A 72,089-nucleotide genomic window follows, 5' to 3' on the forward strand; every position below is an offset into this window, starting at 1 on the left:
CTTACCGAATTCCAGCTCATTAATGCAAACAATAGACAGGTCAATATTAACAGTAAAGTACAGGAACTGATAAATAACATTACTAGCACAGTCAATCAAATTCTGAGGTCGACTAAAGAATCCCAAATTGATTCGGGACACCTATACGAGATGTTACTATCTCGGAATAGGATGATTACAATGGAGCTGCAAAATTTATTGCTTGCAATAGCGCTCGCCAAAATCAATATAGTTAGCCCTCGCATACTAGATCATGCAGACCTGGAAAGTATATGGATAGAGGAGCCCACAGATACCCCCATCAAAGATATATTGTCCGTTGCGTCCGTTAAAGTTTTACAATCCGCTAACATTATTCATTTCATTATTAAGTTTCCTAAAATTAAGTCAGCTTGCGTCAAAATTACAATTTTTCCCGTGTCACATCACGACACAATGCTCAGACTGGAGGACAAGGTCATAGCGGACTGCGATGGAGAGATCCACACGGTAAAAAACGGCTCCATGTCATCGGGAGTCACATTTTGCCAACTGGCGCTGAGAAGATCTTGCGCCCAGGAACTCCACGCGGGTGGGATTGCGCACTACGACATCCAGCATAGCGATCTGCATCCCATCACATATGTGGACGAGGGAATCCTCATCATAAACGAACGCCCGGCGCGCGTGAGTGTGGACAATGGCACTTAGATCTACTTGCAAGGAACACACCTTATCACCTTCATCGAGAGTGCCACAGTTAATGAAACCCGATATATCAATCATGATATTTCCCAGAAGAGGGCACCAGGAGTAGCCAGCTCGCCTTCCCGGAACATTTCTCTGGAGCACAATATTCTCAGCCTCCCATACCTTCACCGCTTGAGTGAACGTAACCTGGAGCATATCAAGAGATTTGGGGAAGATGTCAACAACTACCGCTCGCACCAGATAGCGCTAGTCGCGGGAGCAGTTTGCTGCGCATTGATTTGTATCGGCCTCACTTATTGGCGAGTCACCCAGGCCAAGAGATCCGCGGCCCAACTAAAGGAAGTGATTGTCAAAATAGGGTCGGCCGAGGGCGGCCTTAATCTGAAGGGGGCAGTAGTTAACTAAGTCAACCGGGCGACTGCAATGACCGATCGTCCGAAAGCTCGCTCCGGCCAAATTGCTGTCCCAGCGTCTGGCCGGAAGCTCGTGCATAGCCGGCAAGCACTGCCCATTAGAGTGGCCGCTATGAGTCTCACTTTTGTTAGTTCTTAAGTTCAGTTCTGTTTTTGCATTTATGAAATAAAGAGCCATCGCTCCAACATTGAAACTCCGACGATCCGTCGTAAAACACTTATTATTACAAATCTGACTGAGTCTCTAGTCCAGCAGATAAAGAGGGATAGTCATCCCTCCAACATAATCTTCCTAATTGATATTCTACGGCCAGCCGGCTAGAAGTCATCAAAGGGTTGTCCCAATCATCACCTTTCCATATCTTGTTAATTGGAGTGGAAATTGTATACGGCGGTTTATGTTGACCCTTCAAAGTCTAGGTTGCTCAAGCCATCTCAAGCGCCGGCCTACCAAAATAGGAAGCCGGCCGGATCCGATCGATCCGGCCCGCCCAAAAGGCAGAAGGTAAACCACATTACTCAGGGTCCGAACGAAACCGAAGATTACACCGCCGCAGCTTCAAGCGCGGCACAAGAAGTCAGTGACGATGCTATCCATGAATATGATTCGGACACAATTAATTTTTTAGGGGAAAATCCCTGCTACCTGTCATCAGACGAAGAGTAGCGGGGGTAGATATGAGACTTTTAATAGATACGGGCGCGGCAAAAAATTGCATCCGTCCATACGAGGGATTGAAAGGTGTCCGCCCAGTAGAATCGCCATTCACAATACATTCGATCCATGGTGTCACCACTATCACTAAAACGTGTTATGTTTCCCTATTTAACTTGAAGGCCACGTTCTTCATATTTCCAGATTTGTCCTCCTTTGATGCCATAATTGGTCTTGACCTGTTAAAACAGGCCGGGGCATCGCTTTGTCTAGCTTCCGGCCACCTCAAATGGGGCTCCGAAGAAGAAAAGTTAGAGTTCCAATCGTGCCCCGACGTCAATTTTACCAAAATTGGTTGCTCGGACGCGCCGCCTCTAGTTAAATAGGCCTTTATTAAAATGCTTGGCAAACGAAAGAAAGCCTTCGCAAACCCCAACGAGGCCCTGCCTTACAACACGTCGGTGGTAGCATCAGGACGGTAAGCGAGGAGCCCATTTATGCCAAGCTTTACCCATACCCAATGGGTGCAGCAGATTTTGTCAACAGCGAAATCCAAGAGTTGCTAAAAAAATGGCATAATACAAAAGTCAAAGTCCTCCTACAATAACCCAATATGGGTAGTAGACAAAAAGGGCACTGACGAAGCGGGCAACCGCAAAATGCGACTCGTGTTGGACTTTCGCAAATTGAACGAGAGGACGATACCCGATCGCTATCCCATGCCAAATATCTCTATGATACTAGGGAATTTAGGCAAAGCCAAATACTTCCCGACACTTGATCTGAAGTCAGGCTACCACCAGATCACTCTGACAGAGCGTGACCGCGAAAAGACTTCCTTTTCCGTTAGGAAAGGACTTTATTTTCCGGAGGAAAATACGAGTTTCGCCGGCTTCCGTTTGGTTTGAAGAATGCTGCCAGCATCTTCCAAAGAACCATCGACGACATACTGCTAGAGCAGATTGGCAAATTTTGCTATGTCTATGTTGATGATGTCATCGTTTTTTCAGAGGACGAAAACGCCCACATACGGCATGTGGATTGGGTTCTTAAGAGCCTGCTCGACGCCAACATGAGGGTGTCAGCAGAAAAATCGCGATTCTTTAAAATGAACGTTAGTTTCTTGGGCTTTATTGTCACTAATAAAGGTACCACAACAGACCCAGAAAAAACCAAGGCCATACAGGAATTCCCCGAACCCAAAAATGTATTCGAGGTGAGATCGTTCCTTGGCCTGGCCAGTTATTACCGATGCTTCATCAAAGATTTCGCATCATTAGCTAGGCCCATATCTGAAATACTTAAAGGGGAGCATGGAAGTGTCAGTAGGCACAGATCCAAGAATATCCAGGTGCAATTTAGCGAGCAGCAACGACATGCTTTCCATAAGTTGCGTAACATTCTGGCTTCAGAGGATGTCATCCTCAGCTATCCCGATTATAAAATGACATTTGATCTAACGACAGATGCCTCGGCATATGGCATTGCCGCAGTGCTTTCCCAAAAGGGACGACCCATCACTATGATCTCCAGAACCTTAAAGGACAGAGAGGTTAACTACGCTACCAACGAAAGGGAGCTGTTAGCCATAGTTTGGGGACTAGGAAAGCTGCGTCACTACCTGTATGGGGTCAAAGACATAAATGTCTACACTGACCACCAACCGCTGACCTACGCGGTGTCGGATTCTAATCCGAATTCGAAAATTGAAAGGTGGAAAGAACGCATCGACGAGTATGGTGCCAAGGTTCATTAAATGCCTGGCAAAGACAACCTCGTTGCAGATGCCCTCTCGAGGCAACAACTCAACGTTGTAGAAGAGGAAGAGGCATTTTCAAGCGCGGCCACAATTCACAGTGAGCTGTCGCTAACCCACACTATCCCATTAACGGAAAAGCCTCTAAATTGCTTCCAAAACCAGATAACTCTGGAGGAAGCCCGCTGTTCGTCGAAACGCAGCTTCGTTCTCTTTGGAAACAAGAGACGGCATAACATTGAGTCATTGCTGGAGAAGCTCGCGGACGTAATAGTTCCTAAAGGCGTAAACGCCATCCATTGCGATTTGCACACGATAGGACAAATTGGTTCGACAATTTCCTGCCACCAAATTTTGGCACTGCAAAAACCGACTAACGGATATTTTTGCGATTGACGAGAGGCGGGAGATTCTCACTGTCGAGCATAACAGAGCTCACAGGTCTGCCCAAGAAAACGTGAAGCAGGTACTCTCCGAGTACTACTTCCCGAAAATGGCTAAACTAGCAAGCGAAATAGTCGCTAATTGTAGGACATGCGCTAAAGCAAAGTATGACAGACACCCCAAAAACAGAGACACCACTCCCATCTCATGTAGGAGAAATGCTACACATAGACATTTTCTCCTCGGTCAAAAAACATTTCCTTACGTGCATTGACAAATTCTCGAAATTTGCCATGGTCCAATCAATTCCCTCTAGAACCATAGAGGACCTTAAACCGGCATTACTGCTGCTGATGAATGTTTTCCCTAAAACCAAGGTCATATATTGCGACAACGAACCATCGTTAAAATCGCACACCATTTTGACCATGCTGGAAAACCATTTCGGCGTTAACGTTTCAAACGCACAGCCCCTCCACAGTACCTCAAACGGACAAGTGGAGCGCTTCCACAGCACTCTGGTGGAGCTCGCCAGATGCCTTAAAATTGATAAAGGCACCAGTGACACTGTCGAGCTAATCTTACTGGCCACAGCCAGGTACAATAAATCTATCCATTCGGTCATCGACAAGAGGCCGGCCGACGTGATACAAACACAATCGGAAGAACCACTGTATGAGATTCAGGATAAGATTAGGATCGCCCAAGATAAGCTCAGGAACAGGGAAAATGCTTCCCGACAAAACAGGGTGTTCGAAGTTGGCGAAAAAGTCCTAGTAAAATCCATCAGGCGACTAGGCAACAAACTCTCTTCATTGTGTGAAGAGAAAGTTGTAGAAGCGGCCATGGGGACCACAGTCCGCATTAAGGGGAGGGTGGTTCACAAGGACAACCTTAGGTAGACGAGGCATGGTCATGTTGACTTGATTCGTCTGATAATTTTTTACCACCTTTTTCACATTTTTATTCCTAGCCACTTGGTAACATAAGTTTTCTTATTTTTTATTTGTCGTTATGTGTTGTGTTTACTTAGGCTATTCTACGCTTTGATTTATATGCTTGGTGGTGGGCTTCTTAAATTTTGCAAAACACTACAATGAATTCAAAAATTCCAGGTTCACTCCTGTACCTCTGTTATTCCTTTTGACCCTAACATCGGCACACGTCACGGACTACTCGCAGGCCAAATATATTGATGGTCGAATATTAGTATGGGAAGAATTTGCATTCGTAGGACACACGGCAATCTCTCAGGATACAGGCGCGTGGTGGAAGAGACTAATAACATGATTCACATGTTTCCCCAGTCACACATGCAGAAACTTTTGAGCGTAGATGTTGCTCACCTGCGTAACCTACTCGAGTCACTGAGATTCCACCATAGAGTAGCTATGAGTTTAGACTTTTTGGGAGCGGCGTTAAAGGTAGTGGAGGGAACGCCAGGCGCGGAGGATTTTGAAAAAATCCGACTTACCGAATTCCAGCTCATTAATGCAAACAATAGACAGGTCAATATTAACAGTAAAGTACAGGAACTGATAAATAACATTACTAGCACAGTCAATCAAATTCTGAGGTCGACTAAAGAATCACAAATTGATTCGGGACACCTATACGAGATGTTATTATCTCGGAATAGGATGATTACAATGGAGCTGCAAAATTTATTGCTTGCAATAGCGCTCGCCAAAATCAATATAGTTAGCCCTCGCATACTAGATCATGCAGACCTGGAAAGTATGTGGATAGAGGAGCCCACAGATACCCCCATCAAAGATATATTGTCCGTTGCGTCCGTTAAAGTTTTACAATCCGCTAACATTATTCATTTCATTATTAAGTTTCCTAAAATTAAGTCAGCTTGCGTCAAAATTACAATTTTTCCCGTGTCACATCACGACACAATGCTCAGACTGGAGGACAAGGTCATAGCGGACTGCGATGGAGAGATCCACACGGTAAAAAATTTTGCCAACTGGCGCTGAGAAGATCTTGCGCCCAGGAACTCCACCCGGGTGAGATTGCGCACTACGACATCCAGCATAGCGATCTGCATCCCATCACATATGTGGACGAGGGAATCCTCATCATAAACGATCGCCCGGCTCGCGTGAGTGTGGACAATGGCACTTAGATCTACTTGCAAGGAACACACCTTATCACCTTCATCGAGAGTGCCACAGTTAATGAAACCCGATATATCAATCATGATATTTCCCAGAAGAGGGCACCAGGAGTAGCCAGCTCGCCTTCCCGGAACATTTCTCTGGAGCACAATATTCTCAGCCTCCCATACCTTCACCGCTTGAGTGAACGTAACCTGGAGCACATTGCTGTCCCAGCGTCTGGCCGGAAGCTCGTGCATAGCCGGCAAGCACTGCCCATTAGAGTGGCCGCTATGAGTCTCACTTTTGTTAGTTCTTAAGTTCAGTTCTGTTTTTGCATTTATGAAATAAAGAGCCATCGCTCCAACATTGAAACTCCGACGATCCGTCGTAAAACACTTATTATTACAAATCTGACTGAGTCTCTAGTCCAGCAGATAAAGAGGGATAGTCATCCCTCCAACATAATCTTCCTAATTGATATTCTACGGCCAGCCGGCTAGAAGTCATCAAAGGGTTGTCCCAATCATCACCTTTCCATATCTTGTTAATTGGAGTGGAAATTGTCGACGGCGGTTTATCACTTGACCGCATCATATTAATTGGCGCCTAACATCTAAAAGTACCCACTGTAACAAATTGGGGAAACAGGTAAGTGAGCACCTCCAACTATATGCTTTCCTATATCTGCATTAGCTTAGCTTCAAACTAAATGAAATAAATCGCTGCCGGAATAATTTCTGCAGCTCCACTTTAATATTTTTGTGTTAACTTTATATTAAATAAAAATCAATTAACTCATTATTGACAATTTAATGGTGAATCATATGTGCGATAATAGTATTTGATTTATGCTGTTTGTGTATTGTTTGCATTTTACTGCCAAAAATAAGTACGGATATTAAATACATCTAAAGCACTAGGCCGCCGCTAACGAATTAGTCGTGAATATATTTAAAATTATTTTTCACCTAATATCGGCGATTAATTTTGCCGTTTGGAAATTCATAAATTGTGAATTTATTTATATAATTTTCTTTGCTTAGATCCTAATTTTTAGTATTTGCCTCGCAATACCTTTTTTTTTTATTACCCCCACTCGGCCACTGCTGGAAACCCGATCCGGCTGCATATGAATTTGTGTGGCAAATTCTTGCTATTCATTTCTTTGTTTCTCATAGCGGAGGCTCAGTCCCCGCATACCCTTGACCCTGTCGCTGCTTGGCAGGGCACCGGCTCGATTTGACGAGCTCATTTACTTTGTTGCTAGAGCGGCGGCTCCGGCCCCGCACACCCCTTGCCATGCCAACTGCCTTCATGGGCAGAATAGCTTGAGCAAACATTAATCTACTAGTGCGATTTAACTTGGCCACATATGAGCTCTCCATTCCAGAGGTACAGGGAGAATAAACCATACGCCAGTGACTCAGAATCTGATAGCGAAGGGCCCCCGCGTACTAACCCCACAGAGCAGCTTAAAGTTGTAATTCAGGCCGCGGTTAACCATGCCTTAGCGGAAAGGGTCAACAAAGAGCAGGAATTGCGCCAAGCCTTAGAGCAGTTGGCCGCCCAGGTGGCAGCGGTGCAAATCGCACCCTCACAAGCAAAGGCTCCAAAAATCAAGGTTTATGAGCCCATTGATATCAAAGACAATGTTCAATGCAATGATCCTTTAGATGCCGTCTCGAGGCAACAACTCAACGTTGTAGAAGAGGAAGAGGCATTTTCAAGCGCGGCCACAATTCACAGTGAGCTGTCGCTAACCCACACTATCCCATTAACGGAAAAGCCTCTAAATTGCTTCCAAAACCAGATAACTCTGGAGGAAGCCCGCTGTCCGTCGAAACGCAGCTTCGTTCTCTTTGGAAACAAGAGACGGCATAACATTGAGTCATTGCTGGAGAAGCTCGCGGACGTAATAGTTCCTAAAGGCGTAAACGCCATCCATTGCGATTTGCACACGATAGGACAAATTGGTTCGACAATTTCCTGCCACCAAATTTTGGCACTGCAAAAACCGACTAACGGATATTTTTGCGATTGACGAGAGGCGGGAGATTCTCACTGTCGAGCATAACAGAGCTCACAGGTCTGCCCAAGAAAACGTGAAGCAGGTACTCTCCGAGTACTACTTCCCGAAAATGGCTAAACTAGCAAGCGAAATAGTCGCTAATTGTAGGACATGCGCTAAGGCAAAGTATGACAGACACCCCAAAAACAGAGACACCACTCCCATCTCATGTAGGAGAAATGCTACACATAGACATTTTCTCCGCGGTCAAAAAACATTTCCTTACGTGCATTGACAAATTCTCGAAATTTGCCATGGTCCAATCAATTCCCTCTAGAACCATAGAGGACCTTAAACCGGCATTACTGCTGCTGATGAATGTTTTCCCTAAAACCAAGGTCATATATTGCGACAACGAACCATCGTTAAAATCGCACACCATTTTGACCATGCTGGAAAACCATTTCGGCGTTAACGTTTCAAACGCACAGCCCCTCCACAGTACCTCAAACGGACAAGTGGAGCGCTTCCACAGCACTCTGGTGGAGCTCGCCAGATGCCTTAAAATTGATAAAGGCACCAGTGACACTGTCGAGCTAATCTTACTGGCCACAGCCAGGTACAATAAATCTATCCATTCGGTCATCGACAAGAGGCCGGCCGACGTGATACAAACACAATCGGAAGAACCACTGTATGAGATTCAGGATAAGATTAGGATCGCCCAAGATAAGCTCAGGAACAGGGAAAATGCTTCCCGACAAAACAGGGTGTTCGAAGTTGGCGAAAAAGTCCTAGTAAAATCCATCAGGCGACTAGGCAACAAACTCTCTTCATTGTGTGAAGAGAAAGTTGTAGAAGCGGCCATGGGGACCACAGTCCGCATTAAGGGGAGGGTGGTTCACAAGGACAACCTTAGGTAGACGAGGCATGGTCATGTTGACTTGATTCGTCTGATAATTTTTTACCACCTTTTTCACATTTTTATTCCTAGCCACTTGGTAACATAAGTTTTCTTATTTTTTATTTGTCGTTATGTGTTGTGTTTACTTAGGCTATTCTACGCTTTGATTTATATGCTTGGTGGTGGGCTTCTTAAATTTTGCAAAACACTACAATGAATTCAAAAATTCCAGGTTCACTCCTGTACCTCTGTTATTCCTTTTGACCCTAACATCGGCACACGTCACGGACTACTCGCAGGCCAAATATATTGATGGTCGAATATTAGTATGGGAAGAATTTGCATTCGTAGGACACACGGCAATCTCTCAGGATACAGGCGCGTGGTGGAAGAGACTAATAACATGATTCACATGTTTCCCCAGTCACACATGCAGAAACTTTTGAGCGTAGATGTTGCTCACCTGCGTAACCTACTCGAGTCACTGAGATTCCACCATAGAGTAGCTATGAGTTTAGACTTTTTGGGAGCGGCGTTAAAGGTAGTGGAGGGAACGCCAGGCGCGGAGGATTTTGAAAAAATCCGACTTACCGAATTCCAGCTCATTAATGCAAACAATAGACAGGTCAATATTAACAGTAAAGTACAGGAACTGATAAATAACATTACTAGCACAGTCAATCAAATTCTGAGGTCGACTAAAGAATCACAAATTGATTCGGGACACCTATACGAGATGTTATTATCTCGGAATAGGATGATTACAATGGAGCTGCAAAATTTATTGCTTGCAATAGCGCTCGCCAAAATCAATATAGTTAGCCCTCGCATACTAGATCATGCAGACCTGGAAAGTATGTGGATAGAGGAGCCCACAGATACCCCCATCAAAGATATATTGTCCGTTGCGTCCGTTAAAGTTTTACAATCCGCTAACATTATTCATTTCATTATTAAGTTTCCTAAAATTAAGTCAGCTTGCGTCAAAATTACAATTTTTCCCGTGTCACATCACGACACAATGCTCAGACTGGAGGACAAGGTCATAGCGGACTGCGATGGAGAGATCCACACGGTAAAAAACTGCTCCATGTCATCGGGAGTCACATTTTGCCAACTGGCGCTGAGAAGATCTTGCGCCCAGGAACTCCACCCGGGTGAGATTGCGCACTACGACATCCAGCATAGCGATCTGCATCCCATCACATATGTGGACGAGGGAATCCTCATCATAAACGATCGCCCGGCTCGCGTGAGTGTGGACAATGGCACTTACATCTACTTGCAAGGAACACACCTTATCACCTTCATCGAGAGTGCCACAGTTAATGAAACCCGATATATCAATCATGATATTTCCCAGAAGAGGGCACCAGGAGTAGCCAGCTCGCCTTCCCGGAACATTTCTCTGGAGCACAATATTCTCAGCCTCCCATACCTTCACCGCTTGAGTGAAAGTAACCTGGAGCATATCAAGAGATTTGGGGAAGATGTCAACAACTACCGCTCGCACCAGATAGCGCTAGTCGCGGGAGCAGTTTGCTGCGCATTGATTTGTATCGGCCTCACTTATTGGCGAGTCACCCAGGCCAAGAGATCCGCGGCCCAACTAAAGGAAGTGATTGTCCAAATAGGGTCGGCCGAGGGCGGCCTTAATCTGAAGGGGGCAGTAGTTAACTAAGTCAACCGGGCGACTGCAATGACCGATCGTCCGAAAGCTCGCTCCGGCCAAATTGCTGTCCCAGCGTCTGGCCGGAAGCTCGTGCATAGCCGGCAAGCACTGCCCATTAGAGTGGCCGCTATGAGTCTCACTTTTGTTAGTTCTTAAGTTCAGTTCTGTTTTTGCATTTATGAAATAAAGAGCCATCGCTCCAACATTGAAACTCCGACGATCCGTCGTAAAACACTTATTATTACAAATCTGACTGAGTCTCTAGTCCAGCAGATAAAGAGGGATTGTCATCCCTCCAACATAATCTTCCTAATTGATATTCTACGGCCAGCCGGCTAGAAGTCATCAAAGGGTTGTCCCAATCATCACCTTTCCATATCTTGTTAATTGGAGTGGAAATTGTCGACGGCGGTTTATCACTTGACCGCATCATATTAATTGGCGCCTAACATCTAAAAGTACCCACTGTAACAAATTGGGGAAACAGGTAAGTGAGCACCTCCAACTATATGCTTTCCTATATCTGCATTAGCTTAGCTTCAAACTAAATGAAATAAATCGCTGCCGGAATAATTTCTGCAGCTCCACTTTAATATTTTTGTGTTAACTTTATATTAAACGCTTATATTAAACGCTCACGCTTCTGCAATACTATGACGAGGTCGATAAAAAACTCACCTTCCTTACTAATAAGGCAACTATGTCGTACGAAGCATAAGCGGCAAGAATTTTATGCGAAAAGTTCCGGGATGATGCGCTCCGCATTTTTATTTCGGGCCTCAAGCGCAGCCTCACCGATGTCCTTTTCTCGGCAAAGCCGAACGACATGCCAACTGCGCTGGCATTGGCTCAAGAAGTGGAATCAAACCACGAGAGGTACACCTTCGCAGCATCGTTCGCGATGAGCCTGGAAGATAGAAAAAGGAAGCAAGTTCCAAAGGCGCAAGATCCGATCGATCCGGCCCGCCCAAAAGGCAGAGGGTAAATCACATTACTCAGGGCCCAAACTAAACCGAAGATTACACCGCCGCAGCTTTAAGCGCGGCACAAGAAGTCAGTGACGATGCTATCCATGAATATGTTTCGGACGCAATTAATTTTTTAGGGGAAAATCCCTGCTACCTGTCATCAGAGGAAGAGTAGCGGGGGTAGATATGAGACTTTTAATAGATACGGGCGCGGCAAAAAATTTCATCCGTCCATACGAGGGGTTGAAATGTGTCCGCCCAGTAGAATCGCCATTCACGATACATTCGATCTGTCATATATGTATACTTACAATAAAACCTACACTCTCTCCTCTTATACTAACGTTACCAGACATTGTAATCACCAACATTATGGGCATCTCTGTAAATTCGAAAATAGATATACACACTTTAATAAAGGCAGTTCGCAGCCACACTTCAGAATGAAAGCACAGACCTCTACCTTATGGACATATTATCTTAACGACGAGGATAAAAGAAAAGCGTATCACGCAATTGTTGATTTTCATCAAGATGCCGACAGATACTAACTTATTACAAGCAATCCTGGCTCAACAGCAGGAATTTACGACAACTATATTAGAGCAGCAACGGAACTGGATGCAAGATATACTAAGCAAAAATGCCGCAGCAAGCGTGAGTGATTCGGTACGCGCGGGTGAATCTATATGCCCTCCGTTTCACATATTTGACAAAGATGTACAAAGCTGGGAGTCATATCTGGAACAATTATCACAACATTTCAATATATATTCGGTCAGTGCAGATCTGAAACAAAAAGCTTACTTCCTTTCGTGGTGTGGTGTATCAATATTTGAACTTCTAAAAAATCTTTTGGGAAGTAGCAATTTGAACACATTTACATACAAGCAACTCACAGACAAGCTCACGGAGCATTTCACAACCAAACGTCATATTGTTGCAGCTCGTTACGAGTTCTTCAAAAGAGAGATGAAACATTCACAAACACATAGAAAGTGGGTAGCCGACATGCGCGGGTTCGCTCGTGAATGCTCGTGAATTTGTGTGCAACGCAGAAGGTTGTTTGTCAAACTATGTAGATGAAATGATTCGCGATCAAATCATAGTACATACGCCATATAATGCAGTTCGCGCATCTGCTTTTCAAAAGACGCAACCAACTCTTGAAGATGTGCTCATAATAGCAGAAACTTACGAGACAACAACAAAAAACGTAGCAATGCTAAAAGAAAATATAGAAAAAAATGTACCCCTCAATGCAATAAATAGTTATCAAAAAGAAACGCCAGTAAGGAAATCAAACAAAAACGCATTAAAATCGTGCTCTGGCTGTGGTCATTCTCATCCAAGAGAAATGTGCAAGTTTCGCGATACCGTATGGTAGAAAGGGACATATTACCGTCGTATGTATGTCAAATCAAGACAAAAGTAATTGGCGAAATCAAGACCAAGTTAAAAAGCAAGATAAAAACGAAGCAAACGATATAGAAATGATTGAAGCAGTGTACAGTGTAACAGGCTTAATCAAAAATTAAAGGAACAAAAAAGTCATTGATCTGGAAATCTTAAACAAAGGGGTTTCATTTTAAATGGACTCAGGAGCAACCGCATCCGTAATAAACTCAAACACATACGCTCACGAGTGTTGCACTCATTTGGGCGCACACCAATACCATTGCTTGGGGAGCTGCATACGGTTGCGAAATGTGGTGAAATAGAAAGAGAAATTATATTAATAGTGGTAAACGTGGAAAATTCGAACAATCTTTTTGGTTTGGATTTATTCAAAACATTCGGTTTTGATATAATGCCAGTATCGAACATTAACGAGGTGCACAGTGTCAATGTGACTGACATACACAACAAATATAAAAACGTTTTTTAGCCCGCAATGGGAGAGATAAAAGACTTCAAAGCCAGTGTAGTTTTAAAATCGACAGCAACACCGAAGTTTTATAAAAGCCGCCGAATTCCTTTTGCACAAATAGAAAAATTTAAGGCAGAGGCAGACAGATTAGTCCAAGCAGGGATTTGGAAACCGGTGAAGTTTAGCAACTGGGCATCCCCAATTGTTCTCGTACCTAAGCCAGGTGGAGCGATTCGAATTTGTGGTGACTTTAAACAAGCAGTCAACGCACAAATTGACATCGAGCAGTACCCGTTGCCCACAAAAGAGGCTCTATTTCGCATCATCCGTCATGGCAAGCAGTTCATCAAAATAGACCTTAAAGAGGCCTATCTACAAATGGAATTGGATGAAGCGTCCAAACAGAATATGGTCGTGAACACACCGCTGGGCCTTTTTCAATATCAACGTCTTCCATATGGAATACCCTGCGCTCCGGCAATCTTTCAAAGATACCTAGAACAACTCCAAAAAGGAATAGAAGGTTGCGGGAACTATCTTGATGACATCATCATTTCAGCACCGACTAGGGCAGAAAATTTGAAAAGACTCGATCAAGTTCTTAGTATTCTTCAGGACAACGGTATTAGATGCAAAATGAAGAAATGCTTTTTCCTCAAGGATGAAATTGAACATTTGGGAAGAAGAATATTCGCAAACGGTGTTCTTCCAGATACTTCAGGACTAGAAGCTGTAAAACAACTAAAGCCTCCTGAGAATTTGCAACAATTGGAAGCGTTTATGGGTAAAGTAAACTATTATTGCAATTTTATTCCAAATTATTCGCAGTTGGCAGCACCCTTGAACCAACTTCGCAGAAAAAATGTATCATACATATTTGGGCAAAACAGCTGTTCGTCCGTAGAGCGTTATGCGGCAACTACGTCAAACTTGAACTCGCGGGAGTAGCGGTAGGTCCCGGAGTCGTAGTCAAGGAACGTAAATAGTCTGACTAAATTTAGCTGGTTTCTGCAAGGGACTGCTCGGGTTGGCCAGACGCTTGCTGTGATCAGGCTGGAATTGCGGTTGCGTGCTTGAAGTCCTTTGTAGGGTTTTCCTCAAGCACCGTTGGGATGGTGATTCGGCTGATCCCTTATCGGCCGATCCTACTGGCGGTCCGTTTCACGGGAGCAACACTCGAAGTAGGTTAGATAGTGCGGGGTCGGCTGGTGGTCCGGTTTTACGGTAGCAACACTCGAGCTAGACTGGTATGTTGCGAGATCTCCTCGTGGTCCGTTTCACGGGAGCAACACTCGGAGTAGTTAGAGAACGCGGGGTCTACTGGCGGTCCGTTTCACGGGAGCAACACTCGGAGTAGACTGGTATGCCGCGGGTCCTACTTGTGAATCGTTTTACACAGGATCACGTGATGTAGGCTGAGTTACGCACTGAGTAACGAGACTATTGACTCTGATTTCGGAACTGTCTTTATTTCAGAAGAATACCTCTTATATAAGATGCTAAATTATACATCATTAAATCTAAGAAAGGTCAAGGTTCTGGACGTGCTAATACTAAGGTTAATGCCAGGGTCACCAACCTCTGAGTCTGCTGACTCAGGGGTTGTTTGTTCACGTACTGTTTTCCACACGCATTTCGGCTTCGCTGGCTAGTTTCGGCTTGTCTCGGTCAGTCGGTCATTCTTCCCGCTGATCACGCTGACTCTGCTTCCGGAGCCATCGACTAGTGCCGAGTTGGGTATTGGCTTATGCTTAGAGTTACAATATTAATAGGCTAGTAGGTCTGATGCTTGTATATGCTGATCTGCTGATGCATCTTGATGACACTAGGTGCCAACATACATTCTGACCTGCTGATGCATCTTGATGACACTAGGTGCCATGTATTGTGACCTGCTGATGCATCTTGATTGATTAGTAGGTCTTGGCACTAGGTGCCAACATTCTCCCCCCCCCATTGAAGTATTCAATAATAGGGGCTGCTGGTTCGTTTTTTGCACCACTCTTCGTATCTTCGTTGATCATGTCGTTGCTCTTCTTTCGAGTTATTGGTCCTTATTATGGCCGTATGAAATGGACCTGCCATGAGCGGGACTCCAACATCCAGGAGTTCATGGATGAATATTGTCGCAGCCTCCGCTTACGCTGCTCTGATCTTCACTTCTGGTACTATGGCCGCATTCTTCCTCGCCGCGGTACCCCCGCCTCTCTGGGAATGGAGGATCGCGATCTCATTATTGTCCAGTTTCGACCGTTTGGCCGTATTTCCCGACGGCGCCTCTCTCGTCGTTCCGCTTGGAGCAGTGATGACAACCTTTCTACTGATAGTGGTGCTTCCTCGATGGGTACCAGTGATGGAGAAGCTTCTTAAGATTACCTTAATTTAATAAACCCTTCTTATAACTATGTATGTCTTGCTTGCCTTTTACTGTGGAGTCTCTGGATCGTACACTTCAAATCTCTTGTGGTGTCCATCTCTTGCCAACATGGCCAGCCCGGGTCGTTGTTCGACCAGCTGGAATTCTTCTCCTTGGGTTATTGTCGTCCTCCGGTGATGGGTTGCTGAGGTGTTCTTCCGGGCACACCGCGTGTACCCTGCCCATGCGGCTATGAGGATTGCTACTCCTGACATTATTACTCCGGAATATTGATGAACCAGATTCCAGTCTGCCTCGTTGTCCACCTCTTCCTGTGCTTGCTTTGTCCATGTTTTTAACCCCTGCACCTCTGCATGTAGTTGGTCTAGCTGATCTAATGTTGCTTCCAACTGTCCTTCTGTTGTCCTTATTTTTTCATGTGATGGCCACTCGTGAACGTAACTACCTGACATCCTTATTGTTCCTGATGAGTTAAACTGTGCCCGCCCCAACAATGTAATGGTCGGGCTTGGGATCACACAATCTTGCCTGATTGTCAGCTTGCCTACTTCGTCGATGATGATTTGATCTTTTTCGTCCGAGCATACATAGGTCATTGTTATTGGCTTCATTGTCCCAAAGATCCATGCATTCTGCTCTGTTAATTGAACCCAATAACTGGTCCCCTTGATTGGTTCTGGCTTACATTCCCTTGCCCGATGTCTTGATAGTGCCGCCATCGTACAAGGGAGTTGATGGGCGTCCGGGCCCAATAGTGTTTGCTTATATTCGCATACCTTATTTCCGTTCGTCCCGCTGATACACTGACTGAGGTGTTCTTGATTGATCGCAAAGTTTCCGATGATCATCGACTGCTAGATATTTTGTTTCCGTCTTGGTTATCACCAGGCCTTCTCTCGTTATTTGTGGAATTGACTCCATCCGATATACTGTGAATTCGTCTTCTTCGACTAATGGAACACTCGTATGGAACATTAGTAAGTCCTCGGTTTCTTGTACCCTTGTGGTCGCCAGTCGATATATGTAAGTCTCGTGCTGTCTCACTTGTGATGGGTAATCGTCTTCCCGGTGGAAGGTGTGTTTGTATTTTTGTGATCACCTGTTTCACTTGTTCTACCGACACCAATGCAGGGACAGCATCCTGAACTCGACGAATGTGACTTGCCACGACGACGAACTCTGAAACTGCATGTGGCAGATACCGATCAGCCGCATGGCTTCTCACCTTGATTCTGGCCAGGATGGCTTCTAGGTCCTGCATCCTCTTCTGCGTTTCGATCGTCGTACTCCGCATAATGTTGATGGTGGTATCCAGAACTGACGTCTGGTTCTCTACTATTTTATGCGTGATGCTTTCTTGGGTTCTTAGTTTACCAATAATTTCTTCCATCCGTTTGGCGTACTGATCATCGAGTACTCCGAACAGCCCATTCGCGATATTTCCAACGATGTTCAGTGCTCCGCGTTTTTGCCGTTGATGATGCATTAACTGATCAGCATCTTGGATTTCTGCCACTTCCTGTTGCAATGTTTGTATGATCGTGGGACAGACCTCGTAAGCCGTTGGGCACCATTGTTTTATAGATTGGATGCCTCGTTTGACCGTCTTGATCTCTCGGGCCAGCTGACTGAGATCAAAAAATGTGATGAGTGTCCATTCGGCAGATTTGATTGATATCCTATCAGTGGCTTCTATGATGGTCCTGGTTACATTGTTGATTGGTGTGATGACAACCGGGTTATTAGCCTTCCTTTCAGGTGGAGGGGGTGTGGGCAGAGTCAGTCCGGGTATCACCCAGATGAGTACCATTGTTAAGTCAAGCATTTTTTTTTTTTTTTTTTTTTTTATTTTAGAGGTCGGGTTCTTCCTTCTTATCGTTGATTGGTAGCACCGCCAGTCGATGTATGGCACGAGTTATATTGCCGAATGTTGTCCGTATTTCTGCCACTCGGATCTCGCCGTCTTTACCAGGATGGACTGCTACGATGCGTCCCAGGGGCCAGTTCAACGGAGCGATGTTGTCTTCCTTTATTATAACCAGATCACCAATCTTTACTGTTTTGCAACTTCTTGGCCACTTCGATCGATTCTGTAGCTCATGTAAGTACTCGTGGCTCCAACGTGTCCAGAATTCCTTTCGTAGTTGTTCGATCCGCTTCCACCGAGTGAGTAACCCTGTGCGTCGCCTTGATTGGTGAATATCAGGTGATGCCGTTAGAGGTTCTCCAATCAGGAAGTGCCCTGGCGTTAATGCCGTAAGATCCCTCGGGCTGGAAGAGACGGATGTCAACGGACGAGAATTTAAAATAGCTTCAATATCGATGACTATGGTTTCAAGTTCTTCATGAGTTAGTGTAGCGGTATATAGTGTTCGTTTCAGTAAGTGCTTGGCTGATTTCACCGCGGCTTCCCATAGGCCTCCGAAATGGGGTGCCCGAGGTGGTATAAACTTGAATTCTATGCTCAGATTTGCGCAGGTCTTGTGTATCAGTGCTTGTGCCTCTTCGGCGAAAATTGCTTCTTTTACTTCTGATAGTTCATTGCAGGCTCCAACAAAATTAGTCGCGTTGTCGCTATAGATTTTCGCTGGTAATCCTCGTCGTCCGCAAAATCTCTTTAACGCCGCCAGGAAGGCTTGGATAGTCAAGTCTGTGACCACCTCTAGGTGTACTGCCTTGGTTGAAAAACAGCAGAAGACTGCTAGATACACCTTATGTGGTCGTTTTCCTCGAATTTTTATGAATGACCCATACTAATCGAATCTAGATATCTTCATTTGAAAAAACCCGCTTTCAAAACATTTTTGGTGGCAACCCTGTAGTGTTGCCACTCAAACAAAGTTAGCTGCTTGAGAGACCCTGCAATGTGTGCTTGCTGCTTTGTTTGAAAAAAAAGTTTTAAAAATCTAAAAATGGAAATTCCTGCGAAGGTAATTATTAATGCAAATTAGCTTAAACATTTGTTATTATATGTCTTGTTGTCCAACTGTGAACTGTTTTATATGTGTATCTTTATAGATTTGAACTAACAATTGTGTTTGTGTTTTGTGGAGAATAACTTATTAGTGGCACAGCCTTGCAAAAGAGTAAGAACGAGAAATTAACTACAAAAGTGTCCTTGTTGTCATACAATTAACCATTTTTGATCCTTTTTGCTCCTTTTTGGTAAACTTGCGTTTATCCAGGCACATATGTGTTTGGTCACGGGGCTCTTCTTGCAATTTGGGAAAGCAACAAACGCTCGCGAGAAGCCTTGGAGACTTACATATTCGACAAATTGAATGACGATCATCAAATCGAAACAATAAACCAAAAAATATCAAATAAAATTACTAACTTTATTAATTACATTAATAAACATTTGCCACGATGCTGCCGAAACATAAAGCGATTTAAACAAAAACACGCCATGTGGCTAGCCGGCAATATGACTATACGACTTTCTGATATAAATGAATCCCCACAGAATAAAGGTGGTCGTCCGAAATTGACATATGAAGCTGCTGGTAAACGACTCAAAATAAAGCTGGCATCTGAACTTGCGATAGCAAATCAAAATTCAACCCCTTTGTTACTACACGCTGCTAACATTTCTGCCAGAAAATCAACTGAAAATGAAGTTATAAAAAAATCTGATAGAACTGGATTGCTGGCTCCGAGTCCAATTACTTCTGAAAAGGCATTCGCTTTTTTTTATGGAAAATGGGTTTACTAAGCAGCAATACATAAATGTAAAACAACTTAGTAAACAACATGGCTGCGACATTTACCCCTCTTATTCGAAAATAGCCGAGGTGAAATTAAAATGTAGACCTGCTGGAATAGAATGCACCGAAAATGAAGCAAAAGTTTCCATGCAAAACTTATTGAACCATACCGCTTCAAGAATATTACTGATGCAAAAGGAAGTTTGTGAAATACTTTCAGATGTTAGGTTAGGTTAGGTTAGGGCGGTGATGCAAGGGGGTCATAGAACACCCCCTCACTTCCACTTGAGCCGCAAGGGCTCCTTGTGCTGCCGCTGGAGCAAGGGTTTCACCGAGATGCTACCCCCCCCTTCCTGTCTACCAGGGTGCGTATAAATGCCTAGACTTCCTATGGCGGCCCATGGTCCCAGCCTGCTTTTTTTATGAAGGCGACCAGTCCGCGTGGAGAGATCTCTGAGAGATCGCTAAGGTCCGAGAGTTCTTGGGACCCGAAGTGTTTGAGCCTGCTGCGTCCAAGTGCCGGGCAGTGGCATAAGAGGTGCGATACCGATTCTACCTCCTCTTCATCCCTGCAGCTCCTGCAGAAATCATTGTGAGGGACTGCAAGCCTGGCCGCGTGCTCACCTATTAGCCAGTGCCCAGTGATTGCCCCAATCGCTAGGCTGCATTCCGGTCTAGTCAGAGCAATGAGTCTCGCCGATCTTTTCTGAGAGCGTGTCGGCCAGATCAAACGTGATGTTTTACAGGTCTGGAGATTATTCCATTTCCTATTGGCTGCCAGGTCGAAAAACTCCCTGCACTTTAGCCTGCAAGTAGCCAAGGGTATGCCTACAAGTTCTTTCTCCGGTAGGAGAGGGTTGGTAGTCCCTGCCCTAGCTAGTTCATCTGCAGCACAGTTTCCCTCGTGGTCCCTGTGACCGGGAACCCAGATGAGGTTGATGTCAAGCTGTTCAGCCATCTCGTTGAGAGATCTGCGACAGTCATTGACTGTCCTGGAGTTGGATGCGAATCCGTCAAGTGCCTTGAGCGCTGCTTGACTATCTGAGAAGATACATATTGTACCCCGATTTCCCCTTAGAGCTGGGGATTCAAGTGCTTCCTTAATGGCTACTACTTCAGCCTGGAACACACTGCAGTGGTCAGGGAGTCTGAAGGACTCCTTTAGGCTCAGATGCTCGCAAAAATAACCGCCTCCCACCTGGCCGTTAAGTTTTGATCCATCTGTATAGATATGAATGGAGCCCTCCGGTCCCGGTATCCGGGCTTCCCATTCCTCCCTCGAGGGGATTAAGACTTTGTAGTTAGTAGTGGGTTGGTCGACGGGCACACAGTAATCCGTACCCCCCTCAGGCATGAAATGTTGTAGGTCCAGTCTGGTATGACCGAAACTATTTTTGCTCCATAGGTTTGCCTCCCGCAGTCTTATTGCTGCCAGAGTAGCTGTCTTTAACCCCATCAGTTCAACTGGTAGTAGGTCAAGTATAGTGTCTAGGGCATCACTAGGCGTAGTGCGTAGACTGCCTGTCATACAGACTTCCGACATGCGCTGCATCTTCCTGAACTTTTCCCTGCATGAGGAGTTGTCTAGGGCGGGCCACCAGACAACAACACCATAGAATAGAATTGGTCTGATGATCGCTGTGTATAACCATCTGACCATCTTCGGTGACATTCCCCATTTCAGGCCTACCGCCTTGCGGCAGGTATAGAGTGCTATTGCCGCTTTCTTAGTCCTTTCAGCGGTGTTCAACTTCCAGTCCAGTTTCCTGTCTAGTGTGATACCTAGGTACTTCGCACTATCACTAAGAGTTAGTGTTTCTCCTAGGAGCTTCGGAAGTCTTAAGTTAGGTATTTTGTATTTCCTGGTGAACAGCACGAGCTCTGTCTTGGATGGGTTGACTCCCAGCCCGTTCTTTTGCGCCCAGGCCGACAGAACTTCGAGCTTCCCTGTCATTAGGTCGCATAGCGTCTGTGGGAATTTCCCCACGAAGGCAATAGCAACATCGTCCGCGTACGCAATGATCTTACATCCGCCACCCTCTAAGGAACGTAGTAGGCTGTTAACCGCCACGTTCCAGAGTAGTGGTGAGAGTACACCTCCTTGTGGGGTGCCCCTCTTGACGTATCTTTGAATAGTCGAACCTCCAAGTGTAGCCTCGACACTCCTGTTAACCAGGATCTGCCGTATTAGGTGAGTTGATCGATTGTCTATTCCAAGTCCCGTCAGTGCGTCGATTATTGAGCACGGCAGGATGTTATTGAAGGCCCCTTCTATGTCTAGAAAAGCCACAAGTGCGTATTCCTTAAAATTAATCGCTCGTTCGGCGATCATAGTGATATCGTGCAGGGCTGTTTCTGTTGATCTGCCCCTTTTGTAGGCATGCTGAGAGCATGAGATGTCGTTTGGGTTAATGCTAAGTTGTAGATGGAGACTTAAGAGTCTTTCCATCGTCTTAAGGAGAAAGGAAGACAGACTTATAGGTCTGAAGTCCTTGGGGGTGCAGTGGGATGGTTTCCCCGCCTTGGGTATGAATACAACCTTCGTGCACAGCCATGCCTTTGGTATCATACCAGTAGTGAAGACTGTGCTGAAGATTTTCTTAATCCATTTCCTTAGGTTAATACCGGCTCTGGATAACTGAGCTGGTAGAATACCGTCCGGTCCCGGAGATTTGAAGGGTTTAAAACTGTCCATTGCCCATTTCAGGTTTCTGTCACTAAGTAGGTAGTTGAGCGCGCCCTGATGACCCTGGCTACGCATCACCTGGGTTGTTCCTTCCGAAGAGCAACCCGGGAAATGTGCGTTGATAAGGGTCTCCAGGGTTTCCAGGCTTGAGGTTGTCCAGCACCCCTCCGTGTTCTTAATGTAACCTGCGATGGGGGCTGTAGTAGAGAGAATCTTTCTTAGGCGGGCGGCCTCTGAAGTCTCCTGAATGTTGGTGCAGAAATTGGCCCAGGCAACCCTCTTTGCCTTGCGCAATTCTTTGTTATATTGCCTAAGTTCAGCTTTATAGGTTTCCCACGCCTCGTCTGTGTTGGTACGGTGCGCGTGCTTGAAGGCCCTACGTGCATTTTTTTTGTAAGGGGCTAAAGACGAGGTCCACCACGGAGGCTTCTTCGATCTGTTGCTACCTATCCTTTTTTTGGGGCAGGCCTTGTGGTAAGCTTTTGCACTAGTAGCAGTAAGCTTGTCTACCATGGCGTTAAGCCCCTCATAGGACTCGATGGTCTCCGAAGGCGGTTCGCCTAAGGATCTATCTAGTATATTTTTATAGAGCTCCCAGTTTGCCTTCCTAGGATTACGTACTGCTTGCTTGGTGAAGTTTTCAAAGTTTACTACTATCTCAATATAGCGATGGTCTGAAAATGAGTGTTTGTCAAGGACTCTCCAGCTGGTGATTGCGTCAGCCAGGGAGTGCGAGAAAAGTGTGACATCAAGAACCTCCCTTCTGTTCTTGACTACGAAAGTGGGTTCTGAACCTCTGTTACCCACTAGAAGCTTAGAGCTGAGGATAAAATCGAAGATTGACTCACCCCTCTCGTTTGTGTCAGTGCTTCCCCACTGACTGTGATGAGCGTTGGCATCGCATCCTATTATTAGGTCGATGTCCTTCCTTTCGCTGTCTTCCACAAGCCGCCTGAGTAGCGAATGGGGTGGAGGTCCTAGGTGGTCGTGACCCATATATGCCGAGCATATTCTTAGATGGCCGTCTGGGCCCTCTATCGATGCGGCTACGTGATCTTCATTGCTGAAATTTGGTAGCAAGAAGGTATTAAGGCTTTTCTTTGCGAGTATGCATGCTCGCTTTTTACCTGTTACATCGGCTGTGTACAGCCTGAAGTCCGACGCCCCCAGACCGAGAATCCTGTCTCCGTGGATCCAGGGTTCTTGGATGAGGGCCACGTCAGCTCCATCCTCTGCAAGATGGAGCAGGAGGGCGGCGGATGCCACCGTACTGTGATGGAGGTTTATCTGCAGGAATGTCAGGGACATCCTTTAGATTCTCCACCACAGTAACCTCCGCCTCGGTGTCGGAGCCCAGCAAAGAGTCCTCCTCCATGCCGACGCCTCCAAGAGCCCTCGCCAGGTCACTCTCCTCTGAGGTGTACCCTTCTAGAATGTCCTCCTCCACATCCGACATTCCTTCTGGGCGGACCTCTTCGGTCGGTTCCCCCGAGTCTAGCTCCTGTGCGTCCATCTCCAAGTCGATGCCTCCAGGTTTACTCTTCGCATCCGACTTGTAGATCCTCACCGCAACGTGCTCGAACCCGTATTTGATACGGCTACCGGCACCCTCCAGGATCTTCGCAGTCTCCTCATTAAGAGTGAGGACAACCTGCCTTCTCAGTCCCACTGCTTCCTCCACCTTGGCGACCCTCCAGTCCGCCGTTGGGAGTGTGGGATTGCAGATTTTAAGCATGGCCAGAATGGTGTCAGGGTCCGCCGGCTTCTCTGTCAGCCATACGCGGGCCCTCGGTTTGCTGGGGATCTTGTCCCAGTCCACCGCCTCCAATCTGGCTCCTGGGTAAACCTCCCCAAGCGACGCTATCATTCGCTTGTAGAGGCTTACAGACCTCGCATCTTGGCACGCTATCACCTTGATGCTACCCTGGTACCACCCTGCATCTTCGCAGTCCGGTGGGGGTCCTCCGCTCTTGAGCATCTCCTCCATGAAGCGCCCATGCAGCTCATTCACTACCTTACGCCAAAGTTCCTTGGGGATCAGGCCATCTTTGGAGCCATTATCAATGACCCCAATGATGGTCCTGCCCTTGGTAACTTCGGCGAAGGATCTGCTACTCTGTGTCTGCACCTTCTTCTTCTTAGCTAGGGGCGCTCCACCGTCGGTCGACCTCTGCCTTTTCGCACTCTGTGCACTCTCCTTGGCAGAGTCGCCTACTCCTGTCGGCTTTTTTGGGTCCAATCTGGCTCCCGCTCTTGCTGGCTGAAAGTCAGGCAGGATTTCCCTCGCCCACTTTATAATTTCGGCCTGATCGGGATTGGACTCCGCCGATGGGTCTGCCCTCATTAGGATGAAGGCCGCTCTCCTCCTATCTTTATAGGAGCCCTTCCGCTGCAGGGGGCCAGCAGTCGTCGGACCGGGGCCTTCCTTAGGGTTGCCGCCGGTGCGGAAGGAGCTCGATTCAGGGATCTTGCCCCCCACACCGTTCGGAGGTCCCATAGTGAGCCCCGTTTTGGGGGTCGGTGCCTTGGCATCTCCCCCTACACCGGCGCCGCTCGCCTCCGGATGTTGTCCCTCAGTGGGGAGCTTCGCCATCCCAGCATCTCTTTGGCCTCTATCTGCCTTGGAGATTGACGGATCCGAGATCCCATTTCCGGACTTTCTTAGGGAGTTCCGTTCTCCACTGTTTGTTTTTTTTGTTATATTGTTGTTGTTCATTTTTGGACCCACGAGTAGGCGGGAAGGGGTTCGTCCATCATGACATAGCCCGCTTGTCATGATAAGCCTGGCTAAAACTGAGGGGTCGGCCGGTCCCCCAGAGTCCGCATATTAACGTCCGTGCATCCCTCGGACATGCATCCCTCGGCATATGCTGTTCCACCTTGGATTGGGGTGATTTGAGGAAGGGAGTTTTCTTCTCTTTCTTCACTTTCAGATGTTACTCAGTGTACTCTTATTTTTAGTTATGGGTTTGATGGGTCTACTGGTCACAGTTTATACAAACAAAAATTAAGCATCGCAGAGTCTCAATCTTTAGATGATTCTCTATTTGTTACATCAATTATTCCCATAAAAATGATAGATCAAAAACAAAGAGTCATTGGGTTAAATAAATCGCCTCAGTCCATACGATTTTGCCGTCCTCTAAAAATAGCATACTTAAAGGAAACAACGTCTCTTATATTAGAAGAAAAAGAAAACTTGGACAATCAGATTAAAAACCTTGATTTATACGTGCATGCTTTTCAATCGAATGCAATTTTTGTAAAATTCGATGGGCACCTAACACTTATAGACGGCAAGGTCTTAAATATATTAACAGGAACAAATTCCTGCCAGTCGTGTCCAATGTGTGGGGCAAAGCCCACCCAGCTTCTTACTACAAGTGATTTTTATTCCAAAATATTTGTCATGAAGCCACATACGGATCAGTATGGATTAAGTTCCCTTCATGCATGGATTCGTTTTTTGAATTCTTGCTTAAAATATCATACAGAATTGAGCTTAGAAAGTGGCATGTTAAGGGAAATGACAAAATCGAATTGGAGGCACGAAAATATAAAGTTCAAGCAGCGTTTTGGAAAGATATGAGGCTTCATGTGGACAAGCCGAGACAAAATGGCAGTGGCAATACAAATGACGGAAATACGGCGAGGCGGGCATTCTCCAACCCAAAATTATTATTAATCCCAATCTCCAATCTGCCAGCAGAGGTTGTCGATCTTTTGGATTCGACAATCATATCCCCAGGTGTTGGCCACAAAAACGGAAGTACATCCCAAAACTCGTGCGCAGAAGACACAGATGAAGAAAATGGCAACGATGATGTAAGTGACACTTTTGAAATCGAATTAGAGGAAGAGGTACCAGACGATATTGAAAACTAAAACACAAGGAAAAGAAAAAGTTAAAATTTTAAAGTTATTAAAAAAATGTTATCCAATTTTTTTTCAGTGTTCGTAAAATCTAAAAATTTTCTATAATGTAATACCAAATGTGATTCAAATTATAATTTGTAATAATTTCTTATATAAAAGTGCATTTTTAACCACTGAGCGGTACGCAAATTAAAAAAAAAAACAAAACCAAAATTTTGTTTTAGTTAAAATAATACAACAAAAAAAGTTTTAAGTCAATATCTTATAAACTAGAGTTTATGCACCAAAAACGGGATTTTTGCCCACAGTGCAATGTATAAAAGCACCCTCACCAAACTATGTACCAAATTTACAGATATATTCGGATTAGAAACCGAACCAATTTCAGCAAATAATTTCTATAAACAGAAGCTGAGATTAAAATATTTTACACCAGTCTACATTAAAAACTATCGAACACCACATAGCTAAAAAGATGAAATAAACAAACAATTAGAAAAGCTAATAAAAGATGATATAGTAGAACCATCAGTATCAGAATACAACAGCCCATTGCTGTTAGTACCCAAAAAGTCACTTCCTGGCTCAGAACAAAAACGTTGGAGACTAGCTGATAAATTCCCACTACCAAGAATCGAAGATATCTTAGATCAACTTGGTAGAGCAACATTTTTTTCCTGTCTAGATTTAATGTCTGGAATTCACCGAATTACCCTAGAAAAGGAATCAAGAGATATTACCTCTTTCTCTACAAGCACTAGGTCATTCAGATTTAAAAGACTACCTTATGGAGTAAAAATAGCACCAAATTCATTCCAAAGAATGATGATATTAGCATTTTCGGGATTAGAACCATCCCAAGCTTTCCTTTATATGGACGACTTAGTAGTTATAGGTTGTTCAGAAAATCATATGATAAAAAATCTAACTAATGTATTCAATCTATGTAGAAAACACAACCTTAAGTTACACCCTGAAAAATGCTCTTTGTTTATGCACGAAGTAACATTTTTGGGACACAAATGCACAAACAAAGGAATTTTACCCGATGATAAAAAATTTAACGTAATAAAAAATTATCCTGTTCCGTCCGATGCAGATGAATCTAGAAGATTCGTAGCCTTTTGCAATTACTACAGACGTTTCATACCAAATTTCTCGTATTATTCAAGACACCTTACCCATTTGTGCAAGAAAAACATAAAATTCAACTGGACTACTGAGTGTCAAGAAGCTTTTGAATATCTTAAAAACGCATTAGTCCAACCAACACTATTAAAATACCCAGATTTTAATAAAGAATTTTGTATAACAACAGATGCTAGTAAGCATGCATGTATACATTGGGCACTTAACTATTTTAGACCATATATATATGGAAAATATTTCACTATCAAAACAGACCACAAACCATTAACATATCTATTTTCAATGAGAAACCCAACTTCCAAGTTAACAAGAATGAGGTTAGACTTGGAAGAATATCAATTTACCGCAGAATACCTTAAGGGAAAAAACAATTATGTGGCAGATGCCTTATCAAGAATAAGCATCGATGAACTAAAAGAAATGAATAGACAAATACTAAAAGTCACTACTAGATCCCAAAGTAAACAGAAAAATAACTGCGCAGTTTCAACATCTAGTTCGGATTTGCAAAAGCAACCGACAGCTTCTAAGCCCAATCTTTGAAAAAATCTTTGAACTCGTTTCAACAGATAAATTTAAAGATAAGGGCAATGAAATATAATTAAATTTAAGAGAAGCGCTACACCAGCCGGTGACCATAATAGAAAATAAAATAGAAAAGGAAGCTATTCTGTTTACATTACATGACGATCCTTTATAAGGCGGACATACAGGCATAAGAAAAACGCTAGCAAAAGTAAAAAGACATTACTATTGGAAAAACATGACGTGACGTTGCAAACCACGTAAAGAAATGTCTGAAATGCCAAAAATCAAAAACCACAATCCATACAAAAACGCCTTTGACAATAACAGAAACCCCATTAAAAGCGTTTGATATAGTATTAGTGGACACGATCGGTCCATTACCTAAATCAGACGAAAGTAACGAATATGCAGTCACTCTAATATGAGATAATACTTAACAAAATATCTCGTTACAATCCCTATACAAGACAAAAGTGCAAAAACAGTAGCAAAAGCCATATTCGAATCTTTTATTCTAAAGTACGGTCCAATGAAGACGTTCATTACGGACATGGGAACTGAATATAAGAATTCAATTATTAATGATTTATGCAAATATCTCAAAATTAATAATATAACATCATATGCAAATCATCAACAAACATTGGCGACAATAGAAAGAAACCATAGAATATTTAACGAATACGTTAGATCATACGTTTTGTCAGATAAAACAGACTGGGATGTTTGGCTTATATACTTTACATATTGTTTCAATACAACACCCTCTGTTGTACATGGATACTGTCCATATGAACTAGTGTTTAGTAAAACCCCAACCTTAAACATTAAATTCAATAGCAGTGAATATATTACGCCACTGTATGACGTAGAAAACTTTGCAAAAGAATCAAAATTCAGACTCGAAAACGCTTATAAAAGAGCGAGAATGATGATTGAACAAAATAAGCAAAAACAAAAAGAAACCTATGATAAAAGATCAAATGATTTATAATTAGAAATAGGAGATAAAGTTTTATTAAAAAACGAAGTAGGGCTTTAAGTAGTAATTAGACTTTAAGTTTACAGGACCCTATAAGGTAGAAAGTATAGGAGAACTAGATAACATAACAATCTCAAACGTAAAGAATAAAAATCAAACAGTTCATAAAGATAGATTAAAGAAATTCTATTCATAATTCTATGGTGGCTACCAATCCACTGTGGGCAAAAATCCCGTTTTTGGTGCATAAACTCTAGTTTATAAGATATTGACTTAAAACATTTTTGTTGTATTATTTTAACTAAAACAAAATTTTGGTTTTTGTTTTTTTTTTAATTTGCGTACCGCTCAGTGGTTAAAAATGCACTTTTATATAAGAAATTATTACAAATTATAATTTGAATCACATTTGGTATTACATTATAGAAAAATAAAATTAAAATCTGTTACGTATTTAGAATCTATTGTTAAATTTTACGAACACTGAAAAAAAATTGGATAACATTTTTTTAATAACTTTAAAATTTTAACTTACTCTTTTTCTTGTGTTTTAGTTTTCAATATCGTCTGGTACCTCTTCCTCTAATTCGATTTCAAAAGTGTCACTTACATCATAGTTGCCATTTTCTTCATCTGTGTCTTCTGCGCACGAGTTTTGGGATGTACTTCCGTTTTTGTGGCCAACACCTGGGGATATGATTGGCGAATCCAAAAGATCGACAACCTCTGCTGGCAGAGGCATCCTGTTGGTTTTTGTGAACCAAGAACTAGACAGTAAAGGATCAGACGAATCCATAGCTCTGTGAAAGACATCTGACATATTGTCAATCCGGCAACATTTTCTGGCATGATTTTTCCGGTCAGCCTTGAAAAGCTTGTGTCTTGCTTCTGATGCATTTTCTGCTAAGGAGCCAACAGGAACAATTGATTTTTCAATGATAATGTATCCATGTGCTAAAATTTTGTGTACTGTTGGCGACATGGGGTACCAAAAATAATTACTCCTATATATAGTAAAAGTTTCAAAACAGAATAATTTGAACTTTTCTGAATTTATAGGGTAATGACAATTTATGGCTATCAAAATTACATGTAGGCGCTGAATCAAATTGTGATCTATTCCTAATATAGAGGACAATAATTTTGGGTTGGAGAATGCCCGCCTCGCCGTATTTCCGTCACTTGTATTGCCACTGCCATTTTGTCTCGGCTTGTCCACATGAAGCCCCATATCTTTCCAAAACGCTGCTTGAACTTTATATTTTCGTGCCTCCAATTCGATTTTGTCATTTCCCTTAACATGCCACTTTCTAAGCTCAATTCTGTATGATATTTTAAGCAAGAATTCAAAAAACGAATCCATGCATGAAGGGAACTTAATCCATACTGATCCGTATGTGGCTTCATAACAAATATTTTGGAGTAAAAATCACTTGTAGTAAGAAGCTGGGTGGTCACGACTGGCAGGAATTTGTTCCTGTTAATATATTTAAGACTTTGCCGTCTATAAGTGTTAGGTGCCCATCGAATTTTACAAAAATTGCATTCGATTGAAAAGCATGCACGTATAAATCCAGGTTTTTAATCTGATTGTCCAAGTTTTCTTTTTCTTCTAATATAAGAGACGTTGTTTCCTTTAAGTATGCTATTTTTAGAGGACGGCAAAATCGTATGGACTGAGGCGATTTATTTAACCAAATGACTCTTTGTTTTTGATCTATCATTTTTATGGGAATAATTGATGTAACAAATAGAGAATCATCTAAAGATTGAGACTCTGCGATGCTTAATTTTTGTTTGTATAAACTGTGACCAGTAGACCCTTCAAACCCATAACTAAAAATAAGAGTACACTGAGTAACATCTGAAAGTATTTCACAAACTTCCTTTTGCATCAGTAATATTCTTGAAGCGGTATGGTTCAATAAGTTTTGCATGGAAACTTTTGCTTCATTTTCGGTGCATTCTATTCCAGCAGGTCTACATTTTAATTTCACCTCGGCTATTTTCGAATAAGAGGGGTAAATGTCGCAGCCATGTTGTTTACTAAGTTGTTTTACATTTATGTATTGCTGCTTAGTAAACCCATTTTCCATAAAAAAAAGCGAATGCCTTTTCAGAAGTAATTGGACTCGGAGCCAGCAATCCAGTTCTATCAGATTTTTTTATAACTTCATTTTCAGTTGATTTTCTGGCAGAAATGTTAGCAGCGTGTAGTAACAAAGGGGTTGAATTTTGATTTGCTATCGCAAGTTCAGATGCCAGCTTTATTTTGAGTCGTTTACCAGCAGCTTCATATGTCAATTTCGGACGACCACCTTTATTCTGTGGGGATTCATTTATATCAGAAAGTCGTATAGTCATATTGCCGGCTAGCCACATGGCGTGTTTTTGTTTAAATCGCTTTATGTTTCGGCAGCATCGTGGCAAATGTTTATTAATGTAATTAATAAAGTTAGTAATTTTATTTGATATTTTTTGGTTTATTGTTTCGATTTGATGATCGTCATTCAATTTGTCGAATATGTAAGTCTCCAAGGCTTCTCGCGAGCGTTTGTTGCTTTCCCAAATTGCAAGAAGAGCCCCGTGACCAAACACATATGTGCCTGGATAAACGCAAGTTTACCAAAAAGGAGCAAAAAGGATCAAAAATGGTTAATTGTATGACAACAAGGACACTTTTGTAGTTAATTTCTCGTTCTTACTCTTTTGCAAGGCTGTGCCACTAATAAGTTATTCTCCACAAAACACAAACACAATTGTTAGTTCAAATCTATAAAGATACACATATAAAACAGTTCACAGTTGGACAACAAGACATATAATAACAAATGTTTAAGCTAATTTGCATTAATAATTACCTTCGCAGGAATTTCCATTTTTAGATTTTTAAAACTTTTTTTTCAAACAAAGCAGCAAGCACGCAAAGTTTACCAGTTTTTCGCGCCAATTTAACAACATTGCAGGGTCTCTCAAGCAGCTAACTTTGTTTGAGTGGCAACACTACAGGGTTACCACAAAAAATGTTTTGAAAGCGGGTTTTTTCAAATGAAGATATCTAGATTCGATTAGTATGGGTCATTCATAAAAATTAGTTAGGAAAAAAAATAGGTTTATGCACCAAAATCGGATTTTTTATTCATTGTGCTGTGGGCCATTTTGGACTCACTATAAAATTCGAGGAAAACGACCACATAAGGTGTATCTAGCAGTCTTCTGCTGTTGTTCAACTAAGGCAGTAAACCTAGAGGTGGTCACAGACTTGACTACCCAAGCCTTCCTGGCGGCGTTAAAGAGATTTTGCGGACGACGAGGATTACCAGCGAAAATCTATAGCGACAACGCGACTAATTTTGTTGGAGCCTACAACGAACTATCAGAAGTAAAAGAAGCAATTTTCGCCGAAGAGGCACAAGCACTGATACACAAGACCTGCGCAAATCTGAGCATAGAATTCAAGTTTATACCACCTCGGGCACCCCATTTCGGAGGCCTATGGGAAGCCGCGGTGAAATCAGCCAAGCACTTACTGAAACGAACACTATATACCGCTAAACTAACTCATGAAGAACTTGAAACCATAGTCATCGATATTGAAGCTATTTTAAATTCTCGTCCGTTGACATCCGTCTCTTCCAGCCCGAGGGATCTTACGGCATTAACGCCAGGGCACTTCCTGATTGGAGAACCTCTAACGGCATCACCTGATATTCAAGGTCAAGAACAATAAGTTTATGGCTGGGAGTGGCCGAAAGTGGGCGATTTAAGCCATGCTGACGATGCGGCCGAAGCTAACTGAATACATTAAGGCCTGAACGCGTTTAATGGCCTTCGTGGTCTTCTTATTAAAAACACGATTAAATCTAAAAACCAAAGCCACCTTGACTATCTTAGCCAAGAGAAGGTTTACCAAATATATCCTTATAATATGTATTATAAACTATGTGTTATTACAAAGTAAAGACTCACCTTTTCTGCTGATTGCTTTCCAAATTACTGGCAATGACGTGGTCATGGGCGTTGTTTCTGGCTCGAGGCAGCAGGGGCGGTGGCGGTGGCGCCACATTCGAGTTGCTGGCCACGTTTTCGAGGATGGGCTGCGTCGATGGCGTATAATGTGGTCGCTTGCGATTGTTGGTAGGCTGGTGGCTGCCCCCAGTGCCTGCCACTCCGTTGGCGAGGTGCTTGTGCTGCAAACACATGGAAATAAAATCAGCAATCAAAATGCAATTCATAGACGGTAGCTGGCAAAACCCACCTGCAAGCTGGTGGGCTTCTTGGGCACTAGAGGTGGCACCTTGGCTGCCACGGGAACTATATTGGATGGTGGGGCTGCGTAGGCGGTGCGACGTGTGGAGCCGGCTCCGGCGAAGCTATTCCGCCGATTGGGCGAGGGCGGCGGACGTTGCTGCAGCACTTCCGGCGGCGGTGGCGGCGGCAGTGGCTCGTCGAAGGTATAGCTGGTGTCCAGTTCCCCGCTCTGTGGCGGCGGCGGCAGCTCCGGTGACGGGACCCGCAAGTGAGGATGCTTGGGCGGGCGCTCGGGCGGCATATGGCTGTTGCTGCGATGCTGTTGCGGATGATGCTGCTGGTGGGCCAGAGCGGCGGCCTGCTGCAGCAGCAACATGTCCCGCATAGGGGCGTACTCCGTGGCCGAAGAAGTCCTCCGCGTGGGCAGGGCCACACGGCCTCGTGGTGGAGGACTTGCGTGGTGGAGTCCTTGCAAGGACTGATAGGATTGCGAATGCGGACGCAGCAACTGTTGCTCCTCCTGCCGCTGATGTTGCTGCTGCTGCTGCCGTTCCACGTAGGATTGCACGGCGTTCTTCTGGAGCGCCTTCAGAGCCGGGTTTGGGAGGGCGCGGGTCTTACTCGGATCCGCTCGGCCACCGAATGCCAGGTGGGCTGGACAGTGGCTCCCGCTGGCGTTATCACAGGTAGTCTGTTGAAAAGAATAATAAAATTATAGTATATTCATTAGAGGATCGCATAAACCTACTTGTTGGACTTATGCAGGCCCGAGCTGAACTGCGGCTTGGGGTGTTGCACGTACTGCGAGGTGTTGCTGTGCACCGGCTCCGTGTAGGTGCTCACCGGGAAGAGACGGTGGTTGCTGCGATAGGAATCACTCGGCGTCGGAGGACTCTGCTCCCCCACATTGGGTGCACTGCAGCTGAGGGCGTCAGTCTGCAGTTTGCTTGGCTTACCTGCCGGGGGCTGAGGAGCTATGCTGACCACCGCCTCGCTACTGGAAATGGTCACAGAGATGCTCGACTTGTGCTGCCTGCCTAGCTGGTGATGCGGTTGCTGCTGCTGCTGGAGATCGCCCATGGAGTGGAATGGTCCAAGGTGGGAGCGAGGCATCTCCGTTGGGGACTCCAACTCTTGCAAGGAACTTTTTGTGCTCAGCTTGGACTGGTAGTGGTGGCTCTGGTGATCCTGCTGCTGCTGCTGCTGGAAGTGGTGGAGAGCCATTGAGGTGTGCACGGGCGGATAGCTGGGACTGTGGCGATGCTGCACCCGCAGAGGTTGCGCCACACTGCCACGCCCCTCCTCAGATATCGCCTTGGTCCCCGAGGAGACGACTTTGGAGGAACTGCCTTCTGGGGGGGAGCCGCTCTGGGCTGCCGTGTCGCTGTCGTGCAGGTATAGCACACTCTCGCTGTGGTGTCGCTTGGGGGTCAGCACCCGGGAGCTGTGCACAATCAGCTGCGATGAGGAAACTGCAAGACGGAGAATGGCTGGGTTAGGGCGTGTCCTCCAACTCGTTGGGAGCATTCTAAAAAGGAGCAGTCGGTAGCCAGCGGTAAAAGTGGGCCAACGGCAAGCCAAGGTCGTGGGTGAGTGGGTTGCCACACAAATTTTTTGGCAGCCTTCTCTTATTACAGCTGGCCACCCATTCACCCCGAAAAACTGCTGTGACCTGACTCGCTCTAAGCCATGATTACATTTTACATCTGCAACAGGAAGTGGCAGAAATCCAAGATGCTGATCAGTTAATGCATCATCAACGGCAAAAACGCGGAGCACTGAACATCGTTGGAAATATCGCGAATGGGCTGTTCGGAGTACTCGATGATCAGTACGCCAAACGGATGGAAGAAATTATTGGTAAACTAAGAACCCAAGAAAGCATCACGCATAAAATAGTAGAGAACCAGACGTCAGTTCTGGATACCACCATCAACATTATGCGGACAAGTGAAACAGGTGATCACAAAAATACAAACACACCTTCCACCGGGAAGACGATTACCCATCACAAGTGAGACAGCACGAGACTTATATCGACTGGCGACCACAAGGGTACAAGAAACCGAGGACTTACTAATGTTCCATACGAGTGTTCCATTAGTCGAAGAAGACGAATTCACAGTATATCGGATGGAGTCAATTCCACAAATAACGAGAGAAGGCCTGGTGATAACCAAGACGGAAACAAAATATATAGCAGTCGATGATCATCGGAAACACCACTTTGCGATCAATCAAGAACACCTCAGTCAGTGTATCAGCGGGACGAACGGAAATAAGGTATGCGAGTTTAAGCAAACACTATTGGGCCCGGACGCCCATCAACTCCCTTGTACGATGGCGGCACTATCAAGACATCGGGCAAGGGAATGTAAGCTAGAACCAATCAAGGGGACCAGTTATTGGGTTCAATTAACAGAGCAGAATGCATGGATCTTTGGGACAACGAAGCCAATAACAATGACCTATGTATGCTCGGACGAAAAAGATCAAATCATCATCGACGGCGTTGGCAAGCTGACAATCAGGCAAGATTGTGTGATCCAAAGCCCGACCATTACATTGTTGGGGCGGGCGCAGTTTAACTCATCAGGAACAATAAGTATGTCAGGAAGTTACGTTCACGAGTGGCCATCACATGAAAAAATAAGGGCAACAGAAGGACAGTTGGAAGCAACATTAGATCAGCTAGACCAACTACATGCAGAGGTACAGGGGTTGAAAACATGGACAAAGCAAGCACAGGAAGAGGTGGACAACGAGGCAGACTGGAATCTGGTTCATCAATACTCCGGAGTAATAATGTCAGGAGTAGCAATCCTCATAGCCGCATGGGCAGGGTACACGCGGTATGCCCGGAAGGACACCTCAGCAACCCATCACCGGAGGACGACAATAACCCAAGGAGAAGAATTCCAGCTGGTCGAACAACGACCCGGGCTGGCCATGTTGGCAAGAGATGGACACCACAAGAGATTTGAAGTGTACGATCCAGAGACTCCACAGTAAAAGGCAAGCAAGACATACATAGTTATAAGAAGGGTTTATTAAATTAAGGTAATCTTAAGAAGCTTCTCCATCACTGGTACCCATCGAGGAAGCACCACTATCAGTAGAAAGGTTGTCATCACTGCTCCAAGCGGAACGACGAGAGAGGCGCCGTCGGGAAATACGGCCAAACGGTCGAAACTGGACAATAATGAGATCGCGATCCTCCATTCCCAGAGAGGCGGGGGTACCGCGGCGAGGAAGAATGCGGCCATAGTACCAGAAGTGAAGATCAGAGCAGCGTAAGCGGAGGCTGCGACAATATTCATCCATGAACTCCTGGATGTTGGAGTCCCGCTCATGGCAGGTCCATTTCATACGGCCATAATAAGGACCAATAACTCGAAAGAAGAGCAACGACATGATCAACGAAGATACGAAGAGTGGTGCAAAAAACGAACCAGCAGCCCCTATTATTGAATACTTCAATGGGGGGGGGGAGAATGTTGGCACCTAGTGCCAAGACCTACTAATCAATCAAGATGCATCAGCAGGTCACAATACATGGCACCTAGTGTCATCAAGATGCATCAGCAGGTCAGAATGTATGTTGGCACCTAGTGTCATCAAGATGCATCAGCAGATCAGCATATACAAGCATCAGACCTACTAGCCTATTAATATTGTAACTCTAAGCAAAGGCCAATACCCAACTCGGCACTAGTCGATGGCTCCGGAAGCAGAGTCAGCGTGATCAGCGGGAAGAATGACCGACTGACCGAGACAAGCCGAAACTAGCCAGCCAAGCCGAAATGCGTGTAGAAAACAGTACGTGAACAAACAACCCCTGAGTCAGCAGACTCAGAGGTGGGTGACCCTGGCATTAACCTTAGTATTAGCACGTCCAGAACCTTGACCTTTCTTAGATTTAATGATGTATAATTTAGCATCTTATATAAGAGGTTTTTTTTTTTTTTTTTTATTTCTATTACTCCGCTTGGGAGCTTAGGGCATCCACATGTTCTCTTTGGCAAGTCCCCAGGTGATGTATTATTGTCTGCGAGTTCGCGTATTGTAGATCGGCGCCAGGTTAGCTTTGGGGCGTCCCACTCTTCTTCTTCCTTGCGGGTTCCACTCCAGGGTTCCAATCCTAACTATGCCCATCTCCTTATTCAAACTGCGCAATTCTGGATGGCTCCATTAGGGTCCTCCCATTCCATTGTCCAATTCGTGTCCGTTGCGAAAAGCGGCGGGTCGTCATCGGGCTGGGGGTGTGGGTGTTTTTTTCTAATCATGTGTTTGTTTCTGTAATCGTTATTGTTCAGTCGATCCGGTGATTAGCCGAGTGCAACCTATCTCAGAAGTGGGCTTGCCACCTAACGACATCTGGGAACGGGTCTCATGCACATAAATATAAATAGCGAGAATCCAACGAGAGCTTTTCGCTACTTACATCATATGCGCGAGCGCCGAAAAACTTGCAGGGCCATGCACTTGACACGAGTGGGGCTCGAACCCACGACCTCACGCTTAGCGAGCTAGTACACTAACCACTTGGCTATAAGAGGTATTCTTCTGAAATAAAGACAGTTAAACTCAGCCTACATCACGTGATCCTGTGTAAAACGATTCACAAGTAGGACCCGCGGCATACCAGTCTACTCCGAGTGTTGCTCCCGTGAAACGGACCGCCAGTAGACCCCGCGTTCTCTAACTACTCCGAGTGTTGCTCCCGTGAAACGGACCACGAGGAGATCTCGCGGCATACCAGTCTAGCTCGAGTGTTGCTACCGTAAAACCGGACCACCAGCCGACCCCGCACTATCTAACCTACTTCGAGTGTTGCTCCCGTGAAACGGACCGCCAGTAGGATCGGCCGATAAGGGATCAGCCGAATCACCATCCCAACGGTGCTTGAGGAAAACCCTACCGAGGACTTCAAGCACGCAACCGCAATTCCAGCCTGATCACAGCAAGCGTCTGGCCAACCCGAGCAGTCCCTTGCAGAAACCAGGTAAATTTAGTCAGAGTAAAGTAGTCTAGTCGTTCCTTGACTACGACTCCGGGACCTACCGCTACTCCCGCGAGTTCAAGTTTGACGTAGTTGTCGCATAACGCTCTACGGACGAACAGCTGTTTTGCCCAAATATGTATGATACATTTTTTCTGCGAAGTTGGTTCAAGAGTGCTGCCAACTGCGAATAATTTGGAATAAAATTGCAATAAAAGTTTACTTTACCCATAAACGCTTCCAATTGTTGCAAATTCTCAGGAGGCTTTAGTTGTTTTACAGCTTCTAGTCCTGAAGTATCTGGAAGAACACCGTTTGCGAATATTCTTCTTCCCAAATGTTCAATTTCATCCTTGAGGAAAAAGCATTTCTTCATTTTGCATCTAATACCGTTAAATAAAAATGCGGAGCGCATCATCCCGGAACTTTTCGCATAAAAATCTTGCCGCTTATGCTTCGTACGACATAGTTGCCTTATTAGTAAGCAAGGTGAGTTTTTTATCGACCTCGTCATAGTATTGCAGAAGCGTTAGGCTTCCCTGTCTGAGGGTACCCATTTCCTGCTCGATGACGTGAATCTGTCGTTTTTCACTATATGTGAAATCGAGGCGGTCTATAATCGCATCAAAATTCAATATTGTGCCGAACGAGGATAGCACTGCATCGGCAGGGCCCCTAATCTTACTCCTAATTATGACTACCGCCTGATGGCGTGAGCTATTAACATAATTCCTAAAAATGTAATATGCGGCTACCGCCGCTTGCCGCCAAGAGACGTATGTTTCTTGTGCCCCCGTAAATTCGGGCGGGCATTTAACGGCATCTAAAGGATCATTGCATTGAACATTGTCTTTGATATCAATGGGCTCATAAACCTTGATTTTTGGAGCCTTTGCTTGTGAGGGTGCGATTTGCACCGCTGCCACCTGGGCGGCCAACTGCTCTATGGCTTGGCGCAATTCCTGCTTTTTGTTGACCCTTTCCGCCAAGGCATGGTTAACCGCGGCCTGAATTACAACTTTAAGCTGCTCTGGGTCCATAATTCCTACTGTGGGGTACGCGGGGCCCTTCGCTATCAGATTCTGAGTCACTGGCGTATGGTTTATTCTCCCTGTACCTCTGGAATGGAGAGCTCATATGTGGCCAAGTTAAATCGCACTAGTAGATTAATGCTTGCTCAAGCAATTCTGCCCATGAAGGCAGTTGGCATGGCAAGGGGTGTGCGGGGTCGGAGCCGCCGCTCTAGCAACAAAGTAAATGAGCTCGTCAAATCGAGCCGGTGCCCTGCCAAGCAGCGACAGGGTCAAGGGTATGCGGGGACTGAGCCTCCGCTATGAGAAACAAAGAAATGAATAGCAAGAATTTGCCACACAAATTCATATGCAGCCGGATCGGGTTTCCAGCAGTGGCCGAGTGGGGGTAATAAAAAAAAAAGGTATTGCGAGGCAAATACTAAAAATTAGGGTCAAAGCAAAGAGAATTATATAAATAAATTCACAATTTATGAATTTCCAAACGGCAAAATTAATCGCCGATATTAGGTGAAAAATAATTTTAAATATATTCACGACTAATTTGTTAGCGGCGGCCTAGTGCTTTAGAGGTATTTAATATCCGTACTTATTTTTGGCAGTAAAATGCAAACAATACACAGACAGCATAAAACAAATACTATTATCGCACATATGATTCACCATTAAATTGTCAATAATGAGTTAATTGATTTTTATTTAATATAAAGTTAACACAAAAATATTAAAGTGGAGCTGCATAAATTATTCCGGCAGCGATTTATTTCATTTAGTTTGAAGCTAAACTAATGCAGATATAGGAAAGCATATAGTTGGAGGTGCTCACTTACCTGTTTCCCCAATATGTTACAGTGGGTACTTTTAGATGTTGGGCACCAATTAATATGATGTGGTCAAGTGATAAACCGCCGTCGACAATTTCCACTCCAATTAACAAGATATGGAAAGGTGATGATTGGGACAACCCTTTGATGACTTCTAGCCGGCTGAAGGGATGACTATCCCTCTTTATCTGCTGGACTAGAGACTCAGTCAGATTTGTAATAATAAGTGTTTTACGACGGATCGTCGGAGTTTCAATGTAGGAGCGATGGCTCTTTATTTCATAAATGCAAAAACAGAACTGAACTTAAGAACTAACAAAAGTGAGACTCATAGCGGCCACTCCAATGGGCAGTGCTTGCCGGCTATGCACGAGCTTCCGGGCAGACGCTGGGACAGCAATTTGGCCGGAGCGAGCTTTCGGACGATCGGTCATTGCAGTCGCCCGGTTGACTTAGTTAACTACTGCCCCCTTCAGATTAAGGCCGCCCTCGGCCGACCCTATTTGGACAATCACTTCCTTTAGTTGGGCCGCGGATCTCTTGGCCTGGGTGACTCGCCAATAAGTGAGGCCGATACAAATCAATGCGCAGCAAACTGCTCCCGCGACTAGCGCTATCTGGTGCGAGCGGTAGTTGTTGACATCTTCCCCAAATCTCTTGATATGCTCCAGGTTACGTTCACTCAAGCGGTGATGGTATGGGAGGCTGAGAATATTGTGCACCAGAGAAATGTTCCGGGAAGGCGAGCTGGCTACTCCTGGTGCCCTCTTCCGGGAAATATCATGATTGATATATCGGGTTTCATTAACTGTGGCACTCTCGATGAAGGTGATAAGGTGTGTTCCTTGCAAGTAGATGTAAGTGCCATTTTCCACACTCACGCGAGCCGGGCGATCGTTTATGATGAGGATTCCCTCGTCCACATATGTGATGGGATGCAGATCGCTATGCTGGATGTCGTAGTGCGCAATCCCACCCGCGTGGAGTTCCTGGGCGCAAAATCTTCTCAGCGCCAGTTGGCAAAATGCGACTCCCGATGACATGGAGCAGTTTTTTACCGTGTGGATCTCTCCATCGCAGTCCGCTATGACCTTGTCCTCCAGTCTGAGCATTGTGTCGTGATGTGACACGGGAAAAATTGTAATTTTGACGCAAGCTGACTTAATTTTAGGAAACTTAATAATGAAATGAATGATGTTAGTGGATTGTAAAACTTTAACGGACGCAACGGACAATATATCTTTGATGGGGGTATCTGTGGGCTCCTCTATCCACATACTTTCCAGGTCTGCATGATCTAGTATGCGAGGGCTAACTATATTGATTTTGGCGAGCGCTATTGCAAGCAATAAATTTTGCAGCTCCATTGTAATCATCCTATTCCGAGATAATAACATCTCGTATAGGTGTCCCAAATCAATTTGGGATTCTTTAGTCGACCTCAGAATTTGATTGACTGTGCTAGTAATGTTATTTATCAGTTCCTGTACTTTACTGTTAATATTGACCTGTCTATTGTTTGCATTAATGAGCTGGAATTCGGTAAGTCGGATTTTTTCAAAATCCTCCGCGTCTGGCGTTCCCTCCACTACCTTTAACGCCGCTCCCAAAAAGTCTAAACTCCTAGCTACTCTATGGTGGAATCTCAGTGACTCGAGTAGGTTACGCAGGTGAGCAACATCTACGCTCAAAAGTTTCTGCATGTGTGACTGGGGAAACAGGTGAATCATGTTATTAGTCTCTTCCACCACGCGCCTGTATCCTGAGAGATTGCCGTGTGTCCTACGAATGCAAATTCTTCCCATACTAATATTCGACCATCAATGATGGGAATGTATTTGGCCTGCGAGTCAAAAGGAATAACAGAGGTATAGGAGTGAACCTGGAATTTTTGAATTCATTGTAGTGTTTTGGAAAATTTAAGAAGCCCACCACCAAGCATATAAATCAAAGCGTAGAATAGCCTAAGTAAACACAATGATAACGACAAATAAAAAATAAGAAAACGTATGCCAAGTGGCTAGGAATAAAAATGTGAAAAAGGTGGTAAAAATTTATAAGACGAATCAAGTCAACATGACCATGCCTCGTCTACCTAAGGTTGTCCTTGTGGACCACCCTCCCCTTAATGCGGACTGTGGTCCCCATGGCTCGTCTACCTAAGGTTGTCCTTGTGGACCACCCTCCCCTTAATGCGGATTGTGGTCCCCATGGCCGCTTCTACAACTTTCTCTTCACACAATGGAGAGAGTTTGTTGCCTAGTCGCCTGTTGGATTTTACTAGGACTTTTTCGCCAACTTCGAACACCCTGTTTTGTCGGGAAGCATTTTCCCGGTTCCTGAGCTTATCTTGGGCGATCCTAATCTTATCCTGAATCTCATACAGTGTTTCTTCCGATTGTCTTTGTATCACGTCGGCCGGCCTCTTGTCGATGACCGAATGGATAGATTTATTGTACCTGGCTGTGGCCGGTAAGATTAGCTCGACGGTGTCACTGATGCCTTTATCAATTTTAAGGCATCTGGCGAGCTCCACCAGAGTGCTGTGGAAGCGCTCCACTTGTCCGTTTGAGGTACTGTGGAGGGGCTGTGCGTTTGAAACGTTAACGCCGAAATGGTTTTCCAGCATGGTCAAAATGGCGTGCGATTTTAACGATGGTTCGTTGTCGCAATATATGACCTTGGTTTTAGGGAAAACATTCATCAGCAGCAGTAATGCCGGTTTAAGGTCCTCTATGGTTCTAGAGGGAATTGATTGGACCATGGCAAATTTCGAGAATTTGTCAATGCACGTAAGGAAATGTTTTTTGACCGCGGAGAAAATGTCTATGTGTAGCATTTCTCCTACATGAGATGGGAGTGGTGTCTCTGTTTTTGGGGTGTCTGTCATACTTTGCCTTAGCGCATGTCCTACAATTAGCGACTATTTCGCTTGCTAGTTTAGCCATTTTCGGGAAGTAGTACTCGGAGAGTACCTGCTTCACGTTTTCTTGGGCAGACCTGTGAGCTCTGTTGTGCTCGACAGTGAGAATCTCCCGCCTCTCGTCAATCGCAAAAATATCCGTTAGTCGGTTTTTGCAGTGCCAAAATTTGGTGGCAGGAAATTGCCGAACCAATTTGTCCTGTACCATTGCTAACGTGTGCAAATCGCAATGGATGGCGTTTACGCCTTTAGGAACTATTACGTCCGCGAGCTTCTCCAGCAATGACTCAATGTTATGCCGTCTCTTGTTTCCAAAGAGAACGAAGCTGCGTTTCGACGAACAGCGGGCTTCCTTTAGAGTTATCTGGTTTTGGAAGCAATTTAGAGGCTTTTCCGTTAATGGGATAGCGTGGGTTAGCGACAGCTCACTGTGAATTGTCTTTGACCCCATACAGGTAGTGACGCAGCTTTCCAAGTCCCCAAACTATGGCTAACAGCTCCCTTTCGTTGGTAGCGTAGTTAACCTCTCTGTCTTTTAAGAATCTGGAGATCATAGTGATGGGTCGTCCCTTTTGGGAAAGCACTGCGCCAATGCCATATGCCGAGGCATCTGTCGTTAGATCAAATGTCATTTTATAATCGGGATAGCTGAGGATGACATTCTCTGAAGCCAGAATGTTACGCAACTTATGGAAAGCATGTCGTTGCTGCTCGCTAAATTGCACCTGGATATTCTTGGATCTGTGCCTACTGACACTTCCATGCTCCCCTTTAAGTATTTCAGATATGGGCCTAGCTAATGATGCGAAATCTTTGATGAAGCATCGGTAATAACTGGCCAGGCCAAGGAACGATCTCACCTCGAATACATTTTTGGGTTCGGGGAATTGCTGTATGGCCTTGGTTTTTTCTGGGTCTGTTGTGGTACCTTTATTAGTGACAATAAAGCTCAAGAAACTAACGTTCATTTTAAAGAATCGCGATTTTTCTGCTGACACCCTCATGTTGGCGTCGAGCAGGGTAAGAACCCTTAAGAACCCAATCCATATGCCGTATGTGGGCGTTTTCGTCCTCTGAAAAAACGATGACATCATCAACATAGACATAGCAAAATTTGCCAATCTGCTCTAGCAGTATGTCGTCGATGGTTCTTTGGAAGATGCTGGCAGCATTCTTCAAACCAAACGGAAGCCGGCGAAACTCGTATTTTCCTCCGTTAACGGAAAAGGAAGTCTTTTCGCGGTCACGCTCTGTCAGAGTGATCTGGTGGTAGCCTGACTTCAGATCAAGTGTCGGGAAGTATTTGGCTTTGCCTAAATTCCCTAGTATCATAGAGATATTTGGCATGGGATAGCGATCGGGTATCGTCCTCTCGTTCAATTTGCGAAAGTCCGACACGAGTCGCATTTTGCGGTTGCCCGCTTCGTCAGTGCCCTTTTTGTCTACTACCCATATTGGGTTATTGTAGGAGGACTTTGACTTTTGTATTATGCCATTTTTTTAGCAACTCTTGGATTTCGCTGTTGACAAAATCTGCAGCCCCCATTGGGTATGGGTAAAGCTTGGCATAAATGGGCTCCTCGCTTACCGTCCTGATGCTACCACTGACGTGTTGTAAGGCAGGGCCTCGTTGGGGTTTGCGAAGGCTTTCTTTCGTTTGCCAAGCATTTTAATAAAGGCCTATTTAACTAGAGGCGGCGCGTCCGAGCAATCAATGTTGGTAAAATTGACGTCGGGGCACGATTGGAACTCTAACTTTTCTTCTTCGGAGCCCCATTTGAGGTGGCCGGAAGCTAGACAAAGCGATGCCCCTGCCTTTTTTAACAGGTCAAGACCAATTATGGCATCAAAGGAGGACAAATCTGGAAATACGAAGAACGTGGCCTTCAAGTTAAATAGGGAAACATAACACTTTTTAGTGATAGTGGTGACACCATGGATCGAATGTATCGTGAATGGCGATTCTACTGGGCGGACACCTTTCAATCCCTCGTATGGACGGATGCAATTTTTTGCCGCGCCCGTATCTATTAAAAGTCTCATATCTACCCCCGCTACTCTTCGTCTGATGACAGGTAGCAGGGATTTTCCCCTAAAAAATTAATTGCGTCCGAATCATATTCATGGATAGCATCGTCACTGACTTCTTGTGCCGCGCTTGAAGCTGCGGCGGTGTAATATTCGGTTTCGTTCGGGCCCTGAGTAATGTGGTTTACCTTCTGCCTTTTGCACGGGCCGGATCGATCGGATCCGGCCGGCTTCCTATTTTGGAAGGCCGGCGCTTGAGATGGCTTGAGCAACCTAGACATTGAAGGGTCAACATGCATGGGCTCTGGCGTGTTTTCGCGACGCCTGTCACTGCTCGGAGCGGAGTGCACCTGAGCCTTGTGTCGTTTAGTGAATTTTGGGCTTTGTCGTTAGGGCTTTTACCCGCACTCACTTGGGAGTGCCCTTGATAGGACGTTTGTTGGCGATATTGCGCCTTTGGAACTTGCTTCTTGTCCCTATCTTCCAGGCTCTTCGCGAACGATGCTGCGAAGCTGTACCTCTCGTGGTTTGATTCCATTTCTTGAGCCAATGCCAGCGCAGTTGGCATGTCTTCGGCTTTGCCGAGAAAAGGACATCGGAGAGGCTGCGCTTGAGGCCCGAAATAAAAATGCGGAGCGCATCATCCCGGAACTTTTCGCATAAAATTCTTGCCGCCGATGCTTCGTACGACATAGTTGCCATATTAGTAAGCAAGGTGAGTTTTTTCTCGACCTCGTCATAGTATTGTAGAAGCGTGAGGCTTCCCTGTCTGAGGGTACCCATTTCCTGCTCGATGACGTGAATCTGTTGTTTGTCACTATATGTGAAATCGAGGCGGTCTATAATCGCATCAAAATTCAATATTGTGCCGAACGAGGATAGCACTGCATCGGCAGGGCCCCTAATCTTACTCCTAATTATGACTACCGCCTGATGGCGTGAGCTATTAACATAATTCCTAAAAATGTAATATGCGGCTACCGCCGCTTGCCGCCAAGAGACGTATGTTTCTTGTGCCCCCGTAAATTCGGGCGGGCATTTAACGGCATCTAAAGGATCATTGCATTGAACATTGTCTTTGATATCAATGGGCTCATAAACCTTGATTTTTGGAGCCTTTGCTTGTGAGGGTGCGATTTGCACCGCTGCCACCTGGGCGGCCAACTGCTCTATGGCTTGGCGCAATTCCTGCTTTTTGTTGACCCTTTCCGCCAAGGCATGGTTAACCGCGGCCTGAATTACAACTTTAAGCTGCTCTGGGTCCATAATTCCTACTGTGGGGTACGCGGGGCCCTTCGCTATCAGATTCTGAGTCACTGGCGTATGGTTTATTCTCCCTGTACCTCTGGAATGGAGAGCTCATATGTGGCCAAGTTAAATCGCACTGGTAGAGGAATGCTTGCTCAAGCTATTCTGCCCATGAAGGCAGTTGGCATGGCAAGGGGTGTGCGGGGTCGGAGCAGCCGCTCTAGCAACAAAGAAAATAAGCTCGTCAAATCGAGCCGGTGCCCTGCCAAGCAGCGACAGGGTCAAGGGTATGCGGGGACAGAGCCTCCGCTATGAGAAACAAAGAAATGAATAGCAAGAATTTGCCACATAAATGCATATGCAGCCGGATCGGGTTTCCAGCAGTGGCCGAGTGGGGGTAATAAAAACAAAAAGGTATTGCGAGGCAAATACTAAAAATTAGGGTCTAAGCAAAGAGACACAACGAATTATATAAATAAATTCAAAATTTATGAATTTCCAAACGACAGAATTAATCGCCGATATTAGGTGAAAAATAATTTTAAATAAATTCACGACTAATTCGTTAGCGCCGTCCTAGTGCTATAGAGGTATTTAATACTCGTACTTATTTTTGACAGTAAAATGCATACAATACACATACAGCATAAAACAAATACTATTATCGCACCTATGATTCACCATTAAATTGTCAATCAAATAATGAGTTAATTAATTTTTATTTAATATAAAGTTAACACCAAAATATTAAAGTGGAGCTGCAGAAATTATTCCGGCAGCGATTTATTTCATTTAGTTTGAAGCTAAACTAATGCCCTTTGATGACTTCTAGCCCGCTGGCCGTAGAATATCAATTAGGAAGATTAGGTTGGAGGGATGACTGAGGGATGATTTATGTATTATTCATTATATCAAATATAAAATATATATAAAATTATATAAAATATCATAAAGCTGAAAATAAATTAAAAAGAAAAACAAATTATTTAAGATTTTTACAAATAAAGATATTGGGACGTCCAAATTTCTAGTGCAGCCAGAACTGAAAATATTTGTTTAATGAAATAATGTTTATTCATCATTATTAACATAATAAAATGGGAATAATTGAATGAACACAGCAGTGGACTTACCATTTCACAATAATAAACCAATGCGACGGACTATGAACAACCTAATGTGACCGCTTCGATTTGGGTTGTCTGCCGGAATGTACCGAAACGCTGCTAGCACCGAAAAGTCCGACTTGATTTTTATTGTGCATGTCACCGAACTGTAATGAACAACGTTGAGCTGGTGGTCTTGCAACCTGTTAATCCCGCACGCGTTGAACTACAGCTATATCTCATTGGCGAATGTCGTGTTATTTAGAGGATTCAGATTACGGGCGCTCATTTGTATCTCTAATAATTAAAATTTATCGCGTGCGAATAGGGAACGAGCCTAAATCGGCCGGAAAAGAGCATGAAAATCAGATAGCCCCATCTTGCAACGGGCCGGGCCCTTCGTCACTTGGTTCAGGTGGTGGGTTCAGGAAAGCTGGTGACCCCCTTTTCAAAGAAGCCTTACCCGGCAGCCGCTTCGCTTTCTTTGCCGACACGGCCTGGCATCGTATGCTGACGTCGTAACGCAGATTTGGTGAAAAGCGAACGCCCCTATTCGCCTCGAGAATTTAATTAGAATTTCACAAGAAAAAATTGATTGCGTTAAGCAGTGAAATAAAATGAAACTACTCATACATTTGGATTAATCTAGCTTCAAGCTAGCTCCGCTGCCAGGAAGTGCGTTCAGGATTTTTGTCTTCCCACAGAACCTGCGGGTAACAATCACACATTACGGTTATAACCTATTTTGAATATATATTTTAATTTTTATTTAATAAGTGACGTTATATGGGGGGTATTTGGAGAAGGTCCCATTTGAAATGAATCAACAAAAGATTGGATTTAACATATTGAACTATTAAAAAAAAAATACATAATAAAAAACAATCTTACCACTCGTTACTCCTTTATGGGCTTTTAATTTTGTCTAGGCTCTGTTTTATTGGATTAAAGTTGAAGTGGGAGTTGATCACGTGATGAGTCATTAAAAGGGGGCCCATAAAGTGTTGAAGTGATAACTTTACAGGCATTAGTTATTTAAAGTTTTTAAAGTAGTATTTTAAAGTAAGGAGGGTCCCAACCTTCATTCTTTTGGCGATCAGATAACCCTCTAGTGCCCAAATTTTCTTTTCCAAGAAAAAAATTAGTTTTGGATTCAGTACGTATCAAAATTAAATGTTTGTTTTAAAAAAAAAATTATTTTTGCTCGGATCGAGTTTTATATGACTATATCCTTGGACCGCCTAGAGGCGGCTTTGGGATGATAGGCCAACAAAAAATTATGTAATCAATTCTTTTGTTGCACACATTTGTTCGTCCACAGATAAGCGTTGGCGCAGCGGAACTTATTGATACTTGTCATTGAAATGAGTCGCGAGCGGTCGTATTTTGTATAAAGGATCGTGGTCGGCAGAATCCTTGGAGGGCAACTTACTGTTGTCATTAAAATGCAAATTTCTAAATTTTTTGTGGAAAACGAAGTATTGGATCCTTTTGGACAGCATACAAATTTGTTTGCTAAGTGATATGTTCAATAATAGTATAGTAGAACAATAGAACCCTTGATATACCCTTGCAGTTGTGCCATTTTCGATCGTTCAGTTATATGGCAGCTATAGGATATAGTCGCCCGATCCCGGCCGTTCCGACTTATGTACTTCAAGGATAGCTTTAAAACTGAGAGACTAGTTTCCGTAGAAACCGACAGACAGACGGACATACTTATATCGAATCAGGGGGGGATCCTGATCAAGAATATATATACTTTATAGGGTCGGAGATGTCTCCTTTACTGCGTTGCACACTTTTGACCAAAATTATAATACCCTCCTCCAAGGGGATAAAAATTGAAAACACTTGAATGGCGTTTACAGATTTTGAAGTTCTCCGAGGTCAGGCTCATTAAAGGATATTGCAGAATAGGTTCATGAATCCATGAATAGGTTCATTTGGTACCACCACAACTTTTTGAAAAGCGGTGCTTTTGGATCCATAGTCCAAACAGATCCACATTCAGCTATTGTGCTTTCTTTAACATGAGCAGTATTATGATCAGCAGGCGCTTTACGTTTGCGTTTCTATGCTTGAGGTGAATTGGACGCAATCGAACTTGAGGGTGACAACCATTTTGCAAAAGGAGTAGGACTTCCGCTTGAAGTTACACAAATCTCTCCACCCAACATAGACCAATGTCATGGTATCAATGCCAAAATCAATAGAATTTAATAATTTTTTAATCTCCACGTCGGAAAGAGCTGATAACTTGTTAACATTATTCAATTAATTCATTATTCAAGCAGTTATTCGTACTTAAATATGTCATAAGTTACTTCCCTTTCTAAATCACTTTATAAATTTGTTTTCCCGAATTGTCCCAAGACCGCCTCTAGACGGGATATTTTATAAATGCAATAAAAAGCTAACGAAAGCTTATTTTTAGTGTGGGTTTCGTATTTTGCGTCCTTGAGACTATCAACAATACGGTACAATTTTTTATTCCACCGGCAAACTATTTATAATATTTAAAAAAAATATTTACATTTTGCACTTTTTACAAAATAATTACTTCATTCGAGTTTCACAAATTTTCTGCTTCAAATGAATACAGCAGCTTGCGCAAGCTCTAGTATGTATTCCAAACGCAACAAACTTAATTTTTGGACTTTCCCAAATTAGAAACAATGCAAAACCGAGTCAAAAGGATTGAAAAGAATAAAATAACGGTATTTTTAACATTACCCGTCTAGAGGCGGTCTTGGGCACTAGAGGGATAAGGACCAACTTGGAGAAAAAATAAAAATAAACAAAAAATAAGGAAACTAAATAAAATAACAAATGCTTTGCTTTGGAAATATAAAAAAAAAAAGAAAACGAGGCAGATCGGCTAGGTATCTTACTCCTAGGGCGATTGCTAGATAATATATATATATACCAGATAATCAAAATGTGATGACAGCATCGTATCTGCTGAAAACCGAAAGACATGGCACGTAGTTATTGTAAAATAAAAATATCTCTGAAGATCTCAAGGGGAATAATAGGATGTTCAGCGATTGAACATTAAAATAAGTAAAGGAAATAAATTTAAGAAAATAATATGATTTATTTTAGAAATACCCATAATATATTCCCCGCCTTTTTTTTGTTTTTTTGCTAAGCGATTTCGAATCCTAGAGTGGATTAACGATTGGTTCGTAAAACTAAGCCTTAATACAAAAAATAAATAAAAAATAAAATGAGGTAAGAAGGATGTCAGAGTCGTAACTGCTCAGATTATGACAAGAGCGAGGAAACCTCGGAGCCCATTAGATTACCCAATTCAGAGCCAATAAAAATACAAAATATTTCGGAAGAACTGAGCGGAATATCTGGATGTGATTGCTTATCTTGATGAATTATATAAAGTAAAATAAACAATATAAAAAATTGAAAAAGAAAATAAAAATGTTTTTTGGGTGAAATAAAAATATATGTTCACACGTTGTCGGCCAGAGGCAGACTAAGCTCTGGAAATATTTTCAAAGCGGTCCACAAACTTTCTAAAAGGAACGGCCTACTAAGACAGAAAAAATGTTAATAACATAAATCCTTAGGTTACTCTGATGCTTTTTTCGGTTGGCATGGAAACGGGCTACTGGTATAAAAAGGACTTATAAAAGTTTACATTTTTGGAGCAGACAATCCGTTTGGGTCAGCGATTGGGAAAAGCTTTTTATCTTGCTCGGCACAAATTATGTATAAGGTGCTCTAAAATTATTTACCTTCGAAATCAAATTTAATGAATTTTTAATTGATTTTCCTTTGGGACGAGCAGGCAAGTGGAAAAATGGAGAAATAGGAAGTTCAATAGCTTAGATAGAACTCAATTTAATAGACAAGGAATAAGGTCTTCTCACCTTTGTGACACCTGTATAACCAGATCAAATACCAGATACCAGAATAATACCAGAATACCTGTATAACCAAAAATAACCAGATTAAATCCAATCATCACGAAATAGATAATATTTAATTCAAATATCGACTAGACACCTGAATACATGGATCCCAAAAGCGCAATCAAACCAGAAACCGTAAAAATCCAAGTATTCCCAGAGTTCAGGCTTAGAACCCCAAGTCCGAAAACATTGTTACATGCTCCATTCTTAAGCTTCGACTTGGACCTGTACCTCACAAACCTCGGAGAAAATAAAAAAATGTGTATAAATAGATTACACTGTGAAATATGTGATTTAGCTTTCCATAATATGCAGACTCTACGTGAGACCACCCACCACATAATATACAGGCAGGGGAATGAGAATTAGTGATGTTAAAGGACGATCTAATATTATTTGCAACTCCACGTCTTCCCATATGACTACCCGGCGCGTAGGCGTCCGCCTCCCCAAACAATCCAACCGAGCCGAGTTTTTTTGATTGAATGCAAACCAGGAGGCAGATGAATTTGCCCCACACAAAGCAGCTCGTAAAATAATCCAGCTTCAATTAGCAAATCAACTGGCTAAGGATGGTGAAAATGAAGATCCGCTAGCTTTACATTGGCGGGAATTTTCCAAGAGCTGACGTCCAATGTCCAAATGTGGCTGAAAGTCAGTGATGTTGGAGGCTATGATCGCAGTTAATTGTGCGGAGTAGATAGAGCTTTGGGATTGCAAACTGACTTGCACAGAAAATCCAACTGTAGAGAACCCTGCGTAACCTATACCGGATACAGTCACCGGAGAACTTATCTTCCGCAGCTGCAACAGGTCCGTCAGCGTTCAAGTGACTAGATGCACCTGCGAGCCAGAATCGAGCAGCGCTCGTCAGGGCAGTAGAACTCCGGAGCGGTTCCTAACCAGAATATTGGCAGTGGCTAGCAACACCACATCACCAAAACTATCCTTAGCGACAAGAGAATTGACGGCGGCGCGCGCTGAACGAAAAACAGCGTCGCTAGGCGCTAATTGACCTTAGGCGACAAGCTTAAAAACCTTGGGCAGGAGTTTATCACGTGAGAATGGCCATCAAAGAGTTTGTGATAACAAATGAAGAGTTACCTGGATGAAAATGACTACGTCGTCCCACCGCAAAGTATGGTGCATGTGATTTCGTCGTCAAATCCAATGTTATCCAACCCCTAGCTTAACTAATCTAATACAATATATAAACATAATTTTAAATCGGATGGGTCATATCCTGTTTGTCAATCTTCCCCTCATTAGTGTCTGACACCAAGCAATTATCCCAGACTAAACATCCAGCTCTAACTGTAATCATATTTCTGAAACTTTTCCACGGTCTGAGCCAGACTAATAAACAAGAGAATCGGCTCGCCGCCGACAGTCCGAATTTGATATATCTTCCGATCTTATCAGTTTTCACCAATGAGTCAACTATTGCATCAGCCAATTGTCCGTTCTCTTAATGTCTCTTTGGACAATGGTTTAGATCAGTGGTTCCCAAACTTTTTTCTGTCATGGACCCCTTTGAGGACTTTGCAGGATCCGGTGGACCCCCTGCAGCACTCCCTAACAAATAACCGCAAATCTCCTCGTTCTGTGATATTCAATCTGTTCCTTTTTTTTGTTAATAAGTTTGTAACGGCACTAAAACTTTTTTCGACGAGATATGATGAGGGAAACGCTATGAGAAGCTTTTGCGTGATTGCCCACAGTCCAGGATATTTTTTAGGTATTTCTGCCTGCAACCAAAATTTCTGATACCCTTTTTTAAATGTCACTTTCAGCTCCTCATTAGTGCTGAGCTCGAGTAGCTCCTCTTGTAATATCACATTCTCCACTTCTGTTTCATCAAATGGATTTATGATCCATGGTGGTATTTCCATCGACAGAATGTCTTCAAATCTAGTATTAAAATCACCATGCAGGGCAATCAAATGTTGAATGTATGTCTGAATATCTTCATCAAGGCATTCTACCTGCGATAAGTTTGAAAACTGTGAAAATTCGCGCCGACCAATATTTCCCTTCATAAACTTCAATTTACCAATAAAAGCTGAAATTACACTCTTTGTTGTTATTAAATTAAGGCTGTCCCCTTGTAATTGTAAGTTGAGCTCATTAAATTTTTGAAACAAATCTGTCAAATAGGCGACGTCTGCTTTAAAATTGATTAGGTTTTTTTTTAAATCAGGATCTTTGCTGTCCAGAAATTCTAAAACTGAATTGAAAAGTGAATAAAATCTTGATAAGCATGCACCTTTCGACAACCAGCGTACTTCGGTATGTAACAGCAATCGTTGGAAATCTTCATCATTTTCATCGCACAATTGTGTGAATAAGCGCGAATTTAATGCATTGCTTCTAATTTTGTTAACTGCATTAATCACAAATTAAAGCGATTGGTGCAATCTGTCACTTAAATTTTTCGCTACTAGATGTTGTCGGTGGATAACACAATGAATTGTAGTTACCTCTGGTATAATTCTTTTAAGATGGCTTATAAACCCACGATATCGCCCGACCATGGCAGGAGCTCCATCTGTTGCCACCGAAATAACGTTTGTGAATGGAATCGATGTTTCTTTAAAAAAATCACTGAGAACAGCAAATATTGATTCACCTTTAGTGTCCGTCTTCAAAGTTCTTGCAAATAGTAACTCTTCATGGATTTCTTCGCCCATAACAAATCGAACATATGCCAATAATAATGCTTCGTTGCCAGGTAAAGTTGACTCGTCCAGTTGAATAGAAAAATGAGTTGTTTGCAGATAATCACACAAGAAACTTTCAACATCAGAGCTCATTTCATCAATACGTCTTTGTACAGTGTTGTTACTCAAGGGAATTTTTTTTGAGTATGTCTAATGAAGATTTGTGCAGAACAGTTTTTAAGACCTCTTCAACAGCAGGTAAAATTAACTGTTCTCCAATGGTGTGCGGTTTTCCAGATTTTGCTATGAGTAATGAGATATTGTAAGATGCCCGCAAGCCATCATCATTGCTTTCAGACGTTGAAGCAAACATACTGTGCACGGTGGGTCTTTTTTCATATTTTTCTTTTAATGTTTGGAAATATTTTAAATCTTTATCTTTTTTATCTGGATGACACCTTCTTAGGTGCTCTTCCAGCTTTGATGGTTTCATGGAGTCATTGCCCAAAACTTTGTTGCATAAAATGCATGTGGGCAACCGTTTGTCTGCCTGTGATGGAAGAAAACCAAATTTTAAATATTCAACACTATACTGACGACACTTCTTCTTAGATTCGGTCATGTTTCGTATCAATTACCAATCTGCAATGTAAACAATAAATAAAAAACCGAACAATCAAATACCTACTGAACTTATATACTTCCATAAAATAATATATTATTATAAATATACCTATCTCATATAGAGTAAGGTTGGTTGGAAGAGATTTCTTTCCATTTAATTAACATTTTTTGTAAAAAAAATTGTAAAGTAAATAATATATGAAATAAAAATACAACTCGTTAATTAAATAACGCAAAACCTTACAGTAGTTTGTCGAAAATCAAGAGAAGAATCGATTCCACTAATAAAAAAATTAGGGTAAAATTTTATCCAACAAAATTGAAATTATGCCGTGTTTGATTATTAGTCAACTTTTGATTAACACAGGTCTTACGCTTTTTGATTAACACGTTATTGTATATACCCATTACTTTTTTATTGTTTTTATCCCACAGGAAGGTGATACTACTCATGATAATAAACAACTTTTCCTATGAAGCCGCTTCCGAAATCTCGAAAAAAATCTGTTTTTCCATACTTCCATTTCTCGAGATTTCAGAAGTGGCTTCATAGGGAAAGTTCTTTATTTACATGAGTTGAATCACTTTCCCGCGAGAAAAAAACGATAAAAAAGTCACGGTGTATGCATATAACAAATAGGCAGGTATGTACTTATACTTACTTTTGCGATACTGGTAATCACTAGGTAATATCGATTCACTTTACTTTTAGAAAGTCTGGAAACAAATTATGGACGTTTGTAGAGGTGAAGAACTTGCTGAGCTTCTCGATGTTTTTTAAAATACATCGATGTTTTTCATTTTTCCAAAACATCGAGGTATCGATGTTTCCATCGATGTTTTCTGCACCTCTACACGTTTGAACAAGTATTGCCGACGGGACGGTTGCCGGCAGCGGCGCGTCGACGACAAGTCTCGACGCGTTGTACTGAATATGGAACAAATTTTTACAATTTTACAGGGTTTTACAAATAACAGTCGCTGAGCTTCTCAAAATATTATCTGCCTAAAGTGATAGAAGTCAAGCCAATATCTTAGTTCTTCACTATCGAAACCAAATTAATTTTCATTCACCCCCGCTTACAAAGTGTAGACCCCCATTTTTTGTTAGACCCAACGTAGACCCCCGTCGAGTCTCCCGTGGACCCCTGGGGGTCCACCTGGACCACTTTGGGAACTACTGGTTTAGATTTACAAATAGCCCTTTTTGAGGTTTCTCTCTTAAGCCGAGGTTTGATGATAAACCGATAAGATCAGCAAAGTCAGTCTTGTCTTGATTGAGTCTTGAATCGGGATCGCACTAAGCTCAAATAAAATATAATCGTGGAGTGAAAAGTGGGTTTAACATTAAAAGTCGATTTAAGTGAAAGTTTGTTAAAATATAAGAAATAAAATACAAATTATTTTTTTAAAAATAAACTTTGGAACAAGTTTAATTGGCGCCCATAGTGGGGCCATGCTAAAAAAAGGTGTTTCAAAATAAAAAAATTATTGAAATAAAAAATTAATTTAAACAGAAATACCGGCGTGGTCCTAAGAAAACTCATAAGTTCCCATAGAAAATCGGTGAAAGTTAACCCACAAAAGACAACTCCCAAAAAGATTATATTAAAAAAAGGAATATAATAATTATAATAAATAACAAAAAACTTTTAAAAAAATACATTAAACAAAAAGCATAAAAATAGAAAGGAAAAACATCTATCTAAATAAAGTGAAAAACAAAAAAAACTAAGTGAAATAAAATTAAATATTCAAAATAATATTTCAATAAAATAAACAATAAATATTGTTAACAAAGAAACCAATAAAGATAAAAAAATAAAAAAAAGACAGTGCACAAAAATCCCAATAATATCATAAAAAGACAATCAAAACAAAATAAAAAAAACAGTGTAAAAAAATCACAATAAAATCACAAAAAGACAAGACAAAAAAAAAAAATATATAAAAATAAATAAAACACAATAAAATACAAATAATAAGAAAGTGTAAAAAACAATAAATTGCAAAAATCGCAAGAAAGTATAAAAATATAGTAAAAAAGTTAAAATCACAAAACAATATCCATCGTAAGAAGAATAAAGAAGGAGAGAAAACGCAGGGGAGAGACGACATCAACAAGAAACAAGAAGACATCAAAGAACCAGAAAAGAGCTACCAACACCGTGAGGATAATTATAATTATTAGCTATTAATAATAGATATAATATCTAAATTCATATTATACAACACCAAAAAAGAAAGAAATTACTAAAAATAAAACAATCTGGAAGACATAATTAAAAGTTTAGAAAATTTAAACATGGCAAACGGAGGTGGAGCTAACACACACATGATAGGTAGTGGACTAGGTAGTAGCAGTAGCATAACGATGGAATTAATAAACAGACTAATTAATGTCCAATTGAATGATTTAAATGCAAAGGTAGATGATCTAACCTCGAAGTTAGAAAACAAAAACAATTCAGTAGAAGATTACAAGGTTCAGATAATTGACCCGAACGTTAGTTGTGAAATAACTTTGGAGGTGGTAAAAGCACTTCCCAAATTTTACGGGGAGCAAACCCAATATGTAGGCTGGCGAGAGGCAGCAGAAACAGCAATGGGATTATATAAAATAAACAGTGAACAATATTTTATTGCACTAACAATATTGAGGAATAAAATCATGGGAACGGCTCATGATGCGCTTACAAACCATGGTACAGTACTAAATTTTAACGCCATATTATCTAGACTGGATTTTATCTACAACGATAGAAGACCAATCCACGTACTAGAAGCAGAGTTAACAGAACAGTAACAGAATTTTATAATGAAGTTAATAAAAAATGACCTTATTAATAAATAAAACCATTATGACATATGGCAAAGAATAACAAAAGAAACAAATAAGATAATTAGAAATAACGCCTTAAGAATTTTTATCTCAGGCTTGAACGGATCAATTTCAAAAACCTTCTCACTAAATCCAACTGATCTTCCTAATGCCCTAGCAAAAGTTCAAGAGCTTGAGTCAAATAATTTTAGAGCTCAATTTGCTAACAGATATTATGGCTTTCAAACTGAGACAAATAAACAAGCCAATTTCTTGAGGTTCAATCCAGCCCAGCAAAAACCAAATTATAATAAACCACGGGCAGGGTATCAATGGGTGAACCATCAAAACCAAAATTGGCCACAACGTAATAATCATGATCATAATAATTTCCAAAGACAAAATTTCCAAGGTCATCAAAAAGAAGAACCAATGGAAATAGATCCATCAATCCAAATTCTTAATAGACCTAAATGGCAATCAAATAATTTCCGTCAAGGGAATTATGCAACCCAAACCCAAGATCGTCCGTATTTCAATCACACAAATGAACAAAATTTTGGTCGTCCGAATAATACTTTCCAACAAAATCAAAATGGTCCAAATTTTCCGATAAAAAGGTTACATGAGGGAACAGTAAATCACCCGCAAAATAAAACAATGAAAGTTAACAACATACAAGAAGATTGTTTTTTAGAAGAAGGTCACGAACAAACCTACCTTATTTAGTACGAATCAACAAAAAATATAACAAAGAATTTATAGTGTTAATCGATACAGGCGCAACAGCTTGTTACGTTAATAGCAGAATATTTTCAAATAAAAACGAAATTCCAATACACAAAAGAGTATCAACGGTCAATGGATACTCGATAATAAAATATTACCAAATAATAACAATTTTTAATACAAAATACATCTGTTATGAAATCGAAGGGTTAGAAACTGACTTGTTAGTCGGCTATAACTTACTGAGAAAAATAAGAGCAATAATAGACACGAAAAGAGGTGTCATTTGCTATCATGGGAATGAGGAAAAGTTACTTTTTCATAATAAAGTGTGTAACGAAAAAACTTCGCACACCGAGGAAAAAAGTAATCATTCTCTAAATGAATTCATGATGAACAAATATTTCAACAAGATAAAAGGATCCAAATCAGATTCAGTCAAGGTTGAAATAAACAGCACAAAGTCCGAATTCGTGAATAAAGAAATTAAAAGAATGTTGGATGAAAATATAATTCGACCCAGTAGGAGCCCATATAATTCTCCAGTATTTTTAGTGCCAAAAAAGGGGAATAATGAAGACGGCACTCCAAAATTAAGACATGTAATAGACTTTAAAAAATTAAATGAAAATACAATTCCTGATAGATACCCAATTCAGGACCCAAGCGTTATTTTAGCCAATCTAGGAAAAGCAAAATTTTTTTCCACAATTGATTTGGAATCGGGATTCCACCAATTACTTATGAGAGAATCCGACATAGAAAAAACGTCTTTTTCTATAAATAACGGAAAATATGAATATCTGAGAATGCCTTTCGGGTTAACAAATGCCCCAAGAATTTTCCAACGAGCCATGGATGATATACTAAGAGATCAGGTAGGAAAAATCTGTCACGTCTATATGGACGATATTATAATCTTTTCAAATTCATTAGAAGATCATTATACCGATCTGGCCAAAATAGTTAACATTTTATTTGAAGCAAACATGAAAATTTCCTTAGAAAAATCCAAATTTTTTTTAAAAGAGACAAGCTTCCTTGGTTACGTAGTTTCACACAATGTGATTAAAACGGACCCAGAAAAAATAGCAGCAATTCAAAAATACCCAATACCAAAAAATATTAAGGAACTCAGAAGTTTCCTTGGGTTAACAAGCTACTATAGAAAATTTGTCCGCAATTATGCTTTTATAGCAAAACCATTGACCACGTATCTAGGAGGCCAAAATGGAAAAATATCAAAAAATATATCCAAAAAAATGTTAATACAGTTAGATGATGCCGCCATAAAAGCGTTTAACGACCTTAAACAAAATTTATTAAATCAAATCGAATTAGTCCAACCAGATTATAGTAAAAAATTTATTCTAACTACAGACGCTTCAAACGTAGCACTGGGAGCGGTACTATCACAAGAGGGCAAACCGATAACGTTTATATCAAAGACCCTAAATAAAACTGAACAAGCGCACGCAACTAATAAAAAAGAATTATTACCAATAGTATGGGCATTAAAAAATCTCAGAAATTATTTATACGGAGTAGTAGGAATAGAAATACATACTGATCATCAACCGCTAGCGTATTCTATATCCGACAAAAACCCAAACATAGCAATGAAAAGGTGGTATTCATTTATACAAAGCTTTACTCCAATTATTAAATACCAACCAGGGACAACAAATGTCGTGGCAGACGCTTTGTCGAGAATACAAATCAATAATCTAACCCAGTAGTTCCCAAAGTGGTCCAGGTGGACCCCCAGGGGTCCACGGGAGACTCGACGGGGGTCTACGTTGGGTCTACCAAAAAATGGGGGTCTACACTTTGTAAGCGGGGGTGAATGAAAATTAATTTGGTTTCGATAGTGAAGAACTAAGATATTGGCTTGACTTCTATCACTTTAGGCAGATAATATTTTGAGAAGCTCAGCGACTGTTACTTGTAAAACCCTGTAAAATTGTAAAAATTTGTTCCATATTCAGTACAACGCGTCGAGACTTGTCGTCGACGCGCCGCTGCCGGCAACCGTCCCGTCCGCAATACTTGTTCAAACGTGTAGAGGTGCAGAAAACATCGATGGAAACATCGATACCTCGATGTTTTGGAAAAATGAAAAACATCGATGTATTTTAAAAAACATCGAGAAGCTCAGCAAGTTCTTCACCTCTACAAACGTGCAAATGAATTTGTTTATAAATACGAATGTCAAGGAGAAACGTTTCTCATTTCCGAAATGTCATAAGGAAATCTGAATCGATATTAGTGCCATAATTTGTTTCCAGACTTTCTAAAAGTAAAGTGAATCGATATTACCTAGTGATTACCAGTATCGCAAAAGTAAGTATAAGTACATACCTGCCTATTTGTTATATGCATACACCGTGACTTTTTTATCGTTTTTTACTCGCGGGAAAGTGATTCAACTCATGTAAATAAAGAACTTTCCCTATGAAGCCACTTCTGAAATCTCGAGAAATGGAAGTATGGAAAAACAGATTTTTTTCGAGATTTCGGAAGCGGCTTCATAGACAAAGTTGTTTATTATCATGAGTAGTATCACCTTCCTGTGGGATAAAAACAATAAAAAAGTAATGGGTATATACAATAACGTGTTAATCAAAAAGCGTAAGACCTGTGTTAATCAAAAGTTGACTAATAATCAAACACGGCATAATTTCAATTTTGTTGGATAAAATTTTACCCTAATTTTTTTATTAGTGGAATCGATTCTTCTCTTGATTTTCGACAAACTACTGTAAGGTTTTGCGTTATTTAATTAACGAGTTGTATTTTTATTTCATATATTATTTACTTTACAATTTTTTTTACAAAAAATGTTAATTAAATGGAAAGAAATCTCTTCCAACCAACCTTACTCTATATGAGATAGGTATATTTATAATAATATATTATTTTATGGAAGTATATAAGTTCAGTAGGTATTTGATTGTTCGGTTTTTTATTTATTGTTTACATTGCAGATTGGTAATTGATACGAAACATGACCGAATCTAAGAAGAAGTGTCGTCAGTATAGTGTTGAATATTTAAAATTTGGTTTTCTTCCATCACAGGCAGACAAACGGTTGCCCACATGCATTTTATGCAACAAAGTTTTGGGCAATGACTCCATGAAACCATCAAAGCTGGAAGAGCACCTAAGAAGGTGTCATCCAGATAAAAAAGATAAAGATTTAAAATATTTCCAAACATTTAAAGAAAAATATGAAAAAAGACCCACCGTGCACAGTATGTTTGCTTCAACGTTTGAAAGCAATGATGATGGCTTGCGGGCATCTTACAATATCTCATTACTCATAGCAAAATCTGGAAAACCGCACACCATTGGAGAACAGTTAATTTTACCTGCTGTTGAAGAGGTCTTAAAAACTGTTCTGCACAAATCTTCATTAGACATACTCAAAAAAAATTCCCTTGAGTAACAACACTGTACAAAGACGTATTGATGAAATGAGCTCTGATGTTGAAAGTTTCTTGTGTGATTATCTGCAAACAACTCATTTTTCTATTCAACTGGACGAGTCAACTTTACCTGGCAACGAAGCATTATTATTGGCATATGTTCGATTTGTTATGGGCGAAGAAATCCATGAAGAGTTACTATTTGCAAGAACTTTGAAGACGGACACTAAAGGTGAATCAATATTTGCTGTTCTCAGTGATTTTTTTAAAGAAACATCGATTCCATTCACAAACGTTATTTCGGTGGCAACAGATGGAGCTCCTGCCATGGTCGGGCGATATCGTGGGTTTATAAGCCATCTTAAAAGAATTATACCAGAGGTAACTACAATTCATTGTGTTATCCACCGACAACATCTAGTAGCGAAAAATTTAAGTGACAGATTGCACCAATCGCTTTAATTTGTGATTAATGCAGTTAACAAAATTAGAAGCAATGCATTAAATTCGCGCTTATTCACACAATTGTGCGATGAAAATGATGAAGATTTCCAACGATTGCTGTTACATACCGAAGTACGCTGGTTGTCGAAAGGTGCATGCTTATCAAGATTTTATTCACTTTTCAATTCAGTTTTAGAATTTCTGGACAGCAAAGATCCTGATTTAAAAAAAAACCTAATCAATTTTAAAGCAGACGTCGCCTATTTGACAGATTTGTTTCAAAAATTTAATGAGCTCAACTTACAATTACAAGGGGACAGCCTTAATTTAATAACAACAAAGAGTGTAATTTCAGCTTTTATTGGTAAATTGAAGTTTATGAAGGGAAATATTGGTCGGCGCGAATTTTCACAGTTTTCAAACTTATCGCAGGTAGAATGCCTTGATGAAGTTATTCAGACATACAACATTTGATTGCCCTGCATGGTGATTTTAATACTAGATTTGAAGACATTCTGTCGATGGAAATACCACCATGGATCATAAATCCATTTGATGAAACAGAAGTGGAGAATGTGATATTACAAGAGGAGCTACTCGAGCTCAGCACTAATGAGGAGCTGAAAGTGACATTTAAAAAAGGGTATCAGAAATTTTGGTTGCAGGCAGAATTACCTAAAAAATATCCTGGACTGTGGGCAATCACGCAAAAGCTTCTCATAGCGTTTCCCTCATCATATCTCGTCGAAAAAAGTTTTAGTGCCGTTACAAACTTATTAACAAAAAAAAGGAACAGATTGAATATCACAGAACGAGGAGATTTGCGGTTATTTGTTAGGGAGTGCTGCAGGGGGTCCACCGGATCCTGCAAAGTCCTCAAAGGGGTCCATGACAGAAAAAAGTTTGGGAACCACTGATCTAACCGAAACAGATTTATCAGATAATGAATCAGAACATAATACAATTCATTCCGCAGAAAGCAGTTTTGAGAATGTAATTGAAGGAACAAAAAAGCCACTAAATCAATTCAAAGCTCAACTCTTAATCACAACTGGAAGATTCACTACTCACGAGTCAATAAACATATTTAATAACACAAGACATATTATTGAATATGACACTCCAGAAAATTTAGTATCAATTTTGAGAGAATACATTCAACCAAAGGTAACTGTAGGCCTCCATTGCACACTAGAAGATTTATATATTATACAAAAACCTTTAAAAGATAACTTTGTAAACAAATTTCTTTTTACAAAAATTTTTGTCCAAGACGTAGAGAACGATGAGGATAAAGCCATAATTATTGAAGAGACTCATTGCCGCGCTCACAGAGGTTTAGAAGAAAATTACAAAAAAATAAATAGATTGTATTATTGGCCACAATTATTTAAAAAACTAAAGGAATATATAAAAAACTGCACAATTTGCAACCAGAACAAATATAATAGACATCCCATAGAAATACCAATAGGCGAAGCACCCATACCAGTTAATGAAGGTGAAAATCTTCATATCGATATATTTTACGCAGATAAAAAAATGTTTCTTACTTGCATCGACGCGTACTCAACAGTAAAGGAAATCGAAAATAAATCTAATATTGAGAATAAAGTTTTGGAACTCTTACAACATTATCCTTTAGCAAAGATAATCATGACAGACAATGAACCAAGTTTTACATCAGCACAATTCAGATCATTCATAAGCAGAAGTGGTCTAATAATACATTTCGCTGATCCAAGGCACAGCACTTCGAATGGGCAAATTGAAAGCGCACATTCAACACTTACAGAAATAGCTAGGTGTATTAAAGATGAATATAATCTTACAGATTATTCAGAAATAATTATAAGAGCTGCTCAAAAATATAATCAAATGAAAAACCATCCGACATTTTATATAATAAAATAAATCATAACAATATTCCAATAAAACTACACCAGGCTCAAACTAATATGCTGAGTACCCATAACAAAGACAAAAAAGAAAAAACATATAATGTAGGAGAGATAATATACGATAAAAAATATGGGGAGAGAAATAAGTTAAATCATAGATACAAAAAACAAGTAGTTAAAGAAGATCAAAAAAAATAAAGTAATAATAAACAACAGGAATAGAATAATTCATAAAGATAATATTAAGTTTTAAAAAATCCTTTTCTAACTTACAGGTGACAATGATTCTCGCACTACACCTATTTCTGATCATAGTATCAACAACGTCCGAAATTATAAATTATTCAAATCATGACTTCTTCCTTTACAAAGACAGTAAAGATGTCCTAACCTACGACTCTTATGCTGAGTTATTCCATGTCACCAACATTAGTTTTTATAAAGAAATTATTGAGACAGAGTACAACCATATAAAAAATACTAACAATGAGAAATTATATTGGGAAATTTCATACAATTTAAAAACTATTAAATTAATTTTATCACAATTACTCCCATCAAGAACTAAAAGGGGTATTAACGAATTAGGAACTGTGTTAAAATGGTTAGCAGGCACCCCGGACCATGATGATGTTGTGACAATAGAAAAAAAAATTAACGATCTTATTGAAAATAATAACAAACTGCAAATTATAAATTCCAAATTGTTTGAGGAAATAAAAACACTCTCATATAATTTAAAATCAGTTTTTACAAGTCAGGAATTACCTCTAAGAAAACATCGTTTACACTTGATTACTTATGATTTACAAAATTTAATAGACACAATAACTTCAGCAAAGATTGATGTATTTAATACCAAAATTCTAAACAATGATGACATTGAAGAAATATATAAACATGAATTAAGACCCGTAGTTATTACAGACTTAATGGACCTTTCGGAATTTAAAATCGCTTTGCATAAAGAGTTATTTATAGTCTATATAAAGTATCCAATTATTAAAAATAGATGCGACATATATTACGCCAGAGCAATTTCCCATAATGATGGAAAATTAATTTTAAGTAATCAAGTTGCAAAATGCGAGGATACATATTACGAAGTAGATAATTTTAAAAATGAACTATTCAATAATTATTGTATATTAAGCAAAGAAAAATCATGTTTCACTCGTCTTCTAAACGGTGAAAAATCATTATGTAATAAAATAAGAGAAAAGAATAAAAAAATAGACATAATTCAAGAAGGTGCCACATTAATAAATGGAAATAATATTGTAAATGATTCTTACTTGCAAGGATCATATCTAATAACGTTCAATAGCACCACAATAATTAATAATATATCATATACGAATATAGAAAATAAGATATTAAATTACATTACCGCCCACAATTATAATAATTATAAAATATCCGAATATATTATTTCAAACAATTCGGAACTATCATTTGATAATATAAATACACTAAACCAATTGTCCGATTGCGTCTTGAATCGGGATCGCACTAAGCTCAAATAAAATATAATCGTGGAGTGAAAAGTGGGTTTAACATTAAAAGTCGATTTAAGTGAAAGTTTGTTAAAATATAAGAAATAAAATAAAAATTATTTTTTGAAAAATAAACTTCGGAACAAATTTAATTTGCAGCTAGCAATCTGCTTCATTGTGCTTCGTTCTGCTGCCTAGCAACTCCAATGCGACGTCATAATTTTTGTCCGTGAGACGATCAAACAGTCTCCAAGGCAGACTGACGAGGCAGACTCACGAGGCAGGACCGCAACCGCTGAACCTTCTCGACCCGACCTATCAATGGGTTTGTGTCTACCGTGGTCGAGACAGTGAACCTCCATTAAAAGTGGGAAGTGGCAGAGACAGCAAAGCCTGGAAAGTTCTGCGGTTATCACTTTCGAACTCGCCGGAAACAACCTGGAGCGCCGCATAATCTCCTGGTCCAGAATAAATCGTGCCTCCCTGAGGCACTCCCTGGGTTCCCCTTCTGTTCGATCAAAGTTCGCATCGTTGAAGTTGACACACAGATCGCTCCTGAGTTCTGAAACTTCCATCTCGAACAGCTCCTTGTGTGTGCTCTTAAAATCCACGACGATCCGCATGTCTCCACTGATTTCAAGGAGGACAGCACCTGCGGGTAACAATCACACATTATGGTTATAACCTTTTTTTATATATATTTTTGTTTTTTTTTTGCGGTTCTTATTGCATACGTACAGCCCACCTCCCGTCCAACCGACCGACGTTGCCGCGTAACGTACGGCAGATTAAGCGACAGATTAAGCGAGGAGTAGGAGAAAGTTATCACGAGGAAGAGTGTTGCACAGTTAAGGCGATTAATATGAGCGATTTAAGATATTTAGTGGAGCAAAGTGACAAGATGTGTTAGAGACCATTGTAGTCCGAACATAATGCCCTGAGTGGATCATGTTGGCCATATGTCGAACTACAATGGCTGAGGAGTAGAGGACGAAAGTTTCTTGGCCTTCTACTAGGAACGTTAAAATTAACGCGTGTTAGTAAGTGCTGGCTGTCTAAATTTCCATAAATAAGATTAAGGGTTAACGGTTTGTTAATGTTGTTTAGTAAAAGACTAAAGTGTTTAGTAAAAGTACGATAAGAGGGAAGGTAAAGATTTTCATCCCAATTAAGTCCACTAAGAGCGAAAGTTTTTTTGTACAGATTCAATGTGATATTGGTGTACTCCGTACTGAGGACTCCAGAATCACGATCCATACTCAAGAATCGGACCGACCAATGATGAATATAACGTTTTAGTTATGTACGGGTCATTAAATTTTTTTGAACATTTTTTTATAAAACCAAGCACACTCATAACTTTATTGACCCATAGCTGCATTGTAGATATATGGTCGGTAAATTTAAGTCTCAAATCTAATAGGACACATAGATCGTTAACTTGAGTTAATCGTTCTAACGCCTTCCCATAGAGAAAGGTCATAGCCTGGTGAGGACTAGATCGGTAAAAAGACATGAGTTTACATTTCGATCCATTAAGCTTTAAGTTATTTGCAAAACTCCAATTTTGAACTCCAATTTTTCTCTTCCTTCACTTCATAGCGAACGGTCGTGATTATTTTTTGCGCTTGCGATAAATTCTATTTTTGCCAAACGCGGGTTTGAAACCTTAATTTAAACACTTTGTTTTCATTACTAATATTGTGTTTTAATATTAAAGTTATACCCGTATCGCTACGCGCTTGTGCAGTGCCATATTTGGGTGAGCATTTAATAAAATTAAAAAGTCGCAATCCAAATATAGCTCTGCTTCTTTTTTACTCTCTGCCTTTTTAATTTTTGCAGTTAATTGCTGCTCTTATCTTTTTGCGCGCATTTCTTTACACTAGCGCTCTCCCGTAGCTCTCTCTTTACTAACACTCTCCTCTACCTACTCTTTTATTAACCTTAGTTGGTACAGTGGTTGAAGGCTTATTTGTTTAAAATAAAAAAAAAATAATAATAATAATAATAGAATATTTAATTTTTAATTTTTTTTTAATTTTTCTAATTAATACTTTAAAATGGAATACAATGTTGTCTGCTCTTTAAAATTGTGCAATAAGCCGATATCTGCGTCCCAGGCCAGCATCTATTGTTGGCTATGCGAAAGTGTCTCACATGCCAAATGTGCTGGCCTTACTGCATCTGTCTCGGATGCCATATCCCGCCGTGTTGGCCTCCATTATTGCTGCAGTGGGTGCCGAGCTGTCCAAGATGAAATGAGATCATTCATGCGACAGACCAAGAGTGGGTTTAAAGATTTGATCGTTGGTTTCCGAAAAATCAACGATCAACTCAGTGCGCTGGATGTTCAATTCAATAGCCTTCAGCTGTTAAATGAATCTCCTAAGCGGAAAAAATCTGCTACTAGGGAAGTTGCAGCTCCAGTAATCGCAGAACAGCTGGATCCTCCCGCAATAATGCAGCCGCTCATTTCCCTTGCTACTCCAAGAGCAGGGACGGTAAATGAAAAGTCAGCACCCGAATTTACCGTAGTAGAGCAAAATTTGTCTGCTTTGTCCTCCATGGCATCACTCCAAGTGATTCCCAGGAATACCCTTGAATTAACCCCCATAGCTTCCACTAGAAATGGTAACCCGCCGCCCGGACCCCCGGAACGGACTGATGCCGCGGTATTACCGACCGTGGCACCAAAACCATTACAGGTAATACCACCTGTTAGACAAATATTTGTCTCACGGCTAGCCCCCGATACCTCGGAGATTGATATCTCGGCTTATACCAAAGCCAAAACCAAGGCCGTTATTAGAGTGGAAGACATTAGGAAATTTAAATACTCCTACTCGAGGCGCATGTCATCCTTCATGATACGTGTGCCAGTGCCGATGTTTGTGACAATATGTTCGCCTGGCTTCTGGCCAGAGGACATATTTGTACAAGAGCATCAGCCGAGTAAGGTAAAGAAAAAAAATTCGAAGCCTCCTGGAGTCAAGCTCCCAACATCTGTCCAATCCGACTCTTCAAAAAACTAACACGTTCTATCAATCTTACCTATCAGAACTGTCGGGGCCTAGGTAGCAAGCTCCCTAGACTTTATTCTGATAGTCTTTCCTTTGCGTCCCATATTATAGTCTTTACTGAAACTTGGTTAAAGCCGGAGATCTTTTGCTCCGAAGTTTTTCCAAGTAGGTACACCACTTTTAGACGTGACCGACCTCTGCGAAGAGGAGGAGGAGTCTTAATTTCTATTGACTCCAATTTCGTTTCTGAAGAGGTCAAGTTACCAGAATTTGGTGATTTCGAATTTATTTGCGTTAAAGTCATATTGTCTGCTCAATCATTGTTTATTACATGTTCTTACATTCCACCATCTTCCGAGCCGCCTACATACTGGCACTTGTCGGCTATACAGGCTGTTACCAATCTTATGTCAGATATTGACCTTCTGATAGTTCTTGGCGACTTTAATTTACCAGAACTCAATTGGTCAATTACTGAAAATTTAACATTCTTATCACTTTCCACCCATCACGATTTCACGGCGGGCATCTTTGACTTGTCCCTAGGCCAGATCAACCATGTTAGAAATTCGTTAGGTCGGCTTCTTGACTTATGTTTTGTATCTGATCCAGATAGTACCACACTTTCCAGAGCGTTGCCCCTCTCAACCCCTGAAGATCCATACCACCCAACGCTTGGAGTTTCAATTGAAACCAATTCTGGTGTCAATCATAAGCCTTCCTGCGTATCAAAGAAGATTCGTTGTTTTCGTAAGGCTGATTTTCGTAAACTTAATTTATTAATTGATACTTTTGACTGGTCCGATATTCTGGCATGCACTGATATAAATATCATCCTAGATAAATTTTATTTGACATTAAATTCATTTTTTGACTTAAGCGTGCCGTGGAAATATCCGTCCGCTACAAATAATCCCCCTTGGTTTACAAGGTGCCTAACAAAATTAAAAACATATAAAGACAGGCTTTTAAATAAATATAAAATAACCTCTAGCAGCATAGATTTCTCAAGATACTTAATAGCTCGGCTAAATTTCACCGTGCATAACGCTGAATGTTATAAAAATTATATTCGCCGCTGTCGGATTCAGTTCACTCAGGATCCAAAGCAGTTTTATAACTTTGTAAACACGAAGCGTAAACATATATCTTTTCCTTCCCTACTTACGTATCAAAATTTATCAGCGACTTCGGATCAGGCCATTGCGGATTTATTCGCAAAATTTTTCCAAACAACTTATTTACCTCCTAACACTTCAGATCAGCCATACGCTTACAACAATCAACCAACTAATAGTATATTTGTTCCATTTCTTTCTGAAAACAATATACTATTGGATCTTCAAAAGGTAAAACCAGTTTATTCGCCAGGCCCCGACGGAGTACCAGCCTGTGTGCTAAAATACTGTGCTAGGGCTCTGTGCAAACCCTTTTCAAAAACTATTTAACTTATCTTTGGAATCTTCGATTTTCCCCTTTAAATGGAAGGAATCTTTCATAATTCCTCTGCACAAAAAGGGGAAAAAATCCGATGCTGCCAACTACAGAGGCATCTCAAAATTGTCAGCGATTCCAAAGTTATTCGAAAAATTAATAACTCCTCATTTGCAACACCTATGCTCATCAATAATTTCTCCATGTCCAACATCCATGTCCAGCATGGTTTCATTAAGCGTCGCTCTACCACCACTAATTTATTGGAGTTGACATCCTTTGTTTTAGATGGCTTCCAAAAGGGACTTCAAACTGATGTTATTTACACAGACTTTAGTAAAGCATTTGATTCAGTTAATCACTCACTCTTGTTGAGTAAACTAAATCTTTTGGGATTCTCAACCGACCTCATTACTTGGATCTCCAGCTATTTAAATGGAAGAACACAGAGAGTCTTATTTAAAAATCAATACTCCCGCTTAGTCCGTGCCACATCTGGTGTCCCTCAAGGAAGCCATCTTGGCCCATTACTATTCACTCTTTTTATAAATGACTTGCCCCCATCCATAACGAACGCGCTGGTACTAATGTACGCAGACGATGTTAAGCTTTGTCTGCAATATAAGTTCTCGTCTGCCCAAAACAGACTCAAGTCGGATCTTGACAATTTTCAAAAATGGTGTTTAGCTAATGACTTAGTAATTAACGGATCAAAATGCAAACTTATGTCTTTTTATCGTACTAGTCCTCACCAGGCTTCGAACAATCTCTCTGGGATTGCCTTAGAACAATTAACTCAGGTTAATGATCTTGGTGTCCTCTTAGATATAAAACTTAAATTTTCCGACCATATTTCTTCAATGGTTAATAAGGCTAAAGGTGTTGTCGGTTTTATTAAAAGATGGGCTAAGGAATTTAACGACCCTTACATTACTAAAAGCTTATTTATATCCTTGGTCCGCCCGATACTGGAGTACGGTTCATGTGTCTGGTGTCCCCAATACGGTGTTCATCAAGACCGCATAGAATCCGTACAAAAAAACTTCTTATTATTTGCTCTTAGGGGACTTAACTGGGACGCAAATCTTCACCTACCTTCGTATAATAGTAGACTCCTACTAATAAACTTACCCTCCTTAAAAAATCGTAGAACAATGCTGGGTGTCGTTTTCCTACACAACCTTATTAATGGTGATGTAGATAGCCAGCACTTACTAACACGCTTACAGTTTAACGTTCCGAATAGAAGGACCAGAAACTTTAGTCCTTTATTCTTAAGCCATTGTAGATCGACATATGCACAGCATGATCCCCTTAGGACTTTATGTTCGAACTACAATGGTCTGTATAATATTATTTCTCTTTCTTCCCTGTCAAATTTGAAAACCTCCATTTTAAATTACCTACAAGAACACACTAATTCTTCCTCGTTTTCTTTATAATCCTTCTATTTAAACTTATATACTATACTCATTATACTAACTCGAATTTATTCCCGCGATTAGAGCCGTACGTTATGCGGCAGACGCCCCTCGGTCGGTTGGGCGGGAGGTGGGCTGTACGTATGCAGTGGGAACCGCGCGAAAAAAAAAAGTTTATCCAAATCGGACTGGGCACTAGTGAATTCATACTGAAGGCCCAGCTTAACGTCATCAGCGTACCTAAGTACAAGTGAATTGCTTAAGGCGAGAGGCAAGTCGTTAATAAACAGTGTAAAAAGTAGGGGTTCAAGATGGCTTCCATGGGGTACCCCAGATGTTGCGCGGACTAAAAGCGAGAAACACGTTGGGTTCTCCCAGATAAGTAGCTCGAAATCCAAATAAGAAGATCGCTTGGGAATCCCAAAAGACTGAGTTTAATTATAAGAAGCGAATGCTTAACAGAGTTAAATGCTTTACTGAAGTCAGAGTAAATTAAGTCTGTTTGTAAGCCATTCCGGAACCCATCTGCCATAAAAGATGTTAGCTCCAATAAGTTGGTAGTGGTGAGTGGCGCTTCATGAAGCCATGCTGGCACGGAGTTATTATTGAACTACATAGGTGTTGCAAATGTGGAGTGATAAGTTTTTTAGAAAGCTTAGGAATTGCTGACAATTTAGAGATGCCTCTATAATTTGCAGGGTCGAATTTTTTCCCTTTTTTATGTAGCGGATTAATGAAAGATTCCTTCCACATAAGGGGAAAGATCGAAGTTTCCAGCGATAGATTAAAAAGTTTAACGAGCGGTTTGCACAGAGCCTCGGCGCAGTTCTACAGAACACAGCCTAGTACTCCATCAGGGCCCGGCGAATACACGGGCTTGACCTTAAGAAGATCCGATAACACACTAATTTGATCGAAAGATGGGAAAATATAAGGTTGGCTGATTGGATATTATAAGTGTAAGACTGGGCTGAACTGCTGCTAGGTGAACACGTAGTTTGAAAAAACTGTGCAAAGAGATCGGCCA

The 72,089-nt window shown here is 41.6% G+C and overlaps 2 protein-coding genes and 1 long non-coding RNA gene across 3 annotated transcripts; 1 reads left to right on the top strand and 2 right to left on the bottom strand.

The window, feature by feature from the left end:
* Positions 1-16,582: 16,582 nt before the first annotated feature.
* On the bottom strand, positions 16,583-17,615 carry LOC123258228. Its single transcript, XM_044718104.1, has 2 exons — positions 16,850-17,615; positions 16,583-16,755 (listed from the first exon to the last, which is right to left on the bottom strand). Exons 1-2 carry the CDS (start codon positions 17,613-17,615, stop codon positions 16,583-16,585), a joined length of 939 nt encoding a protein of 312 aa, XP_044574039.1.
* Positions 17,616-17,655: 40 nt separating this feature from the next.
* Positions 17,656-29,475, bottom strand: LOC123258229. The gene is made up of 2 exons (XM_044718105.1): positions 29,344-29,475; positions 17,656-18,480 (listed from the first exon to the last, which is right to left on the bottom strand). Exons 1-2 carry the CDS (start codon positions 29,473-29,475, stop codon positions 17,656-17,658), a joined length of 957 nt encoding a protein of 318 aa, XP_044574040.1.
* Positions 29,476-53,220: 23,745 nt separating this feature from the next.
* Positions 53,221-54,422, top strand: LOC116656280. Its single transcript, XR_004311248.2, has 2 exons — positions 53,221-54,124; positions 54,208-54,422. It is a non-coding gene; the product is annotated as an uncharacterized LOC116656280 (long non-coding RNA).
* Positions 54,423-72,089: the final 17,667 nt, after the last annotated feature.

This window comes from Drosophila ananassae, assembly GCF_017639315.1.
Source record: "Drosophila ananassae strain 14024-0371.13 chromosome Y unlocalized genomic scaffold, ASM1763931v2 tig00000119, whole genome shotgun sequence".
NCBI classification, from domain to species: Eukaryota; Metazoa; Arthropoda; class Insecta; order Diptera; family Drosophilidae; genus Drosophila; species Drosophila ananassae.

Coding starts and splice junctions, on each gene's coding strand:
- LOC123258229 (XM_044718105.1), bottom strand. CDS start 29,475: ATGCCTCTGCCAGCAGAGGTTGTCGATCTTTTGGATTCGCCAATCATA. Junction 18,481..29,343: donor AAGAAAATGGCAACTATGAT/GTAAGTGACACT, acceptor TTTTCAACCAAG/GCAGTACACCTAGAGGTGGT.
- LOC123258228 (XM_044718104.1), bottom strand. CDS start 17,615: ATGGTACTCATCTGGGTGATACCCGGACTGACTCTGCCCACACCCCCT. Junction 16,756..16,849: donor AAGACGATTACCCATCACAA/GTGAGACAGCAC, acceptor GTGTTCCATTAG/TCGAAGAAGACGAATTCACA.